General features: G+C 38.6%; 2 long non-coding RNA genes across 2 annotated transcripts in view; both read left to right on the forward strand.

Annotated features, from left to right (window-relative positions):
- The first annotated feature begins 27,774 nt into the window (after positions 1-27,774).
- LOC113060076 (uncharacterized) lies at positions 27,775-38,458 on the forward strand. Its single transcript, XR_003278187.1, has 4 exons — positions 27,775-27,998; positions 29,990-30,072; positions 30,536-30,652; positions 38,185-38,458. It is a non-coding gene; the product is annotated as an uncharacterized LOC113060076 (long non-coding RNA).
- A 29,358-nt stretch (positions 38,459-67,816) lies between these two features.
- Positions 67,817-72,089, forward strand: part of LOC113060075 (uncharacterized) — a 5,486-nt gene continuing 1,213 nt past the window's right edge. The window contains exons 1-2 of the long non-coding RNA XR_003278186.1: positions 67,817-68,986; positions 71,275-71,329. This is a non-coding gene — a long non-coding RNA (uncharacterized LOC113060075). The remainder of the gene's footprint in view (positions 68,987-71,274; positions 71,330-72,089) is intronic.

Genomic DNA, 72,089 nt, shown 5'->3' on the forward strand with positions numbered 1-72,089 from the left:
TTTTAAGCCATAGTACAAATCACTCTTTCAGCTGCAGATATGTTTTATAAAACATTATTTGGTCTTTCTTCCGCTTTCATTTTCTTTGTTAGCCGTTTTCTCTGGATACACCGCAGAAAGGCCTTTTACAGGACAGGTCCTCAAAAAGTTGAAGTGCAAGAAACAAACATTTCTGCAGGCTCATTCATTTTTATTTGCTGAAGTAAGGAAGTGGAAAGTTTTCACTGTGGTGCTTCTGCTGGGTCGAACCTGGCTTACACTGCAGGTTTGTTTCATTATGATGTCCCTTTAAAATAAAGCTGGATTCACCGGCAGACTTCGCCTGCAGGCTTGGCCTTTCTGTAGATTCAGTGGCGCGGCGGTCTGGAGCTCCTAATGAGACACGGGGGATCACACTCAGAACCAGAAATCTTCAGGACTTCAGGATCTGTGTGAAGAACAGGACAGGGTGACACTGGTGCAGTCGAAAAGTGCAGCGTCTGCTACTGCACAGGGGATGATGTGAGTTGGTAACACTCGACTCCAGAAACAGGAACACGAGCTCTTTTCCAAAACCTAGTGACCCCTGATGCAAATCTAAGACCACCAACAACATACACAGCAAGGATAGTTTTGCCGACCAAGGCATTTATTTGATTAAAAACACCGTAAAAAAAAGGTAATTAAAAAAGCAATAAAGTATTAATACCCTTTTAACATTTTCTATATGAAGATTTTGTCAAATGTAAAAAAACTAAAAGAAAAAAAGCTTATAATAATGATAATAATAAACAGTTATTGCTAACTAGTTTTGTTGCGGGTGTCTGTTGGAAGCAGTAACTTTGGCTCCAGGTTCTTATTTGTCAAAAACAGAAGCGCTGTCAGAGAAACAGTGAGGATGTGGACTAACTGTGTTACCCGTCCTGGTCTCCACAGACAGCTGCGGTGCATTGATGGACTGCAGTCTGCTGGAAAATACAGTTTCCCCTAAATTAGTTGCTGGGTGAAGCGATGCAGTGCAGAAAAAGACCAGGGTGGTAGTGGTCAACCAAAAATACAATAAACAGGCCATTCTTCACTGCTTCTAATGATTATAAGAGATGCTCATGTATTCTTCTGACATGTGTGAATGATATAGTTACAACGCCTGGAATATAGTGCACTTGTAGAAAGACCTTCTCTTGTGTTAGTTTCATTCTGGTACAAATCAATGTCCACCATACATTTCTGGTAAAAAAAACAGACATTCAGGAAAATGAATTCCCTTGTGGATGACACTTAAGACTGGTTTTGTGGTCCAGGGTCACATTTTAGTATTTCAGCTGAACAAAAGAGAAATGTCACCTTGGCAATTAGGTGAAATAAAATAAGTGTGCGTGTCATTTTAAATGTAAATGACCAAATATGATTAAAAATGCTTAAAAACGTTCAAATCTGATAATTGGTAAACAGAAAGTTTATTCACAATAATTCACAATATGGTAAAATACTGTAATTTGTAAACTGTACAATTTACAGATAACAAGCTGTGAACTATAACATTTCCAGAACTCCCTGGGGGATATTTGATGGTATTTTTTATTTATTTAATTTTTATATATATATAATAGCATTTCTTAATAGTTTTTGTTATCAGTTATGTATACGTTCTCTTTGGCACCTGTGTTATTATGTTGCGTAGCATCAAAGTAACTAATGAGAGATTCTTCATTATAACCCTGAAAGTTCTCTCTTAATAAAGTAAGGGAATCATGTTTGAAATGTAATTTATTTCTGTGATGCTCCGCTGTATTTTCAGCATCATTCCTCCAGTCTTCAGTGTCACATGATCTTCAGAAATCAGAATAATATGATGATTTACTGCTCAAGAAACATTTCTGATTATTATCAATATTGAAAACAGTTGTGCTGCTTCAGATTTTTGTGCAAGCCGTGATTTTCAGGATTCTTTGATGAATCGAAAGCTCAGACAGCCTTATAATGTGACAAATAATTTATTAAATGTTTCAGAGAGAGAGAGAGAGAGAAAACTTTGCAATTAATAACACTAGTATCAAGTAGATTTTATGCTGGTTTTAAAATAAAGCTCTGTAAATGGCATGTCTGTGCGAAGCACCCTGATGACACAGACGTTTGTAAGGGTAAAGTGTGTTCCCGCCTGTCACCGTGATGTGTGATGAAGCACAGTGAGCTCTGAGCATATTCGGAAGGATCTATGAATATATTTACTCAGTCACATCTGGGAACACAGTGTTTCCCGTCTCTCAGTGGGCCACACGCTGCTGCAAACTCATAAACTCTGGAGAAAGTGCACTGTTCCAAATATAGAAACTGAACCAATCTACCAGTCACATGTTTTAAGAGTGCATGGAATGATACTGAATGTGTTTGTAATGAAGCATGATGGTTATTTAAATGGGTACAGATTGCCAGACAACATCTGTCTTCACATTCCCTATTAAAATGTTATAGAAGCCACTTCAGACTTCGGTATACTGCATTAAAAAAAAAAAAAAAATTCTAAGGGTTTTTATAAAAAAGATAATTATAATATAATGTTATGCATGTAATAGGTTTTCATCTGACTTCATGTGTCGCTGAACTGTGATGATAAACTGCTCCAGTGGTTTCTGAGCTCAATGCATCACATCCGCATGTAGGCCACCTGTATAGAGAAGATGAACAGCCTATGTTTAGATTGCCATCCCACTTTCAACATGTCTGCAGTATATAGTGCAGTATGTACGCTGTGCAAAAAAAAAATCACGGGATATCTGGATGACTTACTACATGCTTAATGTGCAGTATGTAATATTAATATACAACTTAATGCATAATGTACTCAACTAGATTGTAGTGTTTAGAATGAACCGGAATTAATATTGGCTGTTTTATTTTTCAATTAATTCTTCCTCTCAATGGACCACCAAATGTTTTCCACCGAATGTATTTCCAAGATAACAGCTGGGTTTCACACTTGCTGCTCTAAAAATACAATATGATGCATACTACTGTCTATCATTGCAACACACTGTATTGTTTCACACAAATGATGACAATAACAAAGTACTTTTTTGAGCTACTGAAAAGTCTAATTACACTTTCATTTAAAAGTTTGGCATCCGTAGAATCTTGTAAAATCTGCATTTATTTGACCAAAAATACAGCAAAAAAAAAAAAAAAAAAGTGATATTGTTAAATATTAAACAAAGACAGTTCGTGACACATTTGAGAGAATAGTTTGGTCTATCAGAAATCTTTTATTAACTTTTTGCCATTATTGTCTGAAGATGATCTGAGTCAATTTTGGTGAATATTTGGACAAACCATCTACGATGAGTTCAGAAAAGTACATTTATTGCAAAATCTATAGAAACTATAGAATTGTTAATTTTGTATATTATTTGGCTTATGTGAGGAATCAGAAGAAAAAATAATTTTCCTTCCAGACCTTGTGATTCAAATGTTATTAGCAGAAATATGAATGTAAATGTGGCCTGTTGGTGGCGCTCCAGAGTTTGAGATAGAGACTCCAAATTTGCTTTGGTTAATATGGAGACGGTCCTCTATCTTTGTGCCAAATTTCATAACTTTCCCACTAGAAAACTAACAGATACATGCCAAGGCACCTGGCCAATGTTTGGCCAATAATAACTGATTCCTATTTCTATGTGAATATTTGATCTAATGTAATTTATCCCTATAATCAAAGCTGAGTTTTCAGCATCATTACATCATTACTTCAATATTACAGCTACAGCAGCATTATTATCTGGTTCAGCTGCTGAGAAATGACTAATTCTGGGATCTTTTAATTTACAATAACAACCTAAATATGAAAAAGTTTCCACATATGGACACTGAACTTTGGTAGCATAATGTAAAAATGTACCGAACAGACAGGAGTGACATTTAACCAAATCAGCTTAATGCAGACCTTGAGTCGTGAGACGGACGATGATGAACTCTCACTCAAGGACTCGTCCCTGCAGTAGGTTCCTCTCGGCCTTCAGAGAGCTTTACACAGCCAGTTATAGCTCCTGAACAACATCAACTAGACTGTCAAACCAGCAGCATTTCACTTACATACATCACAGCTGCAGCTGAGTGGTCCTACATTACTGGAACTGAAATACACTAGCATTTAAAAATCTATAATCAGTATGTTTTTTGTTTGTTTTTAAAGAAATTCCATTTCTATTCAGCAAGAATGCACATGATCAAAATTGACATTTAAAATATTACAAAAGAATAATGGCTGCTGAAATTTCGGCTTTGCATAAAAGGAATACATTACAACAGAAAACATTTATTTTAAATTGTAAAAAATATTTCCCAATTTCAATATTAATATTACAATATTACTGTTTTTTACAAAAATACAGTTTTTTGTTGTCTCAAAAACATTAATAATTCATACCAATCCCAAACTTTCGAAACAGTAGTGTATATAACAGTATTAAATGAGAAATCAGTTTAAATTTGATGTGAACCAAACTATAACATCTTAACATATGAATGTCAACTCTGGCATCACTGCAAAAAAGTTTTTGAAGCTCTGATTATTTCAGATATTAGCTGGATCAACGTGGAAAACATCTATGCATGTAAACCTGATCAACAATAACCTTTTCTATCTATTTAGGTCAGTATGCTGCTTGTGTCTGCTTGTTTTCAGCACACAAAGGTGCTGAATGAACTGTAAACAGCACTCCCAGAGGCACGCGTGCTTGATGATTCCTGTCTGCCATTTTATCATCAAAGCACTACAAAAATTGGCAGGATGAGTGATAGTTTTCCACTTGAGAAAACAGCCACAGCAGAGCAAACACATGTTGCTAGCATGAGAAACAATGTCAAAATAAAGCACGGCAAACAAAAGAAGGACCAAAAAAAGAAGTTTGTTTAATGTGACGCAAAGCTTGATTTAAATCAGTGTAAATTACCTGAGCTAAACAGGCTGACATTGTTTATTAGAGTTGCTGCCTATGTAGAGACAACCAAATTGTCCACTAATAGTTTCTGCTTTAGTTAGAATGTTCCCTTAGAAGACTGTATAAGATTTGGAACATACATACATACATACATACATGCATGCATATATATATATATATATAATAAACAAAAAAAATGTTAAAGGGGGGGGTGAAATGCTCGTTTTCACTCAATATCCTGTTAATCTTGAGTACCTATAGAGTAGTACTGCATCCTTCATAAATCCAAAAAGTCTTTAGTTTTATTATATTCATAAGAGAAAGATAGTCTGTACCGATTTTTGCCGGAAAAACACGACCGGCTGGGGGCGTGACGTGTGGGCGGAGCTAAAGAATCACGAGCGCAGATAGGCTTTTGCGTCGAGAGCATGTGGAAGCTGTGACATTACCGTGAGGAAAAAAACATCATCCAAAACAAACCATGGCTTACAGTCAGATTCAGCCGTTTACTGAAACTGAACGAAAGCAGCAGCAGCAACGATTCGCTCCGAGCGGGGCTCGAACCCGGGTCTCCGATGTGAGGCGGACTCACTTACAAGGAGGCAGAGATATTTTAAGCAGTTTTACTCACCGCCTGCGGTTCCAACACACGATCGTGACCCTTTTTCCTTGGGATTGCATCATCCTTAAGAAATAAACGATACACAAATCCGGCGTCAAACTGGGCCTTGTTTGTAAAAAAGCATCTTCGAAATGCAGGGAACAAACACAAACACTTGCACAACTCCGTTGATGCTCTGTAAAAATAAACTCCATCCACTGGTCCCTTAATGCTGTTTTTTCTTTGGTAATCTGTGCAGGGTTGTCTTGCCCTGGCAACCAAAAACACACTTCTTTTGTGACATTTCGCGACGCTCTCGCTCTGATCAGTGAAGTCTGTTGTGCTCTCAGTGCTCTGCTATACGGGAGCGCGCTCTTCCGGCAGAAGTGCCTCAGGATCCATATAAGGAAATTTCGCTCCATCTAACGTCACACAGAGCCATACTTGAAAAAAACTTTCCGAAACTTGTGACAAAGCGGAAAATCATGACATAAAATAATAATCAGTTAAATAAAATTACTAAAGTCCCATTTTCCAAGGAAATCCTGCACACCTCTTGTAAAATTTTCTTAATTATTGGATAATTCTTCTCTCAGTTAGAATGTTAATGGAAATCTAGACTCTTTTGAAAAGGAAAAAGCTGCACACCAGCATTGGGTCAAGCCCTGAAACTCTTCACAGTGAGCTGAGGGGGAAAAATGCCAGGAAACAGATGTTTTGCTTCCTTAATTGGGAGCTTATATACTAGAGAAAAAACAGAAACTGAGACAAACATTTTAACCAGACTATCTGCCTGATACCAATGCACATCTGCTTCAAATATATTTTATATTTAGTTTTTTATGTATTAGGCTATAGAAAAGCATTCTTCTTTTCCACTTGAATTCATTTCAGCTTAAGCAATGCAGACAAGAGGAAATAATGTCAGCTTAGCTGAAGACGAGCAATCAAAAATGCTATCAGATGGGGTGATGGGTAACAAAACTTTCAGATAAAAACATCAAAAGCCACATATAAAAGGCAGTAAGAAATAATCTTTATGCTGCATTAGTCATTATGGGAACAGCACATGACTTGTTGAAATCCTACCTCATATTTCATTAGGAGGAGGTGTCTAATCACATCAGCTAACCACTGGGGTAGGTATAACCACAGGGCTCAGTATTTGGCCCCCGTTTCTTTATAAATAGAACTGCCCACCACTGCTATGAAACCGACACACAGCTGTGCTTCATTGTTGAGGCCTAACAAGCAAACAGTGACTGTAAGGATCACAGGCCTTTTTGTATTGCCAGTAAGCCAAAAAAAGAAAATAAATAAATAACCAGATTTGGTCCCTTTCACTCTTGTGATTGATTTTAAAGCTTTTACTAGTCTTGATAAAGGTGTTTGCTAACAAGCATTTAAATGAGGCTACAGCGGTTGTTGGGTCATTAAATGTAATTTCGCCAATCAGTCGCTTAATTACAAAATGTGTAAGAATCTTAAACTTTTGTTGGACCCAGAGTTTATTTTCTGCAATAATACAAAAGCCTATGGAAAAATCCTATGATGTTTTCATCAAGGGAACCAGGGTGGGTTGGCCTACAAAAGTATATCATCACTATAGCACTCTATTATATTCACATCTTCATTTCTACCCAAGTCTGTAATTTTTTAGACATTATGGGATTTTCTATTATGTTTCTCAGTGTTGTAGTGATTTTTGACAAAAGCATCTGCTAAATGAATAAATGTAATATGAATAAAGAATGCAAAATAATGAAGTATAATGACTAAGCAGTCATGTGTTTGGTGAGAGCGGTATGTGACCTGACATGAGTTCATGCAGCGCAGGAATGCAGGCGGTCTCGAGGTGCTGGACTCCTCACATGAGCTCTGAGGAGGCGGCAGAGCATCAACACTAATGTCCTTCTCCCAAACATCCACAACACCAGAAAGAGAGGAAGAAAAACACAAGATGAGTGAGGGGGAGACAGAAATGAAGACACACACTCAACATTTCTCTAATCCATGTACACTGATTATTAGTAAATAAACACACCGTGGATTTCACTGGGAGTCCACTACTGAAAACACTTCTATTCTGCATTCTTTTTTAGCTTAATATTTTATTACTCATATTTTCAGCAGACCAATAAAAAGATAAACATATCACCAACTCACTTACGGTACATTTGATTAGTGATCTAAAATATTTTATGTCATGATTTTACCATGCTGTCTATTCTCAGGTTTAAATTAAAATTTTGAAAGTAGTTTCAGACTTTTAGGCTGCACTGATAATTTATTTCTATGTTTCAGCTTGTTGTTTAGCTTTTCACTTCTGATGATTTTATTTAAGCTTCAAACATTTATTTTAAATGAAAAGATAAATCTACATGTGCATTCAGACGTTCATCCCCCATTGGAGAATGTATTTATACTTTATAAATATAGTTATACTAAAGTATAAAAACACTTAATGTAATGTATAAACAATATTAAATATGTTTAAGCCATGCCATTTTCAAGATGTTATTATAAGTAGTTTTTCAATTACAGTATTGTTCAAAATAATAGCAGTACAATGTGACTAACCAGAATAATCAAGGTTTTTCGTATATTTTTTATTGCTACGTGGCAAACAAGTTACCAGTAGGTTCAGTAGATTGTCAGAAAACAAACAAGACCCAGCATTCATGATATGCACGCTCTTAAGGCTGTGCAATTGGGCAATTAGTTGAAAGGGGTGTGTTCAAAAAAATAGCAGTGTCTACCTTTGACTGTACAAACTCAAAACTATTTTGTACAAACATTTTTTTTTTCTGGGATTTAGCAATCCTGTGAATCACTAAACTAATATTTAGTTGTATGACCACAGTTTTTTAAAACTGCTTGACATCTGTGTGGCATGGAGTCAACCAACTTGTGGCACCTCTCAGCTGTTATTCCACTCCATGATTCTTTAACAACATTCCACAATTCATTCACATTTCTTGGTTTTGCTTCAGAAACAGCATTTTTGATATCACCCCACAAGTTCTCAATTGGATTAAGGTCTGGAGATTGGGCTGGCCACTCCATAACATTAATTTTGTTGGTTTGGAACCAAGACTTTGCCCATTTACTAGTGTGTTTTGGGTCATTGTCTTGTTGAAACAACCATTTCAAGGGCATGTCCTCTTCAGCATAGGGCAACATGACCTCTTCAAGTATTTTAACATATGCAAACTGATCCATGATCCCTGGTATGCGATAAATAGGCCCAACACCATAGGAGAAACATGCCCATATCATGATGCTTGCACCTCCATGCTTCACTGTCTTCACTGTGTACTGTGGCTTGAATTCAGAGTTTGGGGGTCGTCTCACAAACTGCCTGTGGCCCTTGGACCCAAAAAGAACAATTTTACTCTCATCAGTCCACAAAATGTTCCTCCATTTCTCTTTAGGCCAGTTGATGTGTTCTTTGGCAAATTGTAACCTCTTCTGCACATGCCTTTTTTTTAACAGAGGGACTTTGCGGGGGATTCTTGAAAATAGATTAGCTTCACACAGACGTCTTCTAACTGTCACAGTACTTACAGGTAACTCCAGACTGTCTTTGATCATCCTGGAGCTGATCATTGGCTGAGCCTTTGCCATTCTGGTTATTCTTCTATCCATTTTGATGGTTGTCTTCCGTTTTCTTCCACGTCTCTCTGGTTTTGCTCTCCATTTTAAGGCATTGGAGATCATTTTAGCTGAACAGCCTATCATTTTTTGCACCTCTTTATAGGTTTTCCCCTCTCTAATCAACTTTTTAATCAAAGTACGCTGTTCTTCTGAACAATGTCTTGAACGACCCATTTTCCTCAGCTTTCAAATGCATGTTCAACAAGTGTTGGCTTCATCCTTAAATAGGGGCCACCTGATTCACACCTGTTTCTTCACCAAATTGATGACCTCAGTGATTGAATGCCAAACTGCTATTTTTTTGAACACACCCCTTTCAACTAATTCAACTAATTGCCCAATTGAACAGCCTTAAGAGCGTGCATATCATGAATGCTGGGTCTCATTTGTTTTCTGAGAATCTACTGAACCTACTGGTAACTTGTTTGCCACGTAGCAATAAAAAAATATACGAAAAACCTTGATTATTCTGGTTAGTCACATTGTACTGCTATTATTTTGAACAATACTGTACATGCTCAGGTCATGACCAATTGGGCTATTTTTTTATTATTTTTATTATTTATACTTGTACACATTTACATAATATATAAGGGCTCTCTTTTCTTCAGCGAATTATATAAAATAAATTAAATAAATATAATTGAGTTTATTGTATAAATTAAATCTAAATGCTATAGCCTATAATATTGAGCCTATAGCCTAATATTTATAATGATATTTATTACTGTTCTGCTTTGAAACAATCTGTATTGTATATAGTAAAGAAGATAATGTTACTTGATAGAGGAATGAACTGTTCTGTATTAAATTAATAGTCTTTCTATTCAGTCTTTCTATTCAGGTTCTGACTCATACATTTAGGTTGTTAAGTTTAGCTGAGCTAGAACAGAAATGATCAGGAACACTGACTGAAGGTGACGTGAAAACAGAAACGTTACTACCTCTGTGTATTAACTCTGCACCCGCAGAAGCAGCTGGACCTTAAATTACATTAAACTGACAGTTTGAAACATTAGCGTTTTAATCATGTCACAGTAATCTGTCAACACACAACACTGAAGACTTATGTCCTGACACACATTATGGTGATGATCTATTCAGGACATTTCACTGACATTTACCCATCTGTGCTGTGTTTCCATCCACAGAGAGCGTATATGCAGCAGAAACGCTGAAGAAGACCAAAAAGAGAAGCATCGTGCACTACGTCAACCAGGGTTTTCCACAATCAAACACTCTTCAGTTGACTGATTACATGAGAGTAATTAATTTCCTTGATTACGTTTGATTTCAGACACAAGTTTCTACTTCAAAGTGCAATGGGAAGTCTGAGCTAGGACTGTGCTTGGGATGAAAGTGTTGCTCCCGAAAACGGATCTTAATGATTTAAGTCATCTCTTAAAGAAATAGTTCACCCAGAAATGAAAATTTGCTGAAATGTGCTCACACACAGGTCATTCAAGATGCAGGTGAGTTTGTTTCTTCATGGGAACAGATTTAGAAAAATGCAGCATTGCATCAGTGTCTCATCAATGGACGCTCTGCAGTGAATGGGTGCCGTCAGAATGAGAGCCCAAACAGATGATAAAAACAACACAATAATCCACAGCACTCCAGTCCATCAGTTAATGTCTTGAGAAGTGAAAAGCTGTGTGTTTTTTTAAGAAACAATCCATCATAAAGGTGTTTTTAACTTTAAAGTTAAAACATCTCAATGCTGGATTTGTTTCATATTTTGTCTTCAGATGTCATTAACTGATGGACTGGAGTGGTGTGGATTATTGTGATGTTTTTATCAGCTTTTTGGACTCTGACAGCACCCGTTCACTGCAGAGCATCCACTGATGAGACACTGACGCAATGCTATATTTTTGTTTCTTCTAATGATGAAACAAAATCACCTACATCTCGGATGACCTGAGGGTGAGCACATTTTCAGCTAATCTCAGCAAGCTGACACCAAACGACAAACAGATAATTCATACCATTCCATTCTCAGATCTTACTGTAGATGCTCTGGCTTTAAACTATAGCATTTCATTCACATATCAATACTGATCATACATAGAGCTTATAAAATATTGTAAACAGAAGCTCAACCATGCTTGCTACCTAACTGTGATGCCAGAATTAACGTTTTTGGATGAACTTTCCCTTTATCAGATCATTAAAATATATCGAGCGCAGCGTCAGTTCAGTCAGGCCACGGAGGCAAGGTTGTGAACAGCTGATGTGGTCAGCTGTCAAATCGCTCCAATCACCACATCTCTCCTATTAGACACGGGACATATATATATATATATATACGTGCCACTACTGCTCGGTAAGTATGCTCAACGACTTGCAACCCTCCCTCCCTCCCCATTATTTGCATGAGCACATTACTGCGCACCTTCTGGCTGTCGTCTTGTTTGTTTCAGATCACTAAGGCTTCCAAAAATCTTAGCTGGCATGGACCTCTTTGCGGAGAGACACCCATCTTCATAACCAGGCTACAGGATAGACGTACCACTGCCACATCTACATGATTATCACCGTTTGCTTTACTTTATTAAAAGTCTTAATTATTATGTATTTCTAAATTCATGGTTCCGGGGGGTTAATGTTAAAGCTCTTGTATGTTCAATTATTCTGGGAGCGAGAACCCCCATAAGGAACCATACCGCCAAAGATAAATTGTGTTCAATAAACTCAAGTAAACTTGCCAAAGTGGTTCCTGTCTGAACTATTTAAATGCCAGAGTTACAGTAATTCTAATGGCATTTCTAATTTGGCATTCTAAAATTCTAATTTTGTCTTCTCTTTTACTCATAAGTGCTATTTCAAATGTCAAGGCTGCCTTGTTTGGCATGCTCTACAGTGCTTTAAAGTAGAAATTAGTGTTTACAAACATTCTGATGCATGTTGCACAGTAAAATAGAGAGCTTTCTCAAAACAGAAAGCTCTAATCTGATTGGCTGGTTTTACAGTATTTCTGAAATTCAGGGCAAAGGATCAATTTCAAGAACGGGGCAGGGTTTAAGTGCACTATATGATTAGAGCAGTCCTGCAAGCATCACTAAAGAGAGATCTGTTTTTGTTTTTTTGTTGTTGGAGGAAAACATTTACATATGCTCAAAATAGGACCCATAGTATGCATTTAGAAAATAGATAGGGTGAATTTTCATTTAATGCCAAATTCAGAAGTTCCCAGGCTAATGCAATGAGCAAATGAGCATGGCCAGTGGAAACTGTGCAATGTTTGTTAACCAGGTATTCTGCTCTACTGCTTATATTTGCATCTGATGTTCTATCGTTTATATCCAACAGCAATTAGTTTTAAAGATCTTACTCCAGTCAGAAAACTTGAACATGTGTCCCAGATGAGTGTAAACAGCTCTGCTGATCGTAACGGGGGTAATTCAGTGTTCGTTGTGTAGTGATGTACTGCTGATGTCCTGAACAGAGATGATGTGACTGAAGGTCTTTGTGGTTGCTGTAAAATGTTGCAACTTTCTTTATAAATACAGAATTCAACTCAGTGTGTGCTCACATGTTCTGTGGGTCCCAATTTAAATTGGGGACCAGTGCTCACTATTAACTAACTGTCAATATGACTTTTGCCTATAATAATTGTACTCTGTCTCAAAGGAAGACGGGAATCATGTTTTGTGGCAGATTTATCTGCTGAATAAGGGAGATTTCAAGACTTTTTCACCTTACAAATGATTGTAAAAAGCAGAAATGCTATGAAATGCATCATATTTTGTGAAACAGTGTGACTTGCTTGAGCAGAACAGACTATTTTTGGATTTCATTCAGCAAAAAATTATGCAGGGCAGTGTTATTAAAACAAATTATTGCTGGATTATTTACCATGACCATTACAAATAAATGCTCCATAAATAACATTTAAATTATAGTTAGTCAGTTGTTGGCCAGACTAAACTGCGATGTTAACCAGACATGATGTGGGCATCAAAAGTCTGGTTCAAGTAAGACTATCCTCTATTTAGCATAACAGCTCAGGGTCTGCATCTGAGTGCCATAAATCATGTTTGATCCCCGCACCTCTACGTACAGCGAGGAGGAGAGACGGTAGAGCGCAGGGTGGGGAAATGGGCAGAATTAATGCACACTTGATAGACGAGTGAGACGAGGTAAGAGGTGTAAAGAGTCATGATGACCTTCCGATGTCAGAGACACAATGAAGTGCAGGACACACACCCAAAAGTCCCTCTGTGATCCACGGCTCTTGTAACGGGAACGATACACATTTTGAAGAAGGATGTGAGTAGCTATGCCTGCATTTCTCTGAGCTTGTACATTTACAGTTCTGTAATGCCAAAATGCACATTTTCATAAACCTTTATTATGGCTGAAACTGAGTCTCTTTTAAGGGCAATTTTTAGGTTTACATTTAAATCAATTATTTTCTGTAGGGCTTTATGTGGCTTAAACAAAATGAAAACGTTTCTTAATGACTGAAAAGCTGTTTTATAGATCAGTAAATCAAGATATTTATTGTGCATTAACATTAGTGTCTAAACATTAACTTAGTAATAACTTGACAAAATAAAAATAAACACAGCATCCAAATATATTACAAAAATGTAATGTCTCATTATCAATCCAGTTAACACGTTTGCTGTTTGAACCGGAACATCAATCATGTTTTATCTCAGATCTGATCCTCAGGATCTTTTGAGGAGCGTTTATTTTTTCATTTCTCAATCATCACTGGATTGCATTGCATTATATGTCTGGATCTTTAAATCTCATCTTAATCAGACACATTACTGGAGATATAGAGTAACGAATGATATTCTGGCTTTAAAGGGCTAATCAGTACAAATATGTCTGTTGCATATTACAAGATACGCTCAAATGAGAATTGTGAATGGTATTAAGACTTGTTTTCAGAGAATATAGCTTATCCATTTTTATTTCCATTAGCAGATTTTTTTTTCTTATTTTAAGCCCTTAAAGTAACACACTTTAGTGATGTTTATGCTTTATGTTATGTTAACATTGAATGTTGTTTTACCAAGGTTTGAAGAAATTAACAGAGGGAGCATCTGTTTTTAAATTAGACATTTATTAAATTAGACACTTCATTCAAATGATGAGGTGGAATCTGATTAGTTATGGACATTAATATGAGGAATAAGAGCAGATGTCAGGGTGAACTATGACTGACTCTTTGAGTTTGCTGTCAGAGCAGAGGATGTAGAGCAGTAACGGCCCGGCATGACTGATGCTCTTTGTCATCTGCGAAGATGAAGCTGTCGGCCCTCGCTGCTGCGTCAGGAAATGAGGCGACCAGAGAGTCCGTGTTCAGATGCCAAAGCTGATAATTACAAGAGAAAAGAAATTACCTGACAACCAGATTTAAAGGGGACATCACAAGTAAAAAGATTCCCTTGATTCAATGCTTTCTCCTTAAAGAGTTAGTTCACCCAAAAATAAAAATTATGTCATTAATAACTCACCCATATGCTGTTCCAAATGCGTAAGACCTCCATTTATCTTCAGAACACAGTTTAAGATATTTTAGATTTAGTCCGAGGGCTCTCAGTCCCTCCATTGAAGCTGTGTGTACGGTCTACTGTCCATGTCCAGAAAGGTAAGAAAAACATCATCAAAGTAGTCCATGTGATATCAGAGGGTCAGCTAGAATTCTTGAAGCATCAAAAATACCTTTTGGTCCAAAAATATCAAAAACTACGACTTTATTTAGCATTGTCTTCTCTTCCATTTCTGTTGTATGACAGTTCAAAACAAAGCAGTTTGTGATATCCGGTTCGTGAACGAACTGAATTGTTTTAAACGGTTCGCGTCTCCAATACGCATTAATCCACAAATGACTGTTAACTTGTTTAATGTGGCTGACACTCCCTCTGAGTTCAAACAAACCAATATCCCGGAGTAATTCATTTACTCAAACAAGTACACTGACTGAACTGCTGTGAAGAGAGAACTGAAGATGAACACCGAGCCAGATAACGAACAATAGACTGACTCGTTCACGAGTCAAGAACCGGTTGCATCAGTTTTCGGATCACCAGTTGTTCTTTTGGACAGTTCGATCCAGTAAACTGGTTGAAGAAAACGGTTATTTTGCGTTCAACGTAATGGCGTCATTGGCGATGACTGCCCTTGATTCAAGCCTTCGGTTTACCTGCGCTCATAACACTAGCACAGAATCAGTTCAGAATCAATCACCAAAAGAATCAGTTCAGTTCAGACACTCTGTGTGTCGGTCTGCTTCACACTGAATCACACATGCGCAGTATCATCAGCTCCTCAGTTCACGAATCGAACGCGTCTGAGAGAAAACGGTTCTTGACTCTAGAACCAATCTTTTGTTCATTATCTGGCTAGCTACACATGGATTGAGCTTGAGAAAGAGAATCAGTCCTTCTTAAAGACATGAGTGCTTCTCCTCCACAGGCCGAGCGTAATGTTTTAAAGAGTGGATTTCCTCCCGCCTCTTCAGCCTTTATCCTCCTCTGTCAACCCTCAGGCTGTTGAAGTCAGATCTGTGCACGACTTAGGGTTTATATCACAACTGCATCATTTTAGTCGAGAGAAATCAGACTTTTAGCCCTTGGTTGCATTAGTAAGAGTGCTATTGTTTTTGCTTAATTGAATCATGCATCTCTTAACCCCACAGTTTTACCTCTGCAGAGGCTTTCTGAAGCGAGCTCTCTTCCCGTAAGAGGGTCTGCTCACAGCTGCTGTCCCGAGTCAACAGAAGAAATGTGTCCCCAAGCAGACAGTCTCAAGGGAGCAGCTTCCTGTCTGTGAAGGGATCCGGGCGGCAGCACCAGTCGTCCACTAATGCCTTCCAATTTCCACTGAGCAGAGGAAGTACTCGCCCAAAAGCCCTTGAAGAGTCAGAAGATAGTCTGATAATAGCTGAATACTGAAATAATGCGTCTGATAGCAGACGTATCACTATTCTTCATAGCATTCTTCACCAAATCAATAATAAAAAATAAATACATTTGGCAACAAAAACAATCAAAATACATGTAATTAACAATGTGCGCATGTTGCAAGTGTATGCACCTGTTGCATGGGCATGCTTAATATACTGTAGGCCTTTGCAGAACAAAATGCAAGACCTCCAAACAGTACCAAAAAAAAACAAAAAAAAAACACAGTCTTTCTGTTTGTGTGTGTATGTGTGTGTGTGTGTGTACGAGATTATTACATGTAGTATATGGCCAGGCTGGACCCTGATAATTTTTACAAGCAGCATCTGAAAACATATTTTCTCTCTGTTATCTCGTTCAGTGTCATGTACTTGTCGAGGTACGGCCACAGCGACTCACTCCTCGGGATTAACTGTTCTCCGACCTCATCTTATGCCATTATTTCATCAAAAAAATTTTTGCATGACTGGCCAAGGAGTGGTACCATCCGGAGCAGAAGGTGGCAGTAATGCATCATAAAGATGATTGGTTGCTATCCACCGTAAACATGAACAAGATGAAGTGGCGCCGACGCGTCACTACTGGTCCAGGATCAGCGATCTTAGCAGTTGTATTTCCCAATTTGAGTTTGAGCTTCAGAAATGCTTGCGAAAATGTAGCTTGTGTGGAAGCTACCACACTACTTGGTAAAAAAAGAGCTTCGCTACTGAAAAGCTATTTGATTCAGAAAGCAGCGAAGCTACGACCAAGCAACTGAGAAATGTAGTTAAACTAGTAGCTTCGCTGCTTGTAGCCAGCGGAGTATTCTATAGAACATCACAGTCCCGCCCACAGCCCGAGAGAGCTTTGGTGCCGGAAGTAAATTTCCCATTCATTTCTCCCATTGACTTTTGGAAAAATCCGTATCAAAAGAGTTTTAGAGCATGTGTGAGGATAACCAGCTACGGCTGAACTCATAAGCATATAACATATCATTTCAAGTGAAAAAAAAAATAAGAGAAATCCCAAAAAAAGTCAAAGGTACAAGACTGTGTACATATTTTCATTTCTAGCGCAGGAACGTCTCTGTTACGTATGGTAACCCTTGTTCCCTGAAGGAGGGAACGGAGCGCCACGTCGGTGACCAGTGAATATGGGATATCGCTTCGATAGACCAATCTACTTCGAGTGTAAACTAAACGAGCCAATGCACATTGGCATGCAATTATTGCATCCAGCTGCCGCTGATCACTGCGTGAGTATAAGAGGGCAGCAGGTGCAATGCATACCAGTTTTTTGCTGAGGAGCCGAGCCGGGGACCCGGCAGCTCAGCGTGGTACAGCAACCATGGCGACGGGATGTGGTGTCTCCATTCCCTCCTTCAGGGAACGAGGGTCACCATACGTAATCGAGACGTTCCCTTTCAGTCGGTCACTCTCGTTGCCACGTCGGTGACCGACGAATATGGGATCCCTATCAAAGCGCCATGGGTGCTGCTCTTTCCAGTGCCCCGTGCGAGCCGCCTGTGCCCCTATTAGGTGTAGGCCGGGGCTCAGAACAAGTAGCTCCACTCACCGTTGTCAAAGCACTACCTCACTGGGTGAGATTGGATAACACTGGGAAAACATACCCGGTCCGCTTGGAGCCGGGACGCTGCGGAAGCCCCATCCTTCCCGAAGGAGGTCTCGGAGGCAAATACACATATAGCATCCGTTTAGGAGTATACGGACAAATTTGAGGTGATTAAAAACCCTCTTGGGAAGGCAGAAGTCTGCCGGGGAAACACAGGCTCTAAGGCTATACCGTGGACTATACACATACGAGTACCGCTTAGGTCTCAATATGGAACCCACCCTTCCATGGTTCTCAAGGATCCATCATAAAGGCCTGGTGTCGGACGTTCCACCGCGTCCAGCTGCCTAGGGAGATGGAGGATCTCAACAGGGTCTACAGTACGGACACTCTGGAGCAGTTTTAGCAAGCCGACAACCAGGGCCTCTCAGTGCCACTACCCGTTTGAGGTGAGAACACAGGAGGATACCGGCTCTACACGAAGGCTATAGAACCTAGCAAACGTGTTAGGGGTCGCCCAGCCTGCAGCTCTACAAATATCTTTCAGTGAGGTGCCACGAGCCAGCGCCCAGGAGGATGCAACACTTCTAGTTGAGTGAGCTCGCAATCTGGGCAGCCGAGACTTGCTCGTGGTAGCTGGTTTTAAGTCTACCATGTATGATTACGTTTTTATGGCTTATACCCCAAATGTCAATGCAGAAATTGCATTGAATTTTTACTTCCGGCTCCAGCTGTGGGCAGGACTGTGATGCTCTATAGTCTTTGGTATCATTTATAAACTATTAGAGTATTTATTAATATTTAATATTTAAATTTATAATTTAACATAATTGTAGTTTTAAAATGTAGTACTTTAGTTATGCATTTTAGTCGTTGAGTTTTATTTTAATTAACAAAAACATAATACTTGTTTAAAGCTATGCAAAGATTGTCAAATCTTTATTTATATTATATTTATTTATTTATTTTGGACAAATACAACTGAGTCAGCTAACTGAGTTGCTCTGACAGTATTTATTAATATATACATTATATATATTGTATTTAAATTTTTCACATTTTTGTTTAAATTTAAACTAATTTTGTTATGTGTTTCTGTCATTTATATTTTTTATTTATATTTAATAAATTAAGTTATTTATTTTCAGTCAGTATTAGTTTTAGTCAGGATTTTTGTATTATTTCAATTAAATGTCAAGGCAACATATCTCATTTCAGTTTAGTTTTTCATCTAATATTTATATTTTTCCTATATAAGCCATCGGTTTAAATTAACAATTACAACATGGCTGTAGAGTGTCGTAAAGACTGTTAAACACAGCACAGACAGTATAAATATTGTAATTGTAATTGTAAAAACTTTATTGTCCCCCGTAGGGGCAATTTTTTCTGCAGCATGATATCACCACATACAAGACAAACACATACACAACATTAATAGCACATTGGAAAGTTATAAAACTTATATTTCTACCTCTTCCTATTTAAATTAAGCACCTTAATCGCATATGGAACAAACAAAAATTTTAATCTTTTAGTCTTGGCTAAAGGGACCCTGTACAAAGATCCTGAAGAGAGGGTCTGAAATGAATCGTAAAGATGGTGAGATGCATCAGATATAATGTGATGCACTTTCTTTATCACCTGAATATCAAACAAATCTGACAACGCAGGCAATTTCACACCCAATACCTTACTGCAATTGTTTACAACCTTTAATAGAAGTTTGTTCTGTTTGACCTTTAAAGAGGCAAACCAACAAATCATTGAGAAAGTTAAAATCGATTCAATATATGCCTTATAAAAAGCAATCATCAGTGTCCTATCAATATTAAATTTCGCCAATTTCCGTAAACAATAAAGTCTTTGTCGGCTCATCATGCACAATCTATTAGTATTCTCTGCAAAATGTAATTTGTTATCGATGATAGTACCTAGGTACTTATAACTATCAACCAATTCAATCATCTGATTATCAACAAAAGTACCTGGAACTGCTGCCTGATTTCGCTGCAGGTCAATACACATGTCCTTGGTTTTCTCAGCATTCAGAAGGAGACCAGCCTCACGACACCAATTGGCAAAATAATTAACAATTGGCCCGTGTTCCCTCTCCTCACCAACCAACAAACTCACAATAACTGTATCATCAGCAAACTTAAGAATATACCGATTCTCAAGCTGACCAAGACACTCATTTGTGTATAGGATGTAGAGGAGAGGAGAAAGTACACACCCCTGTGGGGAGCCAATAGATGTGATTATGGGATCTGACAGCACGCCATTAACCCTTACCCTTTGAGACCTATTTGTAAGGAAATCCAGCAACCAAGCAGCCATTCTTGCATCAACACCAAAACTCGACCTAAGCTTGTGAACCAACAAATTTGGTCGAATCGTGTTAAACGCAGACGAAAAATAATAACCTTGCATGGTTACTACTACTCTCCAGATGTTTATACAACAGGTCCAATAAGGTCAGTGTTGCATCCTGCACACCTCTTCCAGCCCTATAGTCAAATTGCATCAGGTCGAGAAATGGAGTAGTTTTTTCCAATAGTACTCCTTTACTAATTTCTCAAATACCTTCATTATAAACGAGGTCAAGGAAACCTGTCTATAATCTGTGAAGCTTTTAGGACAGTTATTTTTTGCAACTGGAGTAACAATAGACTCTTTCAGACATTTTCTACACTAAAGGAAACAAGTGAACTTCCCTCTTGAGAGGAGTTATAAAACTCATGTTCTTTTTCACCATTCAGCTCTTCAAATCGAGCGTAAAATTTATTAAAATCCTCTGCAAGGACACTATCTAACTCATAACCGGGTACTTTCACTTGTTTTCTACATCCACTATTTAAGCCCGTCATTAGTTTAAGACTATCCCATACTGAGCCCATACAGTTTGTTCTTAATTTAATTTCAACTTTTTCCTTATATCGTATTTTTGACCTCCTGATTTCTTGTCTAATTAATTTCTGTACATTTTTAACTTCAAGCAAATCCCCTCGTTGAAAAGCAGTTATTTTCTTAATCAACAAATCCTTAAGATTGGTGCTCACCCATGGCTTATTATTTGGATATATCTTCACAACTTTTTCGGGAATGACAGAGTCAACACAATAAGTTACCCAGGAACTAACCACATCATTAAGCTCATCAATATCAGCAGATGAATCAATAAAAACATTCCATATGGTACAGTCAAAACATCCTCTTAAACTCTCAATAGCATCATCAGTCCAAGATTTCACAATTTTTGTTTCAACTTTTCCCCTCTTCAGTTCCGTAGTATAACATGGGATTAGATGAATACAATTATGATCTGACGAACTCAGAGGAGGTAATAGAGAAGGTTTTGGTCAAAATATGGTCCCTTGGAAATATGGTCAATTTAAAAACAAAAAAAGTACTTAAATTGAGTTTTCTGGGATAAAGAGTTCAGACTCAGCTGACTCTGAGTTGTTCTGACACGAAGTAAAGCTAAGGCTCAGTGTCCCGGTCATGTTACTGGAGTTTGCTTTGTTCTTCAATAATCTCTGTTGATCTGGTGTGTGTGTGTGTGCAGCTTGTGCATTCATTACTTACATTCCACAAGGAAGTCCCATGCGAATCAAATCAGATCTCTACATGCTGACCAGGGTTTGGGGAGAAAGTGAGGCGCAGTCTGAAGTGTGACTGTGTTGAGTGTGTCCTGGACTCCTCCAGACTCTCAGCAGGACCGCTCAGAGGTCTGGACGGTCAGAGGTCTGGACGCACAGGAGTCTAGACGCTCAGGGGTCTGGACGCTCAGGAGTTTGGACGCTCAGAGGTCTGGACGCTTAGGGGTCTGGACGGTCAGAGGTCTGGATGCTCAGGGGTCTAGACGCTCAGGGGTCTGGACGCTCAGAGGTCTGGATGCTTAGGGGTCTGGACGGTCAGAGGTCTGGACGCTCAGGAGTCTGGACGCTCAGGGGTCTGGATGCTCAGGGGTTTGGACGCTCATGAGTCTGGACGCTCAGGAGTCTGGACGCTCAGGGGTCTCAACGGTCAGCGGTCTGGATGCTCAGGGGTCTAGACGCTCAGGAGTCTGGATGCTCAGCGGTCTGGACGCTTAGGGGTCTGGACGCTTAGGGGTCTGGATGCTCAGGGGTCTGGACGCTCAGGGGTCTGGACGCTTAGGGGTCTGGACGCTCAGGGGTCTGGACACTTAGGGGTCTGGACGCTCAGGGTCTGGACGCACAGGAGTCTAGACGCTCAGGGGTCTGGACACTCATGGGTCTGGACACTCATGGGTCTGGACACTCATGGGTCTGGACGTTCAGGGGTCTGGACACTCATGGGTCTAGACGCTCAAGGGTCTGGACACTCATGGGTCTGGACGCTTAGGGGTCTGGACGCTTAGGGGTCTGGACACTCATGGGTCTGGACGCTTAGGGGTCTGGACACTCATGGGTCTGGACGCTCAGGGGTCTGGACACTCATGGGTCTGGACGTTCAGGGGTCTGGACACTCATGGGTCTGGACGCTCAGGGGTCTGGACGCTCATGGGTCTGGACACTCATGGGTCTGGACGCTCATGGGTCTGGACACTCATGGGTCTGGACGCTCAGCGGTCTGGATGCTCATGGGTCTGGACGCTCAGGGGTCTGGACACTCATGGGTCTCAACTGTCAGGGGTCTGGACGTTCACGGTTCCTGACGCACAGGGGTCTGAATGCTCAGGGGTATGGACGCTCAGGGGCCTGGACGCTCAGGGGTCCGGATGCTCAGGGGTCCGGACGCTCAGGATGATCTTCACATTTCCATCATTCCTAATAGCCTCACTGCTGTGAGGGGAAATAAAAAAAGTCAGTGCTCTACAGAAGACAGATTAAAATTATGCCCTGTTTTGTAAAAAAAAAAAAAAAAAAAAAAAAAAAATCAATCATATTTCAATTTGAATCCCCATAACATTTTTTGTTTTATTTTTTTATTTTTTTATTTTTTTATTTTTTTACAGCAAACAATTAAATGATTCATTACAATTTAAATACAAATATTATCATATTTCCCTGACAGTACAAAATTTTACCACTTTGTCAATGTAGGTCATTTGAGAGTGTCACTTGTGCATTTGATCAAAAAAATCTCTGAATGTGCTCTGTACAGAAACTGTGGCATGTAGGGTCTCAGAGAAATTCACTAAAATAAAAGTCTATGCTTGGGTTCCAGGAGGATATGATTATTATGCATGCGGGCAGAGTTAACACGTTTACATTAATTTACAAATCAACATCTGACTGACTAACAATCTCAAAATATTTGTATTTCTAGAAATCAATTTCTCACACAATAGGACTTTAAAAAAAAAAAAAAAAAAAAAGCTTAAAAAACAACAACAAACAAATAAATAAAAGTTGTCCAGCCGTCGGTTTAATACTGCCATCTAGTGTTACATTACTGCACTGCTGACTGTTTGAATAATCTCTGCGATGCACTCGTGACGTCAGGAAACGAATTATTTATATTTTATTATATTCAGAAATTATTTAAAATATAAATTATTACTGTTTAATTAATTAATTAACTAATTAATTATGTTTTTACTTAACTAACACATTTTGTGTGTGAATAAGTTTTTGTTTATAGTGTTCATTAAAAAAATTAATTACTAAACCTGAAATAATTAAAGTAATTTAAAGCTAAATTGAAATATATATATATATATATATATATATATATATATATATATATATATATATATATATATATATATATATATATATATATATATAGAAGCACATACAATAAGAAAAACCTAAACTTAAAATAAAAACAGATTATGCTAAAATAATTCTGGTTCAGAATGCATTACATTTACATTTTAGTCATTTTACAGACAGTTTTACCTAAAGTGACTCATAAATGAGGAAATATAAAGCAATCAAAACCATCAAAATAGCAACGATATGTAAGTGCTGTAACCACTGATCTATATATATATATATATATACATTATTAGTGGCTGTAACACGTCTCGGTTAGTCTAACGCAGGTGTGTTATTTTTTTTATATATATATATATATATATATATATATATATATATATATATATATATATATATATATATATAATAAATAAAATGAAAACATGTTAATAGAATAATGAGTGTAAATATTAGAGTGTCAGAGTTTTTATAATAAAAAAGTAGATAGAATAGAGTATGCTTTTATTAGAGATATTTCAAGTATATATATATATATATATATATATATATATATAAAAAAATCTAGTGTAGTGAACGTAGATGGAAGAGATGGTAGGGACTGAGTTCACTGTCATTCCTGCAGGTGGGAACAGTTAAGGTTAAAGTTTGGGAAACTGTGTCTCTGTGTCTCTTTGGGATGACACTATAATGCACCGTTTACTTGCAGAACGCAAGCTTCTGGAGGATAAACCATATCTGAAATGTTAATTAATGCTACAAAAGTATTTAAATAATAGTGAAATAACACTGCATTCTCTGTGTGCATAAATTTTGCTCTCCAGAATGAGAAATGTTGCCATCCCAATACAGCCGGTGGTGTGCTTAATGAATTAAATAATAATAATAATAAAAAAAAACTTTTTTCATTATGCAATATATGTATATTTACTATTTCTATATGAAATGAGTCCCAGATGTTTTCTTGACAGGCTTTTGCTGACATAGACATGACATTCAGCTGCTCGTGTTTCATTTTAAAGGGGGGGGGGGGGGGTGAAATGCTCGTTTTCACTCAATATCCTGTTAATCTTGAGTACCTATAGAGTAGTACTGCATCCTTCATAACTCCAAAAAGTCTTTAGTTTTATTATATTCATAAGAGAAAGATAGTCTGTACCGATTTTTCCCGGAAAAACACGACCGGCTGGAGGCGTGACGTGTGGGCGGAGCTAAAGAATCACGAGCGCCAGTAGGCTTTTGCGTTGAGAGCATGTGGAAGCTGTGACATTACCGTGAGGGAAAACCCATCATCCAAAACAAACCATGGCTTACAGTCAGATTCAGCCGTTTATTTATGACCCAGAATCAGATCCAGAGGCTGAAATTTAACAAGAGCAGCATCAGCAACGGTGTCTCTATGTGGTATGTACTGAAACTGTATATATTTGCTTAGCGGTTTTGGAAAATGACTAAGTTCCACTTTATGTCGTCTTTTTTTTTTTTTTTAAGCTGTACATGTGGAAAGTGCAGTTTGATGACAACATTGCATGTTGTTTACTTGATGTGCTTACTCGCCGATAGCTAAGTTAACAACACAGAGATATTTTAAGCAGTTTTACTCACCGCCTGCGGTTCCAACACACGATCGTGACCCTTTTTCGTAGAGACTGCATTATCCTTAAGAAATAAACGATGTGCAAATCCGGCGTCAAACTGGGCCTTGTTTGTAAAACAAGCATCTTCGAAATGCAGGGAACAAACACAAACACTTGCACAACTCCGTTGATGCTCTGTAAAAATAAACTCCATCCACTGGTCCCTTAATGCTGTTTTTTTTTTTGGTAATCTGTGCAGGGTTGTCTTACACTTCTTTTTGTGACTTTTCGCGACGCTCTCGCTCTGATCAGTGAAGTCTGTGCTCTCAGTGCTCTGCTATACGGGAGCGCGCGCTCTTCCGGCAGAAGTGCCTCAGGACCCATATAAGGAAATTCCGCTCCATCTAACGTCACACAGAGTCATACTCAAAAAAAACTTTCCGAAACTTGTGACAAACCAACGTACAACTTAATTTTTGAAACTTTGTCCATGTTTAGCATGGGAATCCAACTCTTTAACAGTGTAAAAAACTCAGTATGCATGAAATAGCATTTCACCCCCCCTTTAAATGTAAATGCTGTAGTCAGTGTAACTGGTGTCTGTAAGTGTGCTGAGTGATGTTTGTGTGTGTTGTGGAGAGAACTGGTTCCCTGCACTGTCCCAGCTGATGTCTGCGGTGCAGGCAGAGGACGTCTTTACAGTGGGAGAGGTAGAGGTCGCACAGGTGAGTCTGTTCTCTGTGACAGGTCACATGATGTCTAGGGCAGGGTCCCAGACCCAGCTTGGTCCAACCGCACCGTGAGACATTATGACAACTGTAGCACCATTTTACTGTTTCAACACTTAAAAGTAAGTACTTTGTCAAAACAACAGAGCTGTACACTCTACAAGAGCTTGGTTCTGTTCATGGTAATGATCTGTCAGCGCAGTATCCTCTATAATTAGGGCTGGGCGATAAAACCATGATCATCACTAGGGATGCACCAGTTGATCAGACATAAATCAGAAGAATGACATTCCACTGTTGTGTGTCAGATACATCAGTCATTTAGCCAACGGTCTGTGGGCGTGACGTCTGAAGCTGAGACTGATTTAATATGTCTCATCGAGTGCCTCATTTACACATGGTATTAACTCTTTCCCCGTCATTCTCACTGTTATACAGTAGGAGGCACTATTAACACATCTTCTGAAAGAGTACTGAATCTCCAGATTCTCCAAACACAGTGAAGAAGCAGCAGAAACAAGCCATCACATGTGTGAGTAGATGCATATGTAAAATAACATGATCATCAAACATTAAACCGCATTTAAAGCAAAACTGTCTAATGTTAACTAAAAAAATGTTGACCTAGGAAGTGGTTTGAGACTGCAGCTTTTGGGTGTTGATGGAAGCGATCGACTTCATCTGTGTTTGCTTTATCGCTCTGAATCCGATCCAGCTGTAATCTTTGACAACGCGGTTTTTGTTCAAAAAATTGCTTTTTTATTTTTTTAATGAAACTATCCATATTCAGTTGTCAGAAAGAGAATGCATTTATTTATTTATTTTTTTAAACAGAGGCTCTGTTCTTTTGACTTGCATGCTCTGATTTTCATGTAACAATATATATACAAGACTGTGGCAGCCTGCATGTGTTTCAAAGCGAAGCACACAGTTTGCTCACGTGATCAGCTCGAGATCGGGAGACAGTTGCATAAACATAGCTACTATTTTAAGACTGGGTCTTAACAACTGGTCTCACCAGCTAGCAGTAGAAAAGGGTGATTATGACCAGTCTTGAAGAAAAAAAATATTAGATTTACTTTTTAAGACTAAGGAGTTTCCACCAAAATAAAAGCTCAACTGCAGTTTTTTTTATTTTATTTTTTATCAAAATAAAAGCTCAAGGGTTCATCTCTTGCAAATCAGGGCCTACAATTAACAGAGTGCATAGAGAAAAGACTTCACGGGCACAGCATGCTCAAAATATTGGAAGAAAAATATTAATATTTTGAATAAAATGCATCAGACAGATGAATTAAGCTTTAAAATGTGCACAGTCCCACAAAATTCTATAAAAAACACTGGATCTCTTTTGGTAAATCAATCTGACAGGTTTTAAGATCAAAACGATTTGGATATGTCTTTTAAATGGTGTGCATTTGTTCTGTGTATCGCCTGAGGACGCTGTTTGTGGTTTGTGGATCACAGGACCACTTCTCTAAATAACTACCCTTAAAATACCACAATGCCACAGTATGTGTGTGAGAGGAGAGACCAGATGAAATCATGAACAAACTATTTTTGTACATTTCTTCTGTAGAGCTGCACAGTTGATTATATTTTAATTGTGATCATCAATTAAAACCTGCAATCACCACAATCACCTGCAGTTATTTATTTATTTATCCCAAAAACGTTTTGTTTCACATTTGTTTTATCTTGGATCCCACAAGCGCTCATGTTACGTTTGCCAGATATCAAATGTTTAAATCCCCCAATCAGAACTTATCTCTTAAACTAATTCATTTTCTGCTCAGTGGTTTACTTAATCTTCCCAACCTGGCAACCATCATGCATTCTCTCCCTGTACATTATGATCTGAAAACAACTATAAACATAAATGAAAGTGAAATTAAAGTGTCATATAGGCAGTGTGTTTTCTTTCACGCTGTTGTTTGTGCTTACTGCACTGAATGCACTTCATTCAAAAAGTAGAAAATAGACTAACTTCCGGGCAAATTCAAAACATGGGAAGATGTGTTAAACAAGTTTGCCTGCATCACTTGACTGCTCTAAAAAGCAGAATAATCTGTCTTCACATGAATCCCTCTCTGTGTCGAAGTGCACTGAACATAAATGCTTGGGTCATAATGAGGAAACAGGAAAGTAGTTGTGCAAGCAGTCACGGCTGAACCACTTTCTCTAATATAGTTATACATTGGACCTTTATTTTCTTTTATTTATTTATTATTTGTCAGCACGGTCTAGATAACTGTTGTTGGTGTGATCAGAAGCACTGATGAATCCACAATCGACATCAAGTGTAAGGTGGATGACATGACGGCGGCTCCCATGGATGTGAAGCAGTGGATCGACACCGAGGTACTTATTGAAATCTGACTTTTTTCTTTTTTTTTTTGATAAAAAAACAGGTTTATTGTCAGTGGTGTAATGTTACGAAGTAAAAATAATTTGTTACAGTATTTATGTATTTTTGGGGGCAGTATCTGTACTTATATTTCCAACTTTTGTCTGTACAAAATTTCCACATTTCCAACTTTTACTCCACTACATTTCCTAAATAAAATGTGTACTTTCACTTCAATACATTTCCCGTAAGTATATTCATTACTTATTATACTTTATATATAATAGTCAGAAGAACACCGACTTCAGGTTTGATAAATCAGTGGTCTGGCATTTGCTGGTTAGACTCACCTTCGCTCACGTGCAAACAAGTGCATGTCGCACACAACCACGAATGATTTCATTTCCCACTGAAGTCGAGTCTGAGGTGTGGGATATACAGTACGTCTGCGATAATATGGTAGGTGTTGTTGTAATGATGTGCACACGCATTGATTTATTAGTCTATTAAAACTCAATATTCCAGGCATTCTAAATTGTAAATGGCAGAAATGCTACTGTATGCTTTTTAAATTTATATAATTGAATTTAGGCCTACTTAACTTAATCTATATCACACAAAGAGTACCGTTTTTCTGCAGATGCATGAACACATAAAAAATCATGTTATGCTAATTCAGTAATGCAATAAATAACTTACATTTTAGACATAATATTGCTAGTTTTTACTCAGTTTTGCCAACGAAAATAGTTCCAAATGAAGATCACAGCACTTATTTGCGTCTCTAAGCAATGGATGGCCGTTTACTTATTGAATGAATCAGCTTTTTGAACGAATCAGTTGAATAAATGATTCAGTGATTCATTAGCACAGTCAAATGCTTTGTTTCTTAATGAATCAGCCATTTGAATGAATCGGTTGAATCTCAATGACTCACTCATTAACATTTACTAGCTGTCCCCTACTGGGGGTTTTAATTTCACATATCAACCTTTTTTTCATGTTTTAAATTATTTCACAGTTTTTCAAAAATTGTATGCTGAAAACAAAACATTTGGCCTTTTTATACATCTGTATATGCAGTTTAAATTAATCCATGTCCCCTCTGAGAAACATAAACTGTAAATACATGCTATTTCAGATACAGATTCCAGAAATGTTTTCTTTTGTTGGAATGAAAGATACTAAGTACAGACAAAGTGCTGCTTATTCTTACCCAAAAAAACCATAATGGAAATTATCTTGCTAATCAAGCTGTATTTGTGTATATATATATATATATATATATATATATATATATATATATATGCTTCTTTTACATTTGGCATTTACTTGTACTTTTATTTTCAATACTTAAGTATGTTTAAGATTTAAAAAGTACTTTTCATACTTAAGTACAATAAATGAATAATATTAAATCAGTTCAAAATATGAACAAAAACTATAATGGTATCCTAGTGATACAGCACTGGCATATAAATGAGTAAATAAAGTCATGGATGTTTCTAAAGTGAATAGATTTGTCTTGTGCTTGGCTTTGTTTTATGAGAAAGTCTTAAAGTGGTCATGAACTGGCTTTTTAATTATTTTATACTGCTGTCTGAGGTTCACTCATGACGTTTGGTTGATTTTGAATACATTCAAAAACATCAAAATCAATAAGTAGTAGGTTATTTTCGAGAAATGTTCAGTTTTTATTTGCATTGAAGACTTGGAAGTAAATGCCTACTGCTGTGATCTATAAAAAATATCTTCCTGCCCTCCAGCTGCATTTTGCACCGCAGCAATGATGTCATGCGCAAACAACCTATTGACGTATTGTGCTTCTTTCAATTTATTCTTTAATGTTTCTTTACTTGGCCTTTGAAAACTATTAAATTTACCGACATCAAACTTGCAGAAACCCAGATGAAATGATGTTTTAATGTCCTTCTTTAGAAGCCACAAAGATCTGGAAAAGTCATGGAAATTGTCGGCTCCAAAAGCTTTGTTTTTGTTTTTCCAGGACATGGGTGTTGATAACTCAATCATTCCTCCAGGCTCCTACGTCAAGGTCTCAGGCAACCTTCGCTCTTTTCATGTCAGAACGTATGTGCAACTCATATAAATGAAGGGAAATGAAAGTGCTGTTTTATATGCTCTCACGTGTGTAAGCTGAAGTCCAGAAGTGTGGACGTTGGAGTTGATACATTATTTGATTATCAAAATATAAGTTCCTGTGCATTCTGCAGATTAAGACATTATCGAATCTTTACTCCATGCACTTAATATCACTGTTTATATTCCTCTGCATTTATCGCAGTATGTTGTTTGGTTTCTGCTGGAAGAGTGTAAGTGAAGCCCGCAGATTCATAACTCCCTTCTATTTAAGAGTGTTTCGTGAAATAGAGTAACTCTACTTGCCCATTGGTCTCTATGCATCATCAACTCCTGAAAATCGTATATTTATATGATTATATATGTGTAGATAAAACACCAGTATGGCCCTCGCTGGTGTGTTTTTCCTCTATCTTCTATGCAGTATTGGACTGATTGTTTGGTTCTATTGCAGGATAACCGATCTTTGTTTGCATTCAGCGTCTGAGTGCTGGAGGGTATTAATGAAGTAACTTCACACTTGCAGGAGGTTGTGAATACTCATCTGCAGCGGAGCAAACCACAGAACACGGTTAGACTATCTTTCTCACTCAACACTTCTGCTTTTCACTCACACATGCTGGACTCTGGAGCTCACAGCTAGTCATTTTTTTATATTCTTTTATTTATAAAATGTGACAGCCAAGTATGGTGACCAATACTCAGAATTTGTGCTCTGCATATAGCCCATCCAAAGTGCACACATACATACACACAGCAGTGAACACATACACGGAGCAGTGTTCATCATTTATGCTGCGGTGCCCGGGGAGCAGTTGGGGGTTCAGGTGCCTTGCTCAAGGGTACCCAAGTCATGCTATTGCTGGCCCGAGACTCGAACCCACAACCCTTGGGTTATGAGTTAAACTCTTTATTCATACATGACAGGGATGGTTACACATGAAACAAATACAGGGATCCTTATGGCTGCATTTCACTGCCATAAATAACCGAGCATACAACTGATGCTTGCGAGCGTGGTAAATCACTTCCGCGAGAGGAAAACAAAATCCGACGCAAGGAAATGGGAGCCTGCAAGCTCATTTCAAACTCTCGTGATCACGTGACATGTCCTATGCGTGCAATACAAGCCCTCACGCATGCATGATCATTCCCTACATCCCCCACAACATTTTTATTTTCGTCAGTCTTGGGGCGGGGCTTGCTGTTTAAAGGGTTAGTTCACCCAATAATCAAAATTATGTAATTAATAACTCAACCTCATGTCGTTCCAAACCCGTAAGATCTCCGTTTATCTTCAGAACACAGTTTAAGATATTTTAGATTTAGTCCGAGAGCTCTCAGTCCCTCCATTGAAACTGTGTGTACGGTATATTGTCCATGTCCAGAAAGGTAATAAAAGTAGTCCATGTGACATCAAAGGGTCAGTTAGAATTTTTTTAAGCATCGAAAATACATTTTGGTCCAAAAATGACAAAAACTATGACTTTATTCAGGATTGTCTTCTCTTCCATGTCTGTTGTGAGAGAGTTCAAAACAAAGAAGTTTGTGATATCCGGTTCACGAATGAATCACTCGATGTAACCGGATATTTTTGAACCAGTTCACCAAATTGAGCTGAATTGTTTTAAACGGTTCTCGTCTCCAATACGCATTAATCCACAAATGACTTAAGCTGTTAACTTGTTTAATGTGGCTGACAATCCCTCTGAGTTCAAACAAACCAATATCCCGGAGTAATTCATTTACTCAAACAGTACACTGACTGAACTGCTGTGAAGAGAGAACTGAAGATAATGATAATGACTCGTTCACCGTTTTTATTCAGTTTAAATAGACTGTAGTATACCGGTCCTCTCTGCTGTAGTGATGTGTCGTTCTTGAACGATTCATTCATTTTGAACGAATCTTTAATGTGACTCGGGAAGAACGAGTCGTCTCGGGGAGTGATTCGTTCAGTCGCGCATGCACATTATTAGGTATAGGTTCTGTTCTAGTAGTAGTAATTCACCTGTCAGTCAATGCAGTCTTTAGCCGGAAAGAGAATTGATTAGTTCATAGTTCGGGTCTATCGGGTTTTTGACTCGTTCCTTAATCACGTGACAGCCCCATACGCTTACCCAATGCAGTATGAGCCGGAAAGAGAATTGATTAGTTAATCTCATGAGTCTTCGGGTCGAGTCATTCCTTAATCATGTGACAGACCCACACGCTAAAACCATAGACAGTAAAAGAATGCAGTATTGAGCTGAAAAGAGAATTGATTAGTTCATCTTTCGGTTCTTCGGGTTTTTCGTTCTTTTTTCCCGTGATGTGACAACATTGGCTAGAGTAATTAGTTAATTTAAAACTTTCCTTACAAATGGGTGCGTAGTAGGCTACGTATTTATTATTATTATAATTATTTACTCTTACAGTTACGGGATGAATTTCTTTTTTCAAATTATTGCTTTTAATTTCTGTCATGATGGTACTTTTCCATAACACTGAATGTGGAAATAAAGAGTTGGTTATGCTTAAAATGTTGAATTTTTTTTTTCTGTTTGTTTTTGTTTAGTTGCGCAGTTATTAAAGGGGGGGTGAAATGCTCGTTTTCACTCAATATCCTGTTAATCTTGAGTACCTATAGAGTAGTACTGCATCCTTCATAACTCCAAAAAGTCTTTAGTTTTATTATATTCATAAGAGAAAGATAGTCTACAGTCAGATTCAGCCGTTTATTTATGATCCAGAATCAGATCCCGAGGCTGAAACTGAACGAGAGCAGCAACAGCAACGACTCGGTTCTCCGGCATGGGAGGCGGACGCACTAACAAGGAGGCAGAGATATTTGAAGCAGTTTTACTCACCGCATGCGGTTCCAACACACGATCGTGACCCTTTTTCGTTGGGACTGCATTATCCTTAAGAAATAAACGATGTGTAAATCCGTCGTCAAACTGGGCCTTGTTTGTAAAACAAGCATCTTCGAAATGCAGGGAACAAACACAAACACTTGCACAACTCCGTTGATGCTCTGTAAAAATAAACTCCATCCACTGGTCCCTTAATGCTGTTTCTCTTTTGGTAATCTGTGCAGGGTTGTCTTGCCCTGGCAACCAAAAACACACTTCTTTTGTGACATTTGGCGACGCTCTCGCTCTGATCAGTGAAGTCTGTTGTGCTCTCAGTGCTCTGCTATACGGGAGCGCGCTCTTCCGGCAGAAGTGCCTCAGGACCCATATAAGGAAATTCCGCTCCATCTAACGTCACACAGACCCATACTCTAAAAAACTTTCCGAAACTTGTGACAAACTGGAATGAGTATTTTGGGAACAAAAATACTCCTTCAAACGTGCAACTTAATTTTTGAAACTTTGTCCATGTTTAGCATGGGAATCCAACTCTTTAACAGTGTAAAAAACTCAGTATGCATGAAATAGCATTTCACCCCCCCCCCCCTTAAATCAGATTGTCTGTGTAAACCATACTTTTGTAACATATGACACTTTATAAACATTAAAAAAACACGGTGTACATACTTTTGAATTGTTGTTTATGGTTTATTTTTGTGCCAGAAAGCTTTGTAACAAAGAGGACAACTATTCCAGAATAAATTAAAATAATTAAAATGTAAATAATTAAAAATGAAATTAAAATTAAAAGATAATAAAGCCACAGGGTCTAATAACCTTAACAAATGAACTTTAAAAGTACAATATAAAAAAGAAAAGAAAAAAAAAAAAAGAAACTAAATATTGCACAAAAAGCTATGTTTTTTTTATATAATAATTTTAAATGAATACATTTTAAAATAACACTTTTGTGCCAAAATAAAAACTTTATATCAAAGAGGATAACTATTCCCAAAATTATTTTAAACTTTTGAATAAAAAATAAATGAAAATTAAGAGATACTAAAGCTACGGAGCCTAACAATAACAAATTACCTTTAAAATCACAACAACAGCAACAAAAATATTGCACAACAAGCTAGTCTTTTTCTAAATAAATAAAAATAAATAAGTTTAAAATAAATAACACACTGTGGCTATATTTTTAGGACTTGCTTTAAGGCATGTTTGCATTATAAAAAAAACAAGCTCCCTGATCTTGGGAGTCTGTGAGTTCTTCTATCTGAGATAATCTGCCCAGTTTTAGAAAAAAAAAAATTTCAGATGGCACGGATGTGGCCACAATGCAAAGCCTTGTCTTTGTGACTTCAGAAAGGCTTTTGTATACTGGTGAACATCTCCTCCACCAGGCCAGAGGGTCTGATGTGCGGGGTAAGAGTGGCTCTGCAAGGTTGGCCCGCATCTCCATCATGACATCTGAGGTCTTAGAAGAGGTAGCAGAAGGCCTCAAACTTGCTACCCTATCATCAAAGTCTTCCCAAAACATGGCCCCTGCATTGGCAGTCGTACCAGGATCTGAAACTCCTCACTCTGAGCTGGGTTAAAACTGTTAAAGCTGAAGTTATCATAACCTTAATTTCTTAAACTAACATTAATAATTCAAATTCAGAATTTTATTTGCTTTTAATGTATGTCATTATGTCCTTTTTTGAGCAATCTTCTTATACATATATTACACCAATATGTCAAGTCTGCCTAGGAAAAGGAATTATTATACCAGCAAACTCAAAATTGGAGTAAAAATGAACAAACTAGTCTATAAATACTTTTTTTGTAAGCTTGGATTGTTGTATTATTATATAGCCTAGTGTTTATTTACCCATAGACAGTCAAGAAGACAAATTAATCAATATTTTATTTATAAAAGGGTTCTATTTATTTATAAAATAATAACAAACCACAGATCCTCAACAAACAGTAACAAAAACACAGTGAAATGTCAGAAATAGCGCATGGGTCTGTCACGCGATTAAGGAACGAGTCAAACTCGACCCGAGACCCGAAAGACTACTAATCAATTCTCTTTCCGGCTCAAGAACATGTTGGTTTTGCGTATGGGTCTGTCACGTGATTAAGGAATGACTTAAACCCGAAGACTTCTTGTCAGATAAGAGGTGAGGTGAGCTAATCACAGACTGAAGACCCAGGTAAAGAATTAATATTTTTTTCTATATCTTATAGCATTTTAGTTTTGTATTGTTTGCAGTGTGATCAACGTTTGTGTAAGTACTAGATGTGTTGGGTAAGTAGCACTTAATATTTTAATTACATTTTGCTAATATGAACAAAATGAATGAAATGAATCGAAAAAAAGATTCGTTCATTTTGCTGAATGAGACTCAAAAGTCTGAGTCGGTAAAATGATCCAAACTTCCCATCACTACTCTGCTGTTCCAAGGACGTTTTTGCTCATGTGAAATGGATGATCTTTTCCATCTAGTTTACATTAAAAAATTAAAAATATTATAATTTATCATTTAGATGCATTGTGAATATGGAAACATGTGGATATGTGCAGAATGAGACGTGAACAATAACTTCTAAATACATCTAGCCAAACCTGCGCTTACTTGTCCTCGTATGCAAGCACGCTTGCACTGCCATGATCTATTGCACTGTAATGCACTCTAAATTTATCAGTTACAAATTATTACTACTTACCTATAAGCCCTAAATGGTTTAGCTTCTGTGTACCTAACTAGTCTTATACCACATTACAATCCATCTCGCTCCCTAAGGTGACAAAACGCTGGACTTTTGGTAGTTCCTAGGATAGCAAAGTCCACAAAAGGAGGTAGAGCTTTTTCACATTTGGCTCCCAAACTCTGAAATAGCCTTCCTGATAATGTTCGGGTGTTCAGACACACTCTCTTTGTTTAAATCTAGATTAAAAACGCATCTCTTTCGCCAAGTATTTGGATAATGTATCTCTTAAATTGTGACTGCAGTTGCATCTGATCAACAGGTGCATTCTTATTCTTTAGCTTGGGTTAAACTAATTAATTTTACTTTGTTGGAACAGCAGCTATGTTAATGATGTCTCTATTTGTTTCTATGTTTTGCCACGGGATTTACATCGTCTGGTTGACTACGTCTTGTATATATTTTTCAGAAAAATCCTGTCATATGCACACAAACTGACAGTCACCACTTATAAGCTACTAATAAATATTGTAGAAACGTAATTTTCTGTAATGTAATTGCTTTGTAATGATTTGTATCGTAAAAAGCGCTGTACAAATAAACTTGAATTGTACTGAATTGAATTGAACTGAATTAAATGCCAGATTTTTTTAAACAAATAGGCCTAGCCGAAAGTAAAAATTGTGCAGAACAGGATCAAATAAAGTACTGGTCATAATACTTGCATGAAATGTTTGATGTGAAAAAAGTGGTTCACTTGACTGCGCAGCACAGCCAAAAGTGCCACAGTTACTTTTGGGATAATTTATATTTAAATACTATAGTGTCATTTGAAAACATTGCAATTGCTTTTTAAAATACAACAACGAGCACCACGAAACCATTTAAAGAGGCGCAATTAGTGATCTCCTTGACTGGAAACAGTCAGCAAAGTAAAATGATCTCAAACGTATGGCGCGCTCTCTTCATTTTATCAAATGATCATAATCACATCTATTCATTTTACAGTCCTGCTAATAGCATTTTATTCAGACTAAAACCCCTTTAATTTGGGTGAGAAAGCTTTTTTTCAAAATGGCTTTAGCCATAATAATAATACCACTGCAGTGGTTAATTTAAACAGCGATCGATCATGGAAATGATCGAATATTGACATCCCTAAATGAAAATGAGTTGGATGGAAACCTGGAAATCGGCGCCACTAGACACGGATATCGGCCGATGCCGATATATAAAAAAAATGACAAATAAATAATATAAAAGACCGATATATCAGTCGGCCTCTACCACAAATACCTTGTTTGTAATTGGTTTATTGGTTGTGTCTCATCGTGCCGCACACATTGCATCACAGTATGGTGAGGGGCATAACATTTCCATCACACGCTCGAGGAATTCAGCCAATCACAATGCACTGGACAGCTGGCCAATCAGAGCAGACCTCCCTTTTCAAAATGATGAGCTTTGTAAAAATGTACGCGTTTCAGAAATTAATAATAATAATTCATTACATTTATATAGTGCTTTTCTAGGCACTCAAAGCGCTTACATAGTCATGGGGTACCTCCTCATCCTAGAAAGGAGGAGCATAGAGGAGCAACAATAAAACACATGGAGTAAAAGGTTTAATTTTTTTTAAAGCACCTCAGGCTCATTTTTTTGGTTTGACTTGCTGTGTTAAAAGCTGGATGACTAATTAGATTGGTGCTCTTGTCCACATGATTGAATCTGCTGAAGTTGCAGTAAAACACTACTTGGTGGCAAGCAGAAAACAGACTTGCCGAACACACTTGATACCTTACGACGAAGAAGGAGTAAGTAGACCAAGAAGATGCATCGAGGCAAGATGAATATAGATCTGCTGGTCTCACTGGTGTCTAAACACAAAGGGCTTCATGACAAACATGTCAGCGACTACAAAAATCTTGATAAAGGGAGTTGTTATGGAGAAGAATTGCAGATAAAATAGGATTTGATGTGTATCGTATTGATGGATATTTCTGTTTTTCATTTAGCACCATCTAATGTCAAGGAGTGAATTGGGTATGAACACAAGAGACACGTAGATTAATGTAGACGATTAGCGCTCACGATAAGGTGTACAAGTCTTTATATGACCCCTTTAAAATGTACAGCTCAGAATTTAACATTATTTCTGTCTTAATCGTTATCCAGTTTCTGTGTGTGTCTGATGTTAGCAGCTCTGGAGGTTCATGTCCTTATATTTAGTGAGATGCAGACGAGCATCACGCACACTTGAGTTTGTGCAGCAGACCAAACTGTGGCTCACAGAGTGCACAGACTTAACTTTTAAAGTGTTAAAAAATAAAAAATCTAATTTTTATAGACACTAGTCCATATCATAATTTAATCCTACATCCCTAAATTTAATTTATTCTTCCAAAATTATAGGGCCCTAAATAATATAAAATATAATTTTGGAATATAATATTTAAACATAGGGGAACGCAGCAAATTATTGACCTGTTGAATATATCTCTCACTATTTCATAACTGCTTTATCTGTTGTGGCTGTGTTTGATAATCGATGCTCTTTCTGTTATAGATGAGAGGAGGTGGAGGAATGAGTGTGATGCACCCGTCACATACTAGCATGAGCTTCAAAGGAAGCTATTCTGGCGCTAGCATGATACTAGTCAATGGTTTGACTGCCAACCAGAGCCAAGTCAGTCAAAAATGCTTCATTGTACCAGAGTTGAATGTGACAACATTTGTTTGTGTGCACTTCCGTTCCTTCAGAGCTAAAGGCCACTGTCAAAGAAACCTGGGCTTCAGACCACCTCAGCAGTGCCACAAACTGATCACCTCCATGCCACGCCGAATTGAGGTAGTAATTAAACCAAAAAGAGCCCTTACCAAGTATTGTGTACATGTACAGTAAATGAACATACTTTCCAGAAGGCCAACAATTCACTAAAAATGCTTTATTTTTATAGGTCTTTTGAAGTATTCTAATTTGCGGAAATAGTGAATTGGTGGGTTTTTGTTAAATGTGAGCCAAAATCATCACAACTAAAAGAACCAAAGACTTAAAGGGTTAATTCAACCAAATATTAAAATTATGTCATTAATAACTCAGCCTCATGTCGTTCCAAACCTGTAAGACCTCCGTCCATCTTCAGAACACAGTTTAAGATATTTTAGATCTAGTCCGAAAACTTTCTGTCCCTCCATTGAAAATGTGTGTATCGTCTACTGTCCATGTCCAGTAAGGTAAGAAAAACATCTTCAAAGTAGTCCATGTGACATCAGAGGGTCAGTTAGAATTGTGTTCCGAAGATGAACGGAGGTCTTAAGGGTTTGGAACGACATGAGGCATTAATGACATCATTTTAATATAACTAACCCTTTAAATTACTTCAGTCTGTGTGCATTGAATTTAATACAAAAGTTTCACAATTTGCGTTGAATTACTGAAATAAATCTAAAATCTTTTTTTTTTTTTTTCATAGTTATCACTGAACAAGTATGTTGTGTTAAAATAAAATAATTATTAATTTCTAAAATAATATGTATCATGAAAGCAGAGAGATGTCATGACAAAAATTTTGTGATCATTTGAACACTACTGAATTAATTCAATGCACACATTTTCATTATGCAGAACTCTTTAATTAAGTATTTTTGTGAACTTAAATAAACAAATGTGTGTGTGCCACGCAAACCAGCAAAATATAAAGATGCAAACATGTAGGCCAAATAGAAAATGTATCTGTATCTAAGTTGATTATTAGCCTACTCTTGAGAGAGAACTGGGGCCCGTTTCACTAAGGAGGTTCAACCAACTCTGAGTTTAAACTTGAACTCTTAGTTGACTTACCCTGAGATGGGAAACTCTGAGTTTTCAGTTACAGAACAGCTGAAATCCGTTGGTTTAATCAACTCTAAATTGACTGACTCTGAGTTCAGTGCATGCACTGCAACTATAAAAATCTATTATTAAAGGAGCGCCGATATTATGATTCACCATGGCAACGGCTCACGCCAAAAAGCCGTCTGCATACTTCAGTACAAATACAATACAATACAAATATAATTCTTCTCAGTGTTATAATATCACATGTGAAAACTGGCAGAATGTTAGATGAACTAATAGCTAATCGTTTTATGGTATCTCATGGGCAAAAAATATATATGAAATAATAATATTAATAATAATATTTTAAGTGCATTTTTTTATTTTACAAATGATCTGCCAGTGTTAAGTGCTAAGTGTAAATAATAATTAGATGCTAGTTAAACTTTATACTGGCAGATGCATACAAGGCCCATTTGCACCTCAGTATTGTTATACATTAACAGGATGCAATAATAAGAGATTCTAAATGATTATATTTATTACAGTTATAAATAGTATCATTATTAAACACTCGTTAGGCACTTAACTTCCACTTTTGGAACATTTTATTGAAAATAAATTCTAATGTGACGTGATGGGAAAAGTGAGAAGAACGAGTTTGGCAAAAGCCGGACTCGAACCCAATCAATCACGTTACAAGTTAGTTTTCCGTGGCCAAAACATTACTGCCTACACCATTAAAGCCGTTATTCACATGTGTCGTATTTAACCTTATGTGTCGATGGAGGGCGAAGCTACAGTTGATTTGCACTTAGTAATAGACACTCAGAATAATCTTGTTTTCTATTTGCATTAAGATTATTTTTATTACCATACTGGCATATCATTTTACTTAAGTAAAATGCAATTATTTTTTAATTAAAAATAATTTTAATAATTTTTTAATTGTATAATTTTCTTATCAAGACAAGTCTTTCTGTCTTTCAGGGATGTAGAGGTCCTTTCTAGGTGCCGATCCACCATCTGGTCTGGATATTTACTGGATCGGATGTACGGGTGACTGCAGTGACCCTCTGATCTGGATACAGACTGGATCTGGTGGCTATACTATGCTATACAAATACTGGCACTTCACTACCAAGTTGGTGCTGAAAATTAAAAAATGTGATGATACCAGCGTCTCTGTAGTACCGGTAGTAAGTTACAGAGTATATTCAGTACCCGCAGCTGCATTCATTCGCTTCCATGTTAGTCTAAGCGCAGGGCTCCAGACTGTAGCCGAATATATACTAGTGTCTGTGAATATTAAACTGCAAAATACTATTTAAATATTACTTCTGCAAATTCTACATCTCTGTGGGTGACGGGCGCAGATGCGTGGGAGCTCGCTGTTTTGTAGTCTCTGTCGTGTGTCACTATATGAGGACACGAACGCAAAAACCGTCACTTCATGAGAATTTACTGTTTCATTTGAGAAACTGTCATATCATAAACACAGATAATTAAAGGTCTTCATGGCAACCCATCAAAATAAATGTTCGGTTTAACGTGAGTAAATTGACAATATATTAAGCTACTGTTGTAGCCTACAGTAGATTTAGCTATGCCTCTATGTAGTTATAATAATACGTTTCTATTAATAATAATAATTATGCCTAGACAGTTGCTTGTTTTTTACTTGTTTTGTTGTAAAGAGGTTATCTGATTAATATATATATTTTTTTATTCTTAGACTTATTTGTTGCAGTTTTTTTATACAGTTTTATTGTAAAACTAAAATACCTTTTTTTAGTTTGCGGTGTTAGAAATTTTGGTTGCATTTGAAGTTGTTTTTCGCTTAAGAAAATAAATATTATTACTGTCAAATTCATGTCAGATAATAAAAATACTGTAATAAATACAGTTCACCATGTATTTGTTCATGTTTTATTAAGGGATAAGTCTGAAGCACATAAAACAATTCGGTAACACTTTAGAATAAGGTTCCATTAGTTAATGTTAGTTAATGTATTAATTAACATGAACAAACAATGAATAATACATTTATTACTGTATTTATTCACCTTCGTTAATGTTAGTTAATGAAAATACAGTTATTCATTGTTAGTTCATGGTAATTCACAGTGCATTAACTAATGTTAACAAGCACAACTTTTGATTTAAATAATGCATTAGTAAATGTTGAAATTAACATGAACTAAGACTTATAAATGCTGTAGAAGGATTGTTCTTGCTTAGTTCATGTTAACGAAAGTAGTTAACTAACATTAACTAATGGAACCTTATTCTAAAGTGTTACCAACAATTCTAGCAATTTACACAGGACTAGTAGTATATACCCACACCACACCCAGGTATCAGATCAGTACTTGGTATCAGCCGATACCCTGAGCCCAGGTATCGGAATCGGTATCGGGAAGAGAAAAAGGGTATCGGAACATCTCTAATTCAAATACTGAGGCACTAAACCATTCAGGGCTTTATAAATAATAAGCAATATTTTAAAATCTGTGTGTGTTTGATAGGGAGCCATTGCAGTGTTGACAGGACCGGGCTAATATGGTTATACTTCCTGGTTCTAGTAAGAACTCTTGCTTCTGTATAAGTAACTGTAGTTTGTTTACTAAGCATGCAGAACAACCACCCAATAAAGCATTACAATAATCTAACCTTGAGGTCATAAATGCATGGATTAACATTTCTGCATTTGACATTAATAGCATAGGCCGTAATTTAGATATATTTTTGAGATGGAAAAATGCAGTTTTACAAATGCTAGAAACTTGGCTTTCTAATGAAAGATTGCTATCAAATAGCACACCTAGGTTCCTAACTGATGACGAACAATTGACAGAGCAGCCATCAAGTCTTAGACAGTGTTCTAGGTTATTACATGCAGAGTTTTTAGGACCTATAATTAACACCTCTGTTTTTTCTGAATTTAGCAATAAGAAATTACTCGTCATCCAGTTTTTTACATCGACTATGCATTCCATTAGTTTTTCAAATTGGTGTGTTTCACCGGGCCGCGAGGAAATATAGAGCTGAGTATCATCAGCATAACAGTTAAAGCTAACATCATGTTTCCTGATGATATCTCCCAAGGGTAACATATAAAGCATGAAGATTAGCGGCCCTAGTACTGAGCCTTGAGGTATTCCATACTGCACTTGTGATCGATATGATACCTCTTCATTCACTGCTACGAATTGATGGCGGTCATAAAAGTACGATTTAAACCATGCTAATGCACTTCCATTAATGCCAACAAAGTGTTCAAGTCTATGCAAAAGAATGTTGTGGTCAATAGTGTCAAACGCAGCACTAAGATCCAATAGAACTAATAGAGAGATACAACCACAATCAGATGATAAGAGCAGGTCATTTGTAAGTCTAAGGAGAGCAGTCTCAGTACTATTTTATGGTCTAAATCCTGACTGGAAATCCTCACAGATACCATTTTTCTCTAAGAAGGAATATAATTGTGAGGATACTACCTTTTCTAGTATCTTGGACAGAACAGGGAGATTTGAGATCGGTCTATAATTAACTAGTTCTTTGGGGTCATGTTGTGTTTTTTTTTTTTTTTTTATGAGAGGCTTAATAACAGCCAGTTTGAAGGTTTTGGGGACATATCCTAATGACAATGAGGAATTAATAATAGTCAGAAGAGGATCTATGACTTCTGGAAGCACCTCTTTTAGGAGCTTAGATGGTATAGGGTCTAACATACATGTTGTTGGTTTAGATGATTTAACAAGTCTATACAATTCTATAGTAGAGAATGAGTGGAACTGTTCCTCAGGGGGTCTATAGTGCTCTGTCTGGTGCGATACTGTAGCTGACGGCTGAATGGTTATAATTTTATCTCTAATAGTATCGATTTTAGAAGAAAATTAGTTCATAAAGTCTTTACTGCTGTGATGTTGGGAAATGTCAACACTTTTTGAGGCTTTATTTTTTGTTAATTTAGCCACTGTATTAAATAAATACATGGGTTTATGTTTGTTTTCTTCTAAAAGAGAAGAAAAGTAATTGTATCTAGCAGTTTTTAATGCTTTTCTGTAGGATAGTTTACTTTCCTGCCAAGCAATACAAAATACCTCTAGTTTTGTTTTCCTCCAGCTGCGCTCCATTTTTCGGGCTGCTCTCTTTAGGTTGTGAGTATGCTCATTATACCATGGTGTCAGACTGGTTTCTTTAACCTTCCTTAAGCGTAAAGGAGAAACTGTATTTAAAATGCTAGAAAAGAGAGAGTCCATAGTTTCTGTTACATCAAGTTGTTCTGAGGTTTTGGATATACTAAGGAATTTGGATACATCAGGAAGATAACTTAAAAAGCAGTCTTTTGTGGTAGAAGTGATGGTTCTGACATGTAACAAGAAGTAGAATTTAGTTTGCACAAAACTAAATAATGATCTGAGATATCACTTGGCTGCATAATTTCAACACTATCAACATCAATTCGACATGACAGTATTAAATCTAGATATGATTTTGACAATGAGTAGGTCCTGAAATGTGTTGTCTAACCCCAATAGAGTGCAGAATGTCTATAAATGCTGACCCCAGTGCATCTTTTTCATTATCAACATGGATATTAAAATCACCAACTATTAAAACTTTAACTGCAGCCAGAATTTAACTCGGATGTAAAATCACCAAACTCTTTCTCTTGCCCTGGTGGCCTGTATACAATAGCCAGTACAAGCATCACAAGGAATTTATCAGTAACATTTGTTTTCTCTGGATAATGTTATATGAAGCACCATTACTTCAAACGAGTTATACTTGAAGCCTGCCCTCTGAAAAATCCTGAAAACTTTGTTATAAATTGAAGCGACACCTCACCCTTTGCCTTTTAGACGCGGCTCATGTTTATAACAGTAATCTTGGGGAGTGGACTTATTTCAAATAATGTAATAATCAGGTTTTAGCCAGGTTTCTGTCAAACAGAGCACATATAGATTATGATCAGTGATTATATTATTTATAAAAAGTGTTTTCGTAGAATGGGATCTGACATTAAGTAAGCCAAGCTTTAACATTTGTTTATCTGTATTGCATCTGTTTTCTCAATTAAATTGTTACTCTTAACTTGGTTTGGACGTTTTTTGCATTTTCTAGTTTGGGGAACAGACACAGTCTCTATAGTGTGATATCTAGGTGAAAGAGTTTCTATGTTCACCTAAAATTAACCAACCTCTGTGACATGAGGCAGCTAGCAGACGGTCGGTTTAGCGGTTACAATAGTGGGAGAAGCCATTACTCACCGTGCTTGATGAAATATTCATACCACCATTGTTTGATGAACTTGTGAGAACCTTGAGCGAGAGAGAGGAGAGTAGAACAGAAAACAGCGATAGGTTTGAATGAAAATGTTAATGACAAGCTAACGAGTGCTAACGCAATGCAGGTGCTCTGCACTCACGGATATAAAACAAAAGTGAACGATCAAATTTAATCTGCTAAGATTGACCAATAATATCAGAAATATGGTGTGAATTAAGATATATTTTATCACTTTAAACAGCAGAGAGCGATAGTAAGATAAAGATTCTACAGAAAAAACAGCTACACGGAGCTACGATCAGCTGCAGTAAGGCCAGCAGGCCAACAGGAAGCAGAGAAAACACTGTACAACCGTGACACCCACATTCAGGGAGTCCCAAGCATTATAACCCTTAAATAGAAAATCAATCTTGACTTTATTTTACTTTATTTTTTATATTTCTGCTCTGAAAAAAAAGAGAAAAAAATAACACTTGGCTTGACTTACCCTGCTTTCTCGGGTTTGACAAACCTCCCATTCTGAAACAGAAAACCTATAGTTTCCCTCATTTCAGGGTTATCATACTCAAAGTTTTCACTCCTTTGTGAAACAGGCCCAAGCACCGTAGCGCGGGTGTTTGATTGGTGAGCGCACTATGCTTATTCCATTAATTCGTATCATATCATAGCCTAAGATTTAAATCATTACCTTCTAAATATATGTAAAGAGGGGAAGGAAAATATCTTACATGCAAATGTGTAATTGGGATCAAATTGTCATACAGTACTAGTAATGTGTAAATGATGTATACAGATACCTGTTCAATTCTGTTAAATTATGGCGCCTGCCCTTTACGATTTCGGTTGGTGAGATCTCATCCACGAGTCATTCACGCGAGAGTTAAAGCTGAAGTAGTGCGGTTAACTGAGTGTGTATTGCATCATCTGTGCTTTGGAAATATACAACTTATATTTGGATAAAACATCAAAAGGGTGAAAAATACTCAGTTGTATTAGCCCAATATTGACTTGGTGAGAAGTGCATCAATGTGATTGAGTTGTGATGTATGACGATTGATGACAACTGATCGTGATCCATGAGAAGTGTTTTTCCTCATGTCAAAGACATGGTATATTTACTAATCATAAAGCGTTAGTTTGTTTTATTTACTTAACTGCTCTGTAATGAGTAAAAAGTGTCTAATTGTTTATTGTGTAACCGTTAAGTGATATATTTCTTGTTAAATACAGAGGGGAGAAAGAAAAGTGCTTTATAGGCCATCTGTGAGATCCAAGTTGTGTTCATCAGTACAGAGTGAGTTGATTATTTCTTTGATATGGAAGTTTTCTGTACATTTCATGCAAGTATTGTGAAATATGTAACTTTGACATGCGTGTTTTCAGAGAGTCTAAAGTCCACTACTGTTGTTTTTTTGTTATTCAAAAAAAAGCCACAATTATGTATTTTTGCTTTGTTTTTGTGCTTTTGCAAAATTCATAGATTTAACAATGGAAGCTAATTCCATTTTTTTTTTTTTGTCTTTTACATGTATTTTTTTTCCTGCTCTGGTTTCTAAAACATTTTCAAGCCCAAAAAGCCAAAGCTATTGTTAATGCTGTGTCCCTATGGTCACAGTCGGAAATAAAAGACCCTACATTTAAGTTTGCCTGTGTTTTGGACCTTTCATTCTTTTGAAAGCAAGTGGTCAGCCGGTAACACTTTTTGGTACCAGGAGTGGGGTCTCCTTGTTAGCGTTTGGGGTTTTATTTGGGTGTGTGGCATACTTATATACAACGGTAGTGGTGAAGAGGAGTTCAGAGCCATCACCAAGAGTTTCTACAATGAGTGGCGTGGCGTGTCTGGAGAGACGTTGAAGGAGCAAGGCTTTATTCTTTTACTGTTGTGTGTGACAGTTGTGCGATCTGAACCAGAGACTGCATCAGAACATGGACCAGGATGAGGACCAAAGTGTGCTCAACGCTCAAGCTGGACCTAGCCACAGTGTGGATGGGGCAGAGTCTGTGGACTATGGTGATGCAGGTTACCCGTTGGCACAGCTCCAGTCACAGATTTTGGAGCTGGGTCAAAAACATGACCAAGTACTGTCTGCTCTTGCCAACATGAGTAATGCTAATACCAGATCTTATGTATACATTCCACGTGAGTGTCACATTTTTCCTTTCAGTGGTGACTGTTGTAAAGATCAAAACCAAACTGTAGATGAGTTTATTGATGAAATTGAACGTGTCATTCGAGTCCGTGGTTTAAACAGTGAGGATCAGGCAGATCTCATTTGAGAGGTTTAGCCTTGGATGAGATTAGGCTTTGTATGGGGGGAGAGATAAAACAACCTCAGGAGCTGTTTTCTTATTTAAGGGGAGCTTTTAGAGAAAAACGCAAAACACCACACCTGTTACATGCATTTTATTCATGCAGACAATCAGATGGGGAAGATTTTCGCGACTTTTCCCATGCTTTGTCTCAACTTTTAAATGCTGCTCTCCAACAGTCCTCTCATGTTGTGTCTGGCCCACAGCTAGCTCTCAGAGACCAGTTCATTGAAGGGGTGCGAGACTCTACCCTTTGTAGGGAACTGCGCAGGTTTGTGAGAGAGCTGCCACACTGTACGTTGTTTGACATCCGTGATGAGGCTATGGTGTGGTGCATGGAAGACAAACCTCGCAGTGCCAATGTTGCTCGAAGTAGGAAAATTGTCGGTGCAGGGCCGGTTGAGATATCAGAGCAGGACAACTCTGGTGGTACAGTGCCTACTAAGCTAGCTGTAACTCTGCAGGAAGTGGTTAAAGTTATCACTCAGCAAGGCAAAGCTATTGGTGAGCTTACCAGTGCAGTATGTGAACTTACCATGCAGAAAGCCAATGTTGTTCCTGACAAGAGCACAAAACCCAAATTCAGGCCAAGGTATACAGACGATGGTCAGCCAATCTGCCTAAGATGTGAAGGAATAGGACACTTAGCTCGAAACTGCACAGCATCACATGCCTCAAAAGCTGCGTCCAGTTCTGCCTCAATGTCTGTGGTACCGGGAAACGGTGTCCCTCCATTGCAGTGAGCCGAGTAATGCGAGGTAAGCCTGAAGGCTCAAACAGTAACCCATTGACTAAAGAAAGGTTTCTTGAGCGTGCAGTAGGCACATGTCCTGGGGTCAATATCTGTATCGTTGGCGATCCTGCTCGTTGTTTATTGGACACGGGAAGTAGCGTGAGCACACTTACCGAAAGTTTTTCAGAGAGCACCTTGTAACAACAATGAGTTTTACATAGTAATTAACTCAAATGATATATAGGGAATTTGAATAATTAATCAAGAATTTGATTAATATATATCTCAGATGACAGTTACATTTAATTTTATTGATTATGAAAAATAGCTCAATTGCCAATACCAATACTAATCACAGGGCACTGTAATTTACTCATTAATAAGTCAATATTACATTCTTCATATCAATTATTGTGATATCTCTTACTGTAAATTACTGCAGATCAAACCGTGGTATGTCCAGCACACCACTGTAGACCTATCAATTTTCAATACAGTTATCACGCCTTATAATTCAAGGAAAAGTATTCTCTGGCCATGAAAATATTATCCTATCCTTATGATAAATTTAGTTTCTAAATTTAGAGCTTGTAGCTAAAGACCAAAACATTTCAGTGACTCGTAATGAGAGTGGGGTGGAGTCCAAGCCAATCCTTTTATATATGGGTTTTTAATAATTCAACTAGTAATACATCAAACTACAAATCACACAGAGTAAATATGTGTACGAAAATACAGACAATAAACATTTACAAGACATAACGGAATCCAAATAAAAGAGAGAGAGAGAGAGAGAGAAGTGGAGAAAGCGAGAGAGATCACAGAATGAGCTCAGGTATGAAAATCAGTCAGTAAACCTTAGTGGAACCAACAACGAATCAAATAATAGCAACACTTTAAAGCAGCATTTAAATCTCCATAGAAAACAATACTTGCATGGCCCAGTGGGTGAGCGTGGTACCGGCGACGCACGTGTGATGTCACGTGGTCCTTTGAAAACTGCGCGCGTGGGCCGGAGGCCGTGTGACGCGCGTGCAAGCTGCGCTGGATCTTGGCGTGAGCGTGGAGTCACGTGTTCCTTTGTTGCAAAGAGGTGTTCGTTCATCTTCGCGCGGTATTTGAAAGGTTCAACAAACAATGTTCCAGAATTCGTCTTCATTGTGTGGAGAGGCGAATAGTTGAATAAACTTAGTAAAGAAAAGAAAAGAACGAAACGAAAGCTTCTAAAGGAGCCATTAAAATGGCTTTTTCTCTCAGCCCCTGTGCTGAGGGGGTTTGCGCTGTGAGCGCGGCCTATGGCCACGCGGAAACAACGTTGGAGAGCAGCGTATCCGAGAACGGGGAAGAGGAAGAAGAGCAAGAAGAGAGAGGCGGACCTTGTTCGGTCGACTCTTATAGCTTGAGATGTTCACGCCTCTTTTCGCGTGAATCACCCAATGAACATCCGCGATCTGAAGCGGCGGGAAAGTTCCTTTGTCTCTGGGAACAACCCACCCTAATGATTTAGGACTTGTCCGATTTCATCAGGGATATTCTAGCACGTTCGTAATTCCATAATAATACATTTTTCATTACTTTACTTTAGATAAGTGGGTCTGTCAAAGCATGACGATTTGAAAAACACCAAACAATATATATATATATATATATATATATATATATATATAACTGATAGAAACACGAAGTGACATTCAAATGTAGAATTAAACATTTAAAGATTTACACACGATAATAAATTGCAGATAGTCCCAATTTATATGGGAAACATCTAATGTACAAAAAGGAAACAATACTATATATACACATTTAGACTACATTTGACCATTCTTTCCTAAGGCTTAGATTTCCTGTTCTGTTGCCCAGGGGTCATAAAGCTTTACGACCTGGTCAGGAGTGGGGGGTTGCAGAACATGACTCTTTGAGAAAGTAAAAGGATTAAATCACGCATTTCCACTTATAAGTCAGCACTTTAACCATTTACCCAGGATTAACCATTTTTATGCAATACACAAACATTCAAAATACATATTTAATAAAGGACTTACAAAAGTAAGGAACAAAAAGAAAGGTTTCTTTTTGTGTGTGTGTGTGTGTGTGTGTGTGTGTTAAGGAATTTGGGGGGGTTTCAGGTATCCTTTGAGGCTCGCATGGGTATCGTAAAGTAATTTAAGTCCAGCCAGGCTGGCATTTAGTACCAACAGTCTGAATTTATAAAACAGAATTTAACCCATGAATCGCTGACCTGCATATCTGTTACATCTCCCCCTTTACGTCAGATGAAGTCCCTGTGTGGACATCATCGGACGGCAATCATCAGGATGGGCAGATGACAGGTGAATCGTGGTGGTCATGTAGCAGGTGGGTCATGATGGCAGGTGGTTCCTGAAGCTGAGGACTCAGCTTGATGAGGTTCGGTGTTGTCTTTGACTTGGCACCCCCTTTTCCGGGGATTCCATCAGAGACCTCCAGCCATAGTTGTCGTGAGTTTGGCTGTAGAGGTTTGCATCTCGTTGAGTATCCTGTATAGGATGAAGGTCACGCCCAGAGTCAGGGTGGGACCAATGACGGTGGAGATGCACCGTGCAGTGTTGGCAGCAGTCCAGGCTAGGACCGCAGATGACTGGTTCAGAATGGGCTGTCGAGACAGTGCTTGGAGGGCTGTATCGACAGGAGTAATGTCAATGTGTTGGGTGGTACCTTTCAGTACTTGGTCCAGCAGGTTGGCACGGGTGGCGGTGTCATGCTGGTCGTAGGTCAGCATAGCTGAGCGCACAGGAGCGTTGACGAGCCATCTGTTACCCACAATCTCTGCTTGCGTTTCTGTGACTTGTGTACGAGGCTTGGCTTCAGCAGGGCAGCGCGTATCGCTGACCCAGGGTTGCAGCTCGCAGATTCCTTCAGAGATGTGTCTGAGGAAGGGTTTGCTAAGGCAGAGATAATGAATGTTTTTGGTTAAAGTACACATGTGCATGTTTGGGGCCAGGTACAGCTGTGTGTCGCTTTCGTGGTAGGCCACCACATTTGGAATGTGTGTTTTGGTGTGGGTGTTGCTCTTCCACATCCTGACACTGACAATGTCTTTAGGTCTGTAGACTTGGCTTGACTCGCTGATGAGTTGGTTCAGGAGCACGTTCACTTCTCTCTGTTTGGGGTTTACGTGCCGTAGGAAGGCGCTATCCAGAGAGTTGGCCAGGTGTATTTGTAGCAGGTCAGCTGGCATGGTGATGGCGTAAGACAGCACAGTTAACACAAGGCTTAAAGATATCATGTACGGTGGGGTTTTACTCGTGGTTAGGCTGTCATTGGAGGAGCTAACCTCCCACAGCATGGCTGTTGTTAATGCTATAAACAGCTGAGTCTGGGTAAAGTTCTTCTGGAAGACAGTAAACAGTGGTTTCAAGGAGTTTACAGTCTGGTTCGCTGCATTGACACTGGACATAACAATGTTAAACATTCTGGCGGCAGCAGCAGCGGCTCTAAGCAAAGCTCCCGGGCACTGTTTGGAGCGGTGGTGGTGTCCACCTAACTCCATTTGTGTAACCGTCACTTTCTCATGTTGGCTGAACAGGTGTTTGACATCGGCCTCAGTGTGAGTGAGGGAGTCCTCTCTCCATCGGAACCTTGTACAGCTGTATTCGGTTACAGTGCTGGGGTAGTGTGCCCTGTCATCGGTAGTCAGGAGTCTCAGCGGTTTTCTCGGTTGCAGCTGTCCTCTCTTTGGCTGACAGCACGGCATGGCAAACCACAGCAGCATCCTGGTACAGATAATAGGGAGAGAGAGAGAGAAAGGGGAGAAAGAAACAAACAAGGCCTGTCTTTGGTTGGACAGGACAGTCTCTTTGCTTCGTGGGCGGTGACTGGGTTTAGCTCGCCCTCGCCCATGTTTTGCCACATCTTGCTGCTGGCATGACGCTTGCTTCAGTGTTTTGTCAGTGGCTCTGGTGCTGCGTGGTGCAGCACATGCTGCGTCATGGAAATATATTGGCTTTATCCCCCTTTTGCTCCGTGGCATTACACGCCCTGGCATTGTGATGTCAGACGGTGCACAACCCACAATATTGTTCTGTGCACGCAGCATGGTTTGTGTATCATGCAGTGGTCTGGGGCTTTGGTTGTCAGTGACTGTAGACTGGTTGCCAGGGTGGATGGAGGGGTCTGAGAGGTGGTAAAACAAAGTCATTATCAAGGTTTCAGAAGCCCGCATGTCCGCTATGTTGGTCTGTGTAGACAACGGAGCCTGCGTAAGCGATTCTGAGGTAGGCAGTTTAGCTAGTAAAGCTCTTGTGCTGTGTGTAATCACTTCGACCTTGAATGTGGGTGGGTGGGTTGGGAGTGACCACAGAATGTTGTTTAGTGTGCCAGTTTTGGCAAGGGTGTCAGTGTGATCTTTAAAGTCCTCGTCTAGACTTGGTAACTTTGAGTGTCCTTTTACCTTCTTCCAGTACACGATCACATTGTGTGTTTTTGTGATGTTATCACATTGCTGGAACAGGTGTTGGTGTTTGACATGCTTGTTGTTTGCAAGTGTGAGTCCGAGTTCCACACATTCAGGTGAGGATTGGAAGAAACCCAGCGTGTGGTGTAAGGTTTGACCACCTTGCAGGTTGAGCCGAACAGCGACCCCTTTGGTGTAAGCTGGTACCACCGTACCCTGTTTGTTGACTAAGGTACAGAGGCTTGAACTTGGGCCTGTTGTTAGGGCGTTGTACTCATGGCTGGCTGCTGGGGTTCCCGTGACCTCTGTGACCTGACCGTCTGGCTCTGTGGGAGTTCCCGTGACCTCTGCGACCTGACAGTCTGGCTCTAGCAACCTGTGTGGCTGGAGAGAAAGAGGTTCTCGCACTTGAGCAAAGTCTTTTAGCTGTTTGAAGTTCAGAAAAGGGTCAAAGTGTTCTAGCAGGTCTTTGTCGATGAGCAATGTATGAGTGTTCATTGGTGGGACATACATGGGATGTATTAGACTCATCGGAACGAATGTCAGGTGAATGGAAACAACCTGTTCAAACTGGATGTCATCCTGTCTGTACATTCAGTTCATAAATTTGAGGTGTAAGAGTTCGATCTTGTCTCTTAGCTTCAAATTGGAGTCTTTTGAAAAGGTAAGATGAGATCACCGTCAGGTTTAATCCTTTGTCGATCAGGTCTTCCCTGTTGACTCCTTTTTGACCCACCCCCTTTTTGACAGGGCTGCCCAGGAATGTTGGCATTAGGGCAGGTGGGACGATCGGTGGGTGATGAGGACCGGTCTTGTGTAGCTCGCTGCGAAGGCAGGTAGTCAAAACAGCATTTTCTGGTACCTTGTGTTTGTGGTACCTGGTGTGAGGACCTGTGCGGTCTCGTTCAGTTAGCTGTAGCTGTTGACTGTGGAGCTCGGGCAGTGTTCTGGGTGCTTGGCTCATCTTCCTTGCGAGTTTTCATGTGAAGAAGCACTTTCAGCACCCTCAGGATCTCTGCTGTCTCAGACGTGGCTGCACTGTGTTGCCCTCTGCTGGCTTGGAATGGTATTGACTCTCTGTAAAAATGTCTGTGACTGTGGTGTTGTAGGGCGCCATCTAGGGTTAACTCCAAGCAGTGCTCAGAGACAGAGACTTTGGGGTATTTCACAGTCTTTTCACAAATAGTCTTTTGCTTGGTGCAAGCTTTGTGGGCTAAGTTCCGTAACTCTTGTGTAGTCCTGTTACGGGGACACGCTGGGACTCTGAGATGAAAACTCCAACTGGCATGTAGGTTTGGGAGGAACAGAGTTTTTAAGTTGAAATCCTGTTCCATACCTGGTTCGTTGCATGCTCCGAAGTAGGTGTTTCGTAGCTGACTACAGAAAGTCTGTGGGTTTTCAAATCGGCCCTGTTTGAGGTCCATAGCAATAAGAAGCCCATGGTCTGAGTTTGGATCAGAGAATTCAAGAATCAAAGTCTGTAGCAGTTGCTGGTAGTACGCTTTGACGGTCTCTGGTTGACGATCCAGAAAGCAATGCACATCACGGCTGGCCGTGATTTTTAACAGGTACAATGTGTTCACATCTGTCACGTTGGCGACCGTTTGCAAATGAAAGTCAATGGCTTGTAAAGAAGCATGAACATCATGTTCTCCTGCAGGATCTGGAATGAATGTAGAGATGCTTCTGGCTAGCTTGTGAAGTTCTCTGTGAGCAGTGCAGGGTTTGGTGACATGCGTTCTCTGGAAGGGTTCTCTTCCCTCCGTTGTTGACAGATGTTCTTGTAAGCTGGCTGGTGATTTCCTTAGAAGGGAGACTACACCCCCTTTTCCAGCTCTGGGTTCTTGGCTGAAAGGGTTGGAGTGGCGGCCCGGGAGAAATTTTTGTGGTGTGCGTTTCTCCGATCCAGCCACTCTGTAATCTGTGAGATTGTCTCAGTTCTGTGTGAACAGTGTCAAGTTCATCTTGGAGCTCGTCTCTCTGCAGAGTAAGCTTGTTGAATTTAGCTCGGGCCGCTTGCATGTGTGTTTTGCAGGCCCAGGTTTTATAGTCTCTTTCTTTCAATTCAGTCTCTGCTCTTTTTAGGAGAGCGTCACCTTGCTGGAGTTTTTTGGTGAGGTCTTTTCTGGCTTCTCTCTCCAGCTGTTCTCTTTGATCCGTGTCGAGGTGAAGATCTTGCAGGGCATTGTGAAGTCTTTCAACTCCTGTCTGTAGCTCTGGATCTGTGTCGTCCTCTTTCTCGCGCTGGTTCTGGGTCTCGAGGAGAAGCTGATCAAGATGACTCTGGGTTGGGGCCTGGTCCTTCCAGGCCTCCTCCGCGATGTTGCTCCGTTCACTGAGCCGTGCCTGGGCGACGAGAATGGGAACTGGGCTTCCGAAGATCCTGGCGAGTTCTCTGTAGTAGTCGCTTTGGTTTGGATCGCGTGCCATCAGTTCATCTAGCTCGGTGTCTAGTTGCTCTGGGTGCTGCAGGTTACTGGCGTCCTTGGGCAGGAAGGGGGTCGTCACTGCTTTCAACCATGTCGAGAGGTTGCCCCCGTGGACTGCTGGACTGGATGCCTGGAACATCCTGATTCTCTGTCGGCGAGAGAAGCACAGCACACACACACAAAAAGACCAATGCAAGTTCGTTCTACGTTTAACGAGCTATATTCATACGGGCTGTGCCGTTTATGAGAATTTTGGGGCTGACTGATGCAAACAGTCAGACAGTTAAGTAGCCAATTAACTTGGGTCAACATAGGACCTGAAATGGAGATTTGACAGGCGGTAGCCTAGCGGGTCGTGTGATGACACCGGCTGCTGGTGGTCGCTCTACTTTTTAACTTCGTTGGTGGCTCCCAGGTTACTGTCTCTATGTGAAATGAAAGAAACAAATCACAACAGAACAGAGGGTAGAAAAAGATCAAAGTGAAACACAACACTTGAAATGAGATGAAAACAATAGAAACACAATGTGTTAGTGAGAATGAGGAGGCCTAAGCCTACTGCTAGGTTTTAAGATAGGGCCAACAGGTGAGGGGGCTATCTGGGTAGGAAACCTAGAAATATGGTGTGGCTTAAAGAAGCAAAAGGGTCAGAACACTTAAAATATATCCGGGGGAATATCTAATATTCTGTGGCTTATAATAAGTGGATAGGTTCACCTGGTTGAATTGAAGTCATTCAGGTGGAAACCAGTGGCTTGGTCAACCTCCCCGGTGCTCCCCAAACACTGAACCGCAGTGTCCCTGGTCCTCCGTTACTCTGGCGTGGCGCCGTCTCGAACGGCTTGTGACTTTTAGCACAACCTTTGGAGTGCCAAAATTGCTGATGTCTCTTGAGACAAGAGGAACCGAGTATCACTCGCAGCCAGTATCGGTAACACCGGTCGGGCAGCCTTGCTCACTGGAAACCTGAGATGACTGTCCAATCACCAAGGGAGTTCTACAATCAAATACACAAAGGATGAACAAAGGAAACTTAAAGTTAATTAAGGTTTGGTTTGTTTAACATCAATTGAGTAACTATATATGTAGAGAGGAGAGGTAACAGCTTTACCAAATAAAACAAACAAAGGAATTATTATAATAATGGTAATTATCAAAATAACCTAAGTCAAAAGAGAGAAGAAAATAATAAACATCAAATTAAAAGACAGTAATGAAACAAGGGAGAAGGAGTAGCTGGTTTTCACCACAAGGGGGGGAAGTACTGCTTCTCTGTCTTTAACCTGCTGAGCAGAAAACTTAATTCAAATTAAAAATTCAAAACTGGTTTAAATCAAAATTTAAAATAAGCATGTATGAATTAAAAAGGAAAATCTGAATAATATCCTATAATAACCATTGATAGCTTGTAAGTTATCATTAATGATCATGAAATTAATCAAACAGTGTGAGATTAATCAAAGAGGGTAAAATTGGACATGCAATTCAAACAGAATGGAAAAGACAGAGGTATGTTAGTCGATTTAACAGGAGACTGCCACTAGATGGCTTACCTTCTAAGTGGGTCAATCAGTGGTTGACCTGACCCATCTAGATTTCCACTATTAACAATTACATTTTAATTCAAATCATGTTTGAACCAAACTCAAAGTAAATGTAAACAGTCAAAGGCAGGGAACATTCTTTTGTTTCCCTGTAATAATATTTGCACGAGCAAAGCTGTAAATGCAAATAATTATCGAGAATTTAGACATCCAATTTAAATATACATCACAGGGGATTATAAATTAGCAATCAGAGCGCATTATCTGAAATGGCCACAGGTTGGCAGCTTTGCACTCATGCAAGCTGGAATCAGAAAGCAGGGTGTACCCTGAAATTTCTAACCCACACGTTCCCTCTAGTGTTTAGATAGAGGAATTACAATTTCAATAGGACTTAGAATTTATCTGATCGTTTGTCAGGCTGATTTTCTGCATCAAAAATCACAAGTAACAAACCAAAGGTTTTAATCTCTGAGGTGCTATATTAACATAGGTTGAAGAAGGATCCGTTCACTTCCAAAACACAAATGTAACAAAAACAGGAATTTTCCAACTGTTGACTCCAATAAACATTTATCAAAATAGCACTTATGATTTAAATGTTTTAGGTTTAAAAATCAGGTAGCTAAGCCAATTTTAGACCAGGAGTTTTTATCGTTTTATTTTTGAATATTATTGTGGTTTACCACGAATTCAATAACGATATTTAATAACAAGGCCTTTTTACTGAATCAGAGGAACATCGCTCATGTTCAGATTTACATGTTGCAACTAATAAAAGATTTCTTCATCTTTTAATTATTCATATTAAAATGTTCTCACTGTAAAAAGATTTTGGTCTTTCTTAACAGGATACTTTTAACATTATACTGCAGTTTACTTTCATTAAAAATAACAGTGACTATACTGTTAAGTTTCTACAAATACCTAGGTGCTTACTGACCAGCTTTTTGCCTCAGTCAGTTAGGAGTGAGTTCGCGTCTTGCGACTCATCTCACAAGTAACGTTACATAATTTCATAGCGCACGTGCAGAAATTATTAAAAACCATATACACAGATTGATTGCTCACAAAACGAAGTTTGAAATGCCCGCATTCTCCACCAAAATGTAACAACAATGAGTTTTACATAGTAATTAACTCAAATGATATATAGGGAATTTGAATAATTAATCAAGAATTTGATTAATATATATCTCAGATGACAGTTACATTTAATTTTATTGATTATGAAAAATAGCTCAATTGCCAATACCAATACTAATCACAGGGCACTGTAATTTACTCATTAATAAGTCAATATTACATTCTTCATATCAATTATTGTGATATCTCTTACTGTAAATTACTGCAGATCAAACCGTGGTATGTCCAGCACACCACTGTAGACCTATCAATTTTCAATACAGTTATCACGCCTTATAATTCAAGGAAAAGTATTCTCTGGCCATGAAAATATTATCCTATCCTTATGATAAATTTAGTTTCTAAATTTAGAGCTTGTAGCTAAAGACCAAAACATTTCAGTGACTCGTAATGAGAGTGGGGTGGAGTCCAAGCCAATCCTTTTATATATGGGTTTTTAATAATTCAACTAGTAATACATCAAACTACAAATCACACAGAGTAAATATGTGTACGAAAATACAGACAATAAACATTTACAAGACATAACGGAATCCAAATAAAAGAGAGAGAGAGAGAGAGAGAAGTGGAGAAAGCGAGAGAGATCACAGAATGAGCTCAGGTATGAAAATCAGTCAGTAAACCTTAGTGGAACCAACAACAAATCAAATAATAGCAACACTTTAAAGCAGCATTTAAATCTCCATAGAAAACGATACTTGCATGGCCCAGTGGGTGAGCGTGGTACCGGCGACGCACGTGTGATGTCACGTGGTCCTTTGAAAACTGCGCGCGTGGGCCGGAGGCCGTGTGACGCGCGTGCAAGCTGCGCTGGATCTTGGCGTGAGCGTGGAGTCACGTGTTCCTTTGTTGCAAAGAGGTGTTCGTTCATCTTCGCGCGGTATTTGAAAGGTTCAACAAACAATGTTCCAGAATTCGTCTTCATTGTGTGGAGAGGCGAATAGTTGAATAAACTTAGTAAAGAAAAGAAAAGAACGAAACGAAAGCTTCTAAAGGAGCCATTAAAATGGCTTTTTCTCTCAGCCCCTGTGCTGAGGGGGTTTGCGCTGTGAGCGCGGCCTATGGCCACGCGGAAACAACGTTGGAGAGCAGCGTATCCGAGAACGGGGAAGAGGAAGAAGAGCAAGAAGAGAGAGGCGGACCTTGTTCGGTCGACTCTTATAGCTTGAGATGTTCACGCCTCTTTTCGCGTGAATCACCCAATGAACATCCGCGATCTGAAGCGGCGGGAAAGTTCCTTTGTCTCTGGGAACAACCCACCCTAATGATTTAGGACTTGTCCGATTTCATCAGGGATATTCTAGCACGTTCGTAATTCCATAATAATACATTTTTCATTACTTTACTTTAGATAAGTGGGTCTGTCAAAGCATGACGATTTGAAAAACACCAAACAATATATATATATATATATATATATATATATATAACTGATAGAAACACGAAGTGACATTCAAATGTAGAATTAAACATTTAAAGATTTACACACGATAATAAATTGCAGATAGTCCCAATTTATATGGGAAACATCTAATGTACAAAAAGGAAACAATACTATATATACACATTTAGACTACATTTGACCATTCTTTCCTAAGGCTTAGATTTCCTGTTCTGTTGCCCAGGGGTCATAAAGCTTTACGACCTGGTCAGGAGTGGGGGGTTGCAGAACATGACTCTTTGAGAAAGTAAAAGGATTAAATCACGCATTTCCACTTATAAGTCAGCACTTTAACCATTTACCCAGGATTAACCATTTTTATGCAATACACAAACATTCAAAATACATATTTAATAAAGGACTTACAAAAGTAAGGAACAAAAAGAAAGGTTTCTTTTTGTGTGTGTGTGTGTGTGTTAAGGAATTTGGGGGGGTTTCAGGTATCCTTTGAGGCTCGCATGGGTATCGTAAAGTAATTTAAGTCCAGCCAGGCTGGCATTTAGTACCAACAGTCTGAATTTATAAAACAGAATTTAACCCATGAATCGCTGACCTGCATATCTGTTACAACCTCCATGGTGAGGATCAAGATATTCACTGTACAGCTAGGTGGCTAAAGATAACAGCAGCCAACAAGCTACCTTTACCATACCTTGGATATGTGGAACTAGATATCAAAGTTATGGGACTGACCATACCGGAATGTGGATTTCTTATAGTAAAGGGCGAGGGTGGTCCAGAGTCCGACTCGACCCCACCGGGCATAATAGGAATGAATATAGCTCAGAGATGCAGACAGCTTGTTCTTTCTAAATTTTGATAACACTCTGGGAGGTCAATTGGACTCTGTTTGGAGGGAAGCTTTCCAGCGAGTACAGGAGGCGGAGCTCATTGGAAAGGTGTCAATCACCAGAGTAAGTGGCAAACGCAAAGCATATGTACCTGCTGCCTCTGTTGCCACGGTCTATGTCAGGGCCCACAAGAGACCAGAGGACAATGATGCTTGGGCATTGTTAGAGCCAGGGAACAGATCCTTACCTGGTGAGTTGGTCACAGTTCCAACCTTAGTGCCCCCTCATAGTCATGTTTTTTCCAGTCCAGTTGGTCAATTTGTCATCGGATGATGTTCGGTTGCTTCTCAAGACACCGGTGGGTGTACTTAGCTATTGTCAATGCGTGGAGGGTAACCCCTGTGAAATGAGGTTTCATCGTATGTAAGCTGATCAAGGAAATATGCTGATGTGTTTGCCGTCTCTGAAGAGGATCTTGGGTACACAGACAGGGTGAAGCATGAGATTTCTTTAGTAGATGATACTCCAGTTGCCCAACAATACCGACGCATACCTCCGAACCAGGTTGAAGAAGTTAGGGAACATATTTCCAAGTTGCTCAGAAAAGTTGTAATACATGAGAGTTCCAGTTCTCATGCCTCACCAATTGTGCTGGTGCGCAAGACTGATGGGAGTCTCAGACTTTGTGTGGACTATAGGAAATTAAACTTTAAGACCAGGCGTGATGCTTTCCCGTTGCCACGCATAGATGAGAGTCTGGATGCCTTGGGGGGAGCAGAGATTTTTTCAACAATAGACCTTGCCAGTGGCTATCATCAAGTTGCTGTATATGAGAAAGACCGCAACAAGACCACATTTGTAACTCCGTTTGGGCTATATGAGTATTGCCGTATGCCTTTCGGGCTTGGCTATGCACCTGCAACTTTCCAGCGCCTCATGCAGTCTATTATGAGTGACCTGGTGTTTCACATCGCCCTTGTCTACCTATTGTACTCATCTACTTTCACAGATAATCTGGAGAGACTGGAAACTGTGTTCAAAAGGCTGAAAGATACTGGGCTAAATGCCACTTCTTGCAGCCCGAGGTCAGATTTCTTGGACATCAAGTCTCAGCTCAGGGAGTGAGCGCGGACCCGGACAAAGTAAGTGCGGTTGAGCAGTGGCCCACACCTAGCACCCTTAAAGAGCTCAGATCATTCCTGGGTTTCTGCAGTTACTACCGAAGATTTATAGAGGGTTTGTCCCAGGTTGCTGGTCTGCTACATGACTTAGTCAATGCTTGTCTTTGAGGGAATAGTACTTGCAGGACAGATCAGCGGTTTACCGACTCTTGGTCTCCTCTTTGACAGAAAAATTCCGGAGTTACCTGTTGGGATCACAGTTCACCATCATCACTGACAACAAGCCCCTCTGTCACCTTACAACTGCCAAGCTAGGGGCCATTGAGCAGTGATGGGCAGCTCAACTTGCTGTCTTCAATTTCGATGTGAAGTACCGTCCTGGGCGATGCAACACATCAGTGGATGCACTCTCGAGAAGACCAGGATTGGAGGAGGTGGAGCCTGAAAGTGAGGACATAGAGTATGATGACTGTGTCGCCATCTGTAACTCACTTAGAACCAGAACGGCCTTAGGGCCTGTTTTGGTGGCCACAGGGATTGAATGTGGCAAAGTTTGGCAGATGCAAGCATCCACTGCAGATGAGGACAGTGTTGACAGTGAGAATACACCTACCATGCCGGGATACTCAAAAGAAGATCTCTGCTAGTTTCAGGAGACTGATCTGACTCTCCATTTCTTCAGAAAGTTCTGGAGCAGAAGAAGAAAACCCACTTACCAGGAGAGAATGAAGTTGTCCAAATCTGTGCTGTCCCTATTGAAACAGTGGAAGAAAATCAAGGAGAAAGAAGGTCTTCTTTATCGTGTATTCGAAGATGTTTACAATGGGGAGTGCCACCATATACTGTTATGTACATGCATAACTGAGCAGGTTCTGAAAAGCGTCCATGATCAGTTGGGGCATCAAGGCATAGAACGAACCCTGAGCTTGTTAAAACTGAGGTGTTTTTTTTTGGCAAAGATGCCACAGCCTAAAATCCAAGCACCCTGGACACCATTCTTATCTTCCCAACCACTGGAAGTTGTTGCAGTAGATTTTACCACTCTAGAGCCAGCTACAGATGGCTGTGAAAATGTCCTTGTGGTGATGGATGTATTCACCAAATTTAGTCAGGCATTCCCTACCCATGACTAAAAGGCAGAAACTACTGCTAAGATCCTCCTAAAAGAATGGTTTTTAAAGTATGGAGTGCCACAATGCCTGCATTCGCACCAGGGTAGAAATTTTGAGAGCGCTGTCATTGCTGAGCTTTGCAAGCTTTACAGAGTAAAGAAAACTCGCACCACACCACATCACCCTCAAGGAAACCCACATTGTGAGAGGTTCAACAGAACTCTCCATGATCTCCTATGAATAATCCCACCAGAGAAAAAATGCAAGTGGACAGAGCACCAAGCAGAGCTTGTGTATGCCTATAATGTGACACCACATTCCTCCATTGGCTATTCACCCTAACATTTGCTATTTGGCATTCAACCCCATCTTCCAATCGATGCTTTGCTGGGCCAAGAACCAGATGCGGTCTCGGGACAAGACTGGCTGAATGCACACAAGGAAAGACTCCTGGATGCACATGTCAGGGCAAAGGAGTATGCGGAGAGAAAAGCGGCAGACAGGGTGGCACAACAAGAGAACAAAGTGTATTGCCCAGAATTGGAGATTGGACAGTATGTGTTCCTGCGCCATCGACCCCCCGGGGAAACAAAATCCAAGACGCCTGGTCATCTGCAGTGTATAAAGTCATAGAAGTCCAAGGTTCGACGTATGCGGTAGAGCCTATAGAAGGAGGACCAATAAGAAAGGTACATCGATCCAACCTCAGACCTTACATGGATAGTCTGATGTCCAAGGGAAGTACCAGTGCTTGAGCCAACACTGAAAGTACAAGAAACACCAGTTGTTGAACCTAATAGCAGTACTGGAGATCAGAGGGAGGAAAATGATTAGGCTTCTGTCTCTGGGTTCAAGAGTAATGAGGCTATTCATGAAACTCTGGAAGTAGAGCCTGAGTCTGTTGAATTGTAGTCAGAAGATATTGACTTGCCTCTCGAAGCAACTGTGTTGGAGCCTGTACCTGCACCTAGAAAGAAAAAAGTAAATAGCACTCCGTTAAAGATACCTTGTCCTGAGCCGCGTAAGACACAGAGAGTAACAGCTGGGGTCCACAGTAATCTAAATAGATTACCTAAATCGGCTTGTAATTCAATGACTTTGACCCCTGATGTGCTTTTCCAGGTGTTGGCGGGTATGGTTCTTTATACCTAAGGAAGACTCCAGGGGGAGCTTGAGGAATAAACAGTGTTAGTAGTCACCGAGGACGTTGACTATGAGTAGGGGAGAGTGTAACCAGGGGAAGGAAAATATCTTACATGTAAATGTATAATTGGGATCAATGTCATACAGTACTCGTAATCTGTAAATGATGTATACAGATACCTGTTCAATTCTGTTAAATTATGGCGCTGGCCCTTTAAGATTTTGGTGGGTATCGTGAGAGTTAGAGCTGAAGTAGTGCGGTTAACTGAGTGTGTATTGCATCAACTGTGCTTTGGAAATATACAACTAATATTTGGATAAAACACCAAAAGGATGAAAAGATATTCAGTTGTATTAGCCCAATATTGACTTGGTGAGAAGTGCATCGATGTGATTGAGTTGTGATGTATAACGATTGATGACAGCTGATCGTGATCCATGTGAAGTGTTTCTCCTCGTGTCAAAAACACGGTTTATTGACTAATCATAAAGCGTAAGTTTGTTTCATTTACTTAACTGTTCTGTAATGAGTAATATGTGTCTAATTGTTTATTGTGTAACCGTTAAGTGATATATTTCTTGTTAAATGCAGAGGGGAGAAAGAAAAGTGCTTTATAGGCCATCTGTGAGATCCAAATTGTGTTGATCAGTACAGAGTGAGTTGATTATTTCTTTGATATGGAAGTTTTCTGTACATTTCATGCAAGTATTGTGAAATATGTAACTTTGACATGCATGTTGAATTTTGTATCGCTTGTATTTTCAGAGAGTCTAAAGTCCACTACCATTGTTTTTTTGTTTTCCTAAAAAAAAGCCACAATTATGTATTTTTGCTTTGTTTTTGTCCTTTCGCAAAATTCATAGATTTAACAGTGGAAGCTAATTCCATTTTTTTTTTTTTTTTTTGTCTTTTACATGTATTTCCTGCTCTGGTTTCTAAAAAATGTTCAACCCAAAAAGCCAAAGCAATTGTTAATGCTGTGTCCCTATGGTCACAGTCGGAAATAAAAGACCCTAAATATAAGTTTGCCTGTGTTTTGGACCTTTCATTATTTTGAAAGCAAGCGGTCAGCCGGCAAGATATATACAAATAATAGAATGCATATGATGTATTATTATAGGTGATATTACTTTTGCAAAGGTCTGATTTCTGAGAGATGCACGGTGAAGCATCATCACAGTGGCGGTTGATTTGCGCTCTTTTCACTCATAAAGTTTATATTCATTCACGTCACACTCTATTGCGTGTCTTTAGAGGTCTGTGTATAATATTGTGCTGATCCCCTGGCTCAACTGCTATCCAGCAAACACCAGACTGTGCCAGCCTTAGCCGAATATACAGGCAGAAATATTCTGTTATTCTTTTTTGAAGCCATTATTCGCACCATTCCGATGGTAGACTGACTGCTTCAGGCACATCCCTAATTATTACATTACATATTTAAATTTTACATGCAACAGATAGTCATAGAAACTAACAGCTACATGTGATATTGTAATTCTAAAATTCACATCGTACTTGCGTACTCTTTACATGCATTATAGTTAACACCGACTAGTGGTTGAAGTAGTCGATCACTCAACTACTCGACTAGTCTATGCAAGCCCTAATACACACACACACACACACACACACACACACACACACACACACACACACACACACATATATATATATATATATATATATATATATATATATATACAGTACAGACCAAAAGTTTGGACACACCTTCTCATTCAAAGAGTTCATGATTATGAAAATTGTAGAGTCACACTGAAGGCATCAAAACTATGAATTAACACATGTGGAATTATATATGGAATTATATACATAACAAAAAAGTGTGAAACAACTGAAAATATGTCATATTCTAGGTTCTGCAAAATAGTCACCTTTTGCTTCGATTACTGCTTTACATACTCTTGGCATTCTCTTGATGAGCTTCAAGAGGTAGTCACCTGAAATGGTCTTCTAACAGTCTTGAAGGAGTTCCCCGAGAGATGCTTAGCACTTGTTGGCCCTTTTGCCTTCTGTCTGCGGTCCAGCTCATCCCTAAACCATCTCTTTTGGGTTCAGGTCCGGTGACTGTGGAGGGCAGGCCATCTGGCGCAGCACCCCATCACTGTCCTTCTTGGTCAAATAGCTCTTGATGAGAAACTCTTTGAATGAGAAGGTGTGTCCAAACTTTTGGTCTGTACTGTACATACAGCAGGTCAGGCACGAGCAGGGTCACCGGGAAAGGTCCTGATCAGCATGACTGAGGTAGATGAGCCACAGCAGTATTTCAGCAAGTTATTTGGGATAAAAATAAAATATAATCATGAAAAGGTTACATGGCCTAATCGCTTGAGCAAATGAGTTTAGTTTAAACGCATATTAACATGTGCTATTTAGGTCTCATCTGTGAGCGCTGCAAAAGAATAAACTGTTTGTCCATGTTTTTTGTGTTTTTTCTCATGTGTATCCATCAATAGAAACACATATTAGCTGAACCCTGTTTGTTTCACATGCTAACAGTAAACCATATTATAGGTCCCAGTGCATGCTGAACTGTGTGTGGAGACCCAAGCAATATATATATATATATATATATATGTGTGTGTGTGTGTGTGTGTATTTTGCTTTGTGTTTTTGGCTGTTATGGATTCTGGCCTTTGTGCAGGTTTTGAGTCTAATCAAGAGTTGTTATGAGCCTCAAGGCATCAGCATGCAGGACCTAAAGCAGAAGCTGAGCAGCATGAGCGTCACTGTCATCAGGTACAGACCTCTCCTCCTGGGAAACGTCTCTATACAGAAAGGGCTTTGTAGTGGACCTTAATCCAGAAGGGGATCTGATGTTTCTCTTCCTCTTTCCAAGTTTCAGTTTCTTTTCTTGTAAGCCAAATGAGCTTTTAGAATAGCATGTCCTTTATTTCCCTGAAAAGGCTTCCTCTATTCTGTCAAAGTTAGGTTCATGTGCAATTTTACATGAACTAGAGCTAAGTTCTCATCATTTTGTGACTCAGTGGTTTGTTTCCTAATCTGAGGCTGACTCTGTTCTTGCAAAGAAATGGTATTTCAGGATATTTCTGCTTTTAGTTCTGTCTTTAATTTAATTGTCTTCTTTTATACTATTTCCAAATTGAATTCAGTTTAGGTTTTGTACGTTTTAGCAATGAATTTGTAAATTACAGTTTTGTTTTTCTTTAAATGTTGTAAATTAGATTTTTTTGTAATTCTAGTTAACCTTCATATTGTGTTTCTGTCATTTTGACACACATGATTTTAATTTTCCTGAAAATGCAGGTGAATGTTACCACAATGGATGGACTAATGACTTTGCACACAGTGTTTAAACATATAAAAATGGTGTATAATATATATATATATATATATATATATATATATATATATATATAGAGAGAGAGAGAGAGAGAGAGAGAGAGAGAGAGAGAGAGAGAGAGAGAGAGAGAGAGAGAGAGAGAGAGAGAGAGAGGTTAGACAATGACACCGAAACACTGACCAAAATAGTGTTGGAGGTTTCATGGCTATATTTACACATCCTGGTAGCCAGTATTCCATGACTGCACATTCTGCCAGTAAGAGCAGAGTGTGAAGGTTGAATTAGCAGAGCAATAACACAGCTGTACATAAAATATTGCAATGAACACAACATAATGAGATAAATATCAGAGTTCAAAATTATTGGTGCGTGTCTTGTTGGCGTATCTGTGACCAGGACAGCAAGGCTTTGTGGTGTATTGAGAGCTACGGTATCCATGGTGATGTCAGCATACCACCATGAAAGACGGATCACACCCAACAAGATTAACTTTTGATGCATGAGAAAGATGTCTGAAAGGGAGGTCAAGGTTCTAACACGGACTGTATTCAAAAAAACTTGAAACCACAGCTGGTCAACTTACTGCAGAATTAAATGTGCACCTCAGCTCTCCTGTGTCCACCAAAGCTATTTGTCAGGAGCTCCACAGAGTAGGGATATGCCGGTATCAAATTTTCCTGGTGAGATTAATTGCTCAGGCTTTTACCATGGTATACAATATTATCACGGTATTGCAATTTAGTTTAAAAAAAGTGGTCATAATAAAGTATATCTGGTTAAATAACTTTTTATTACAAAAATAATTGAACATTTTAATACAATAAAGCAATACAGAAAATATATAAAGTTTGCAAAGATTAAAGTGCAAAAAACTATAAAGACCAATAGGTACCACTTTACAATAAGACCTCATTAGTTCATCTTAGTTAATGCATTCACAATGAGCAATAGCTACATTTGCTACAGAAGTTATTAATCTTTGTTAAAAAATACAAGTCTTAGTTCATGTATGCTCATTAAATACCACAGTTCAACTTTCGATTTTAACAGCTTGTTATTAATTAATGAATGTTCAAAATAATTTTTCATTGGCAGTTTCTTAACTAATGAATTAACTAACGAAGGCATAATGTAAAGTGTGAACGAACAATAAAGAATCAAAACACTTTGAAACAGTATCTTGGGCATGTTGTAGTCCAGTTTGAAAATAAATAGCCTATTTAGTCTAAATATTTAAGTATTTGTTGCCGTGATGAACACCATAGTGAATCCACAAAATCTGAATGGCTATTAAAAATTATTTCAATGTTTTAGAAAGTAGCAGCTGCTTTATTTATGGGGTTTTCAGAGTAAAGGCTGCATTTTCTGCAGTTTAGCACCATCTGCTGTTAGAAAGTGAATGTGCTTTCATTCAGCGCGTCTCTCACGTGTTCCTCATGTGTTTCTCATGCGTGCTTGTTTACATTGAAGTACACACACGTCTTTCAAGCAGCATACAGCGGTGGTGTGCATTTTGACCAGTTGATCAGAAGTTAGTCTTAAAATGCATTCCAAATTCAGAATAATTTGTAGTATATAAATTTTGTAAGGTATTTATATCTGCACACATGATTTTTGCGAGACGTGTGTCACGTTCTTTAGTGTTTATCCTGGAAAGAAAGATACTGTGGCGCCAATCCCCCTCACGAAAGAAGAAAGTTTTACAACGTGTTTACAATGGTGACAACAAGCGCTTGTTTGGATCAAAGTAAATACTTGATTTTCAAAAGTATGTGAAATATTTGAAGTTCGCGGCATAGAACCTTTAAAATATGTCTGAGAGTTTTATACACTGATCTGTTATTGTTATCGAAACATGACTATGAACGAAATGAATTGTGATTGGTTGTTTGAAATGTCGGTCAAATGGCTTCATGGGTGGTCCTTGGCCAGTGAAAGCTGCCTTGAATTCCAGACCACTAATACGTGAGACTAACTAGACAGTGACCATGTGGTGACTTTGAATGTGCCTCTCACAGACTGTCTGAGTGTACTTTTAAAGGCTTATTCACTCAACTGTACATGGAACTTTGTGTGTCCTACCTCTCTCATTTGGCACAAATTGAAATATTCCCATAAAATGTCCATATTTGCATTGTGACATCTAAATGCTAAACTATTATTTAATATGAATTTATTAGCGATCACAACTATTTCTTTATACCAGCAGAATCAATTTGAAACAAACTCTTATTAATAATGCATCACTGTATTAAGGGCTGCTTTTATTTGTTTACATCTACAATGAAAATGAAACTTTGTGGTTTTGTAAAATAAATAAAACAAATAGGATTTCCTTTCTGTGAACAAATTAAGCCTGTCACAAAAATGAAATTAAACTTTGCATATATAGGTTGTTACGTGTCACACAGTTTTTCCCAAATATATTTCAATGATTTATTCCTTGATTGTATATACACTGAAAAAATGGCAATGGGCAGATTGTTCAATTTGCACAAATGCATTTCGTATTTCCTACATGATTATTTTGTTTCTCATCTAAACATATTTTAGTCTTGTGCCATTTATTTAATGCTGACGAATGTTCAACCTGTTAGAAATAATCATGTTTAAATTATACAAATTTATTGTGTTTTCTCTGGAAACCCTGCCCCCTGCGGATACGCAAAGGAAAAACAGTTCGCCATTTTCTCTCTTGCTTTGGATGCAACGCTAAACCTTGAAGGTAATTAACATTTTGAACTGAAATGCTATTGAGAATCAGTTTGTATTCAGTTTTGAACATATTTTCACTGAGGTAAACGTTTTTATGTAAGTTACCTTAACGTTTCTGATTTCATGGAAAGGCAAAAGTTACTTTCTTTCTACTTGGTGGTGTAACGTTAGGGGATATAAGTTACTTACAGAACGTTATGTTTTAAACTTGATCACAAAGAAAATACTTGTTATTCTCTGTTTATTTCGAATTCTCTTTTAAAGAAAGTCATTTCACTTGGCCCCTTAATTGCAACGAATGGAAAAATCATGCTTTTCGGGGGCGAAACGGAGTGGGGGTGGGGGTGGGGGTGGAGATTTTACAGAACGTAATCGACTTAAATTGGGAAATACCAAAAAAACACAAAATGCATGCCACACTCAAATTTACTGTCATATTTCAAATCCGCACTAAAATCGTATATGCTCTTGTGTTTTATGCTGGAAAATAGTTATTTCCGGTTCGCGAATGAATTGTTCAATTTAATCGGTTCTTAGTGAACCGTTTGAACCAGTTCACCAAATCGAATTGAATCGATTGAAACGGTTCGCGTCTCCAGTAAGCATTAATCCACAAATGATTTAAGCTGTTAAACTTTTTAAGGTGGCTGACACTCACTCTGAGTCAAAATAAAACAGTATCCCGGAGTAATTCATTTACTCAAACAGGGTCCCCCAGGGGTCTATCCTTGCACCATTGCTTTTTTCAATTTATATGCTGCCTCTGGGGTCTATTTTTAAGAAACATAATGTATCATTTCATTGTTATGCTGATGATACGCAATTTTATTTACCTTTTAACAATACTAAATCTCCTATCTTTGAGTGTCTTCAGGAAATTAAGGGCTGGATGTCTCAAAATTTCTTAAAACTAAACGACAATAAATCAGAGATTATTGTTTTTGGCAGTAGTAAGTCAGTAAATTAGGGACAATTGGAAATTTATAACAAACTGGTGGTAAAAAATTTGGGGGTGCTTTTTGATAACGTTTTCAAGTTCGACAAGCAAATTAATCCTGTTTTTTTCATTTGCGACTCCTGGCAAAGGCCAAATCCTTTCTCTCCTTTAGAGATCTGGAGAAATCAATTAGTGCATTTGTCTTTTCTCATTTGGAGTACTGCAATTCACTTTATACAGGGATCAGTCAGTCAGCATTATCACGGCTGCAGGCTGTTCAAAATGCTGCAGCCAGGATGCTGACTGGCACAAGAAAACGGGAGCACATTACTCCAATTCTTTTCTCTCTTAGTTGGCTGCCGGTACACTTCCAAATTGAGTACAAAATTTTAGTGATGGTTTTTAAATCTCTAAATGGGTTGACACCCATTTACCTCAGAGACCTTTTAAAGTTTCATACTTCTACGAGATCCCTTAGGTCCTCAAACCAGCTGCTCCTACTTGTACCTAGGTCCCGATTAAAGCTTAGAGGGGACCGGGCTTTTTCAGTTATTGGTCCCAAACTTTGGAATGCATTACCTCAAAAGATTAGGGCGGTAAATTCTTTGTCCATTTTTTAAAAGGAGTCAAAATCTTATCTGTTGTCAAAAGCTTTTTCTACTATTTGATGACTGTATTAATCATATATCAAAATTTTCAATTTTTTTAATTGTATTTGATTTATTTTGGAATTGTTTTGTTGCTGTAATTTGTGTGCTTTATAAATAAATAAACATAAACATAAACAAACTCAAACAGTACACTGACTGAACTGCTGTGAAGATGAACACCGAGCCGAGCCAGATAACGAACGAACACGCCCACTGCTGGAGCGCTTCTCGTTCTCGAGTCAAAAACCGGTTGCATCGGTTGTCGGATCACCAGTACACTGAACCAACTGAACTGAAAATCGCTTCTGTCAGACGCGTCTGATTTTAGAATCGATGAGCTGATGATACTGCGCATGCGTGTAATTTTACAAGAGGAGAAAATTAAATGTGTAAACTATCAAGACAAAACTTTTGCAAATGGTAATCTTCCAGGTCTATGGCGGTTAAAATAGCAAGTAATCCACAAATCACATGCATACTGGAAGCCTAGTCAGTACGAATCACGGATAGACTAAGATCTATTAAAAACCTTAACTACTGTTCACTAATGAAAGCTCATAGTAAGCCTTACTGTTACAATAATAATTTATCACTTTATTTTTTTTAAGTTAAGAAGGAAATGTGCTCAATTCTCTAAAATCATTAACTAGCCAACCTCTGAGAAAATTTAATTGCTTTAAAACTAATGCATTTTTTTCTTATATTTTACAGATATGAGATTCACCTAGTCAAGTGCAATTTGACTTGCAAATGCTCTATAGAAGTGGTGAGTATTTTTGTCAATCTACTGCAAGTACATTTGATTGCCTTTTTTCTGTTTTCAGTATTCCTCTCTATTAGGGCTGGGTAAAAAATATTGATTTCTCGATTTTAATCAATTTTCATTTTTCTGAACCAATATCGATTCTTAAATCCCAGGAATCTATTAATCATCCTGTTTTCAGTTGATGAATGAATGGAACATTGTAGTGCACATCCCATCCAATAACTCACAATAATCTTTGTGCTATGTTATTATTGATATGAAACAAAGTCTCAGTTTTCAAATTACATCCATTTTCTTCCTAAATTCAAAAACATAAATACCGTTTTGGCGCTGTGGCGTGAGATCGTTCAGGCTCAGCTCAAGAGAAGCACATGATCTTCTCTTCCTCAATAATACCAGTTACAGCGCAAAATAAACATGAATGAGCATTAGGGCTGTCAACTAATATTCTAAATTTTAATATATATTCAAAAAGGTGAAAATTAGAAACAAAGGTGAACATTTGAACACTATAAAAGAATTGTGTAAAAGCAAAACCCAGTTAACCTTGAGATTATTAGTAGAAAAAAATATATGGATATGAGAACATGTACAACTAATTAGTGCTGGGCGGTTGACCAAAACTGTATATACAGTTTTTTTTTTTTTTTTTTTTTTTAATTATACTGGTTTTCCGGCTTATGATGGTTTAGGTGTCTAAACAAGCAGCATGTGCTGTCAGTGATTTCAGCCACTAGAGGCCGCTCTCACACTGTATAAT

The sequence above is a fragment of the Carassius auratus genome, chromosome 41 (assembly GCF_003368295.1).
Source record: "Carassius auratus strain Wakin chromosome 41, ASM336829v1, whole genome shotgun sequence".
Lineage (NCBI taxonomy): Eukaryota > Metazoa > Chordata > Actinopteri > Cypriniformes > Cyprinidae > Carassius > Carassius auratus.